Source organism: Pinus tabuliformis, chromosome 7 (genome assembly GCF_031772625.1).
Source record: "Pinus tabuliformis cultivar Carrire ecotype Pingquan chromosome 7, CPIR1, whole genome shotgun sequence".
Classification (NCBI taxonomy): Eukaryota; Viridiplantae; Streptophyta; class Pinopsida; order Pinales; family Pinaceae; genus Pinus; species Pinus tabuliformis.
In genome coordinates, this window is record NC_142293.1 from 1,207,582,113 (window position 1) to 1,207,654,201 (window position 72,089).

Below are 72,089 nucleotides of genomic sequence, written 5' to 3' on the forward strand. Positions count from 1 at the left end.
AGGAGACTGCAGCACTGGACCCTCCTCCCCTTGGCCTTCTTGGGGTAGCGCAGCCTTCTCTGGCTGCTTCCCTCCTTCACTTCCTTCCGGGGCCTTGGTGAAGAGCATCGAGATATGGGCATTGATGCCCGTATTCTCCCTCAAACCGCCCAAGGTGAAGATGACAGAGCCAAAGGCCGGAAGCCCTGACTCTCCCTTGCTCGAACTGCCAACCTCCAAGAACTGTCCAACCTGTATTGGTGTTGCTTTTGCCCTCCGATGGCAATAGCAACAACAACAATGATGATGCTCCTCTTCTTCTGGGCGTCGTGAGGCCGATCCTCTCCCTGGACCTCTCCTGCTCGTCTGTCGCTCTCGAATCTTGGCCATGGAGCCTCTACCACGTTCGCCTTGTTCCCCGACCTCTGCCGAAGAGATGAAGACCCTGCGTAGCCCAGAGAGGGAGAGCTGTATCTGAATTGCGGCAGAAGAGTAATCACCAAGTGAATTATGCCACAGACCTCGCTCAGGATACCACAGGCCCCTGAATTCGCAGGACTCCGCCACAGACCAGGCCCAGAATGAACGTCTTGCTTCGAATTTATCCCTATTCTGATCAGCCTGTCTTTCTCCCTCAAGACAATCCCTTGAGTGGCAGCCACAGAATGCTGTAACTGCTCTGCAGGGTGGTGGATCATCCACCCAATCCAATTCTTCCTGAGACTGCAATATTCCTTGCTCACCATTTTCATGAAATTGCAATACGCTATCCTCCCTTTGAAGATTCGCTGCCGGACCTCTAAGCGACCCCGCCTTAACTGCTCGCTGTACATCCATCTTTTCCCCCTGCTCGGCATTGAATGCCTGGAGCTTGGGCCTCCCAACCTCATTACCTGACGGCGTATAGCCATTAATCCTTAGCGCTGGCACGGGGCGGCACATGCTGGGCATGTGTCTCGTCCATCTGTGACGTGCCCTCACCCGCATCCGGGAAAGGTAATCTTATAATGTTGACTGCATAGTAGATACAAGTTATGATTCTAAAAGCATGAAAATAATATTTTAACACTAACTATAATTAAGCAAAAACCATTGAAGAAACTAAACCATTGAACGACTGTGAAGGAATTTTAGTGCAAACGAAATAACGATATTTAATTGAGCTATAATGAAATGATGCAATAGTGAAGTAAGGAAACTAAGCTAGAATGAAATGACAATGCGATAACAGAAAGTGATGAAATGAAATAAACTAAACCTCGACTGTCTGCAGGGCCCCTCCGCATATAATAGGCGTAAATCATGCTTACATACGCATCGAATAATAGAAAGGTAACTTTAATTCAATAGGAGAACAAAGGTCTGTTTCACACAATTTCTTTAGAGATTAACTATTACTTCCATGTATCCTTTACAGAGGATACATATTTATATATAAAATGCGTGCTCAACAGTTTGAGACTTCTATGCCTACAGGTATTATAATCAATCCTTATTCAAATTTGAAACTTAAACAGTAAAGCATTATCTCGACGATTTTCTTTTAGAAAGAAAAGTGGAGAAACATGATGCATTAAGACATCTACTGCTACGTGTTTGACCCATTTCTTTGACCGTGCCACTATATGATTCCTTCAGTGAATTGGCTCGAGCAAATAGGAGGAGATCCATGAGATAATCGATCCTCAATCGTCCATGTTAGGGTCCCACCCTAACCCCCTTATTTATGTAATAGGATCGAGTCATAGTTATAGTTAAGTAAAGAGTCAATAAAGCCCATATTAATAATTGTAAGTGGTTAACCCGCATTTAATGATGGGACCACAGTTAGTTGCAAATGGGCCATGGTATTAGATAGATGGTATTAATAAGAACCATGGTATTGCCCCATGGTATTGCATGTATGAATCCTATATAAAGGATAGAGACTCCCTTCGAGGAGCATCGTGTCTTATTTTATAATCGAGCTCAACTCTATTGGAGGTTGCCCCCTCGAAGAGGCAAGTGAACTTTGCTTTTTGAATAATAAAATATTTGCTGTTATTGCTCATTATTCTATGTTTTGGGTATATTTCTTCGCATATTTGGTATTCTAGTATCATCTTGCAAGTTAAGAGCATAACAAGTGGTATCAGAGCGCTTTCCAGGGCTAGTGGGATCTCCAATTTTTAGCAATTTTTTTTTTGGCTAGAGACGTGTTCCGGTGTCTTTAAACCACGGGATCTATCGTTGAGCACATAAACCTGTGGATTTGGGGAGGCATGCATGCAGGAAATACAAGAGGTGGTCATGCTTGTTGGACTCCCTTGTAACCCCTGTGGGTACCCCTTCGAGTAGTAGCGCATTAGACAGAACTGCGCACGGACTGTCTTCCAAGTACCCACTGGGTATATCGGAAGCCCCCTAGCTCCCTTGATAACCTCGCCATAGATAAACCGTCAGCTGTCTTGCTGCTATAGTACACCGAGAACAACACTCGGAGAGATTACTCGCGCGTATGATAGGGTAGTCAGGTTGTATGGCTAAGGGTACGGTTGATCCTCCTTGGTTAGTGCCCTAAAAAATTGGGCCAAGTACTACTGTCAGACCCTTATGTATATTGTGATCTATAGCACCTGACACTCCTGGAGACCATAGTTCCTTGATCTATCTCTAGATCACACATAATCTTTGCCAGATTAGATCTCACAAGTGGGGTTTTTGTCGCCACAACAACAATCAGTTCCACAGTTCAGATCTATTAGATCAGCCATTCATATCTCTCAGATCCATCAGATCCGTAGTAGAAATCAATTCCGCCGTTCAGATCCATCAAATCCACCATTCAGATTTGAGTAGTTGTGTGGGTTCCTATACTTGGGCATGATTTTCGCAGGACTTTTGGCAGCATTGACATTTCTTGTGACTTAGCCCATAAGAATCAAGATGACGAGGTGAGCAAGGTGGTACCATTCAATTGTTAGTGCCAAAAAAAATTCGGGCGGTCCCAAATTTCAAGCACATCGCCTCGGTGCATGGTACAAACTAGAGCTCAAACAATGGTGAATGAGAGGATGGAAAGCCTTGAAACAACCTTGACAGCTGTAGTATCGCAGCTGAAGGAATTAAATGCAACACTCTCTAAGGGCAAGGCGGAGGCACACGAGGAGGCATATATTGGCACTAAACACAGTGAGGGTGAGTCTAGCCAGTCTCTTCACCTCTTTGGCACCCACTAATAATCCCATCCGCAACCACCCAAGCTGGACATGTATAAATTTGATGGCTCTCACCCAGTAGCATGGATAGCACAAATGGAGCAATATTTTAATCTGAATTACATCCTAGATAATGGCACTCAACTTAGTGTGGGTATCATGTACTTGGACAATGAAAGATGGCAATGGTGGCAATGGCATCAACGTTGCTATGGAAGGCCCTTGACTTGGGAGACATTCAAAAAATCTCTTATGGATCGCTTTGACCATGAATCTACCTTTTTGGGTCATCTCACTAAGCTCCGACAGACAGGAACAGTGGATGAATATATTACAACCTTTGAAGCCTTAGCTTTCTGCACTGGAGGTCTACAAGATGAGTTCTACACAAAATGTTTTGTGAGTGGTCTTAAAGAAGCCATACAAGCCCACGTCTGACTGCACCACCCTCCCTCATGGTTGTAAGCTTGCTGGATAGCTCGTGAAGTAGAACGTTCGTTAGCGGCCCAGTCCAATTGCCCAAATTTCACCGCCAAGGGTTGTCCCCCACAGGCTCACTGCACTACCCAAACACTCAAGGTTCAAAAGGTGTCACCTGCAGAAATGGCGGAAAGAAGAAAGCAAGGATTATGTTACTACTGTGATGAAAAATACTCCCCCGGGCATAAATACAAGGAGCCCAAATTATTTCAAATTGATGCTATTAATCACAGTTCATCGGAGGAAGCCCCACCACTTGAGGAACCAGAGGAGGAAGAAGAGGACAACCAGCAAGACAATGTACCTAAAGAACCAGTTATTTCGCTGCATGCTTTGGCAGGGATTTCTTCGCCTCAAACTCTCAAAATTAGAGGTTTTATTAAGCATCACCCAGAAGTAGTCTTGATTAATAGTGGAAGTACACGTAATTTTATCCATCAAAGAGTCGCGAAAGTAGTGCATTGTTTTGTACTAGCAGTTTCTAACTTCCAGGTCCAAATTGCTGATGGGGGCACAATGAAATGTGAAGGCCACTGTGAAAATGTCAAACTCCAAATGGGGGATTATCAGTTAAAGACCCACATGTTTTCCATACACATGGGAGGGTGCGACATTGTCCTAGGTGCTGAATGGCTTCGCACACTTGGCCCAATCACAATATATTTCCAGGAGTTATATATGAGCTTTAAGCAGAACAACCACACACATACCCTCCGCGGACTCTAGGTGGGAGCTCCCTCTATCATCAACTCACATCGGATGGAAATATTGTTAAAAAAGGGCCACCATGGAGTTATAGCTCAATTTAATGCCATCTAGGCCTTCGAACCTAATTCTCTTCAGATTCATCCTGAGATGCAACAGATCTTAAATAACCATCTTCCATTATTTGACAAGCCTCATGAGCTTCCACCCTCGAGAGGGGAACATGATCATAACATCACTTTGGTCCTAGGTGTTGTTGGGAAAAGTATCCAATACGGAATGACCCTATCCCACTCTAAGGGTGATAGTACCTCAGCAACAACCGAATGCAAAGCTATTTAAGATTACTTCTTTATGAGATGTAAGAGAGAGGAAGAAGAGATCCACTAACCGTTATCTTCCGCTAATGATTGATCCAATCTTCCCTCTTTGCTGCTTGCTCCCAGCTCCTTGCTCTTTCACTGGCCCAGCTACACAAAGATCCTGCAAAAGCACAAGAAAGGGAAACTACAAGAAGCATACATCCATAATTGATTCAAGGATTAGAATAAATCAAACATACAAGCATCAATACACCATTGAGACACATGCACATAGAAGAACCTCAAATACTTTATTAATGGAAGAAGTAAAGTTCTGAGAGTGTTACAACCATAATAGGTCCAATCCAGCAACACCTCCCAGCAGAAAGAAATCTCCTCTTCACCTCCTTCAAAGCAATCACCCAATAGTTCTATACTCAAACCAACAACACTTCCTTACTTGCACAAAATTCCAGCCTCCATAGACCTCATGAGAGAGCTCTATATATAGGAAATTTGGAGAGAGGATGAGTCAGCTTGAGGTTGGCATGAAGCTGACTAGTGTCCTCTCCCACTTCAGTCATACTTCAGTTCTTGAGTCCACTTGGAGTTTCTTGCTTCCACTTGGAGATCTAGATCCTCTTACTCATCACAAGGCGAATTCCCTGATCCAAGTGTCATTTTGGAAGCTTCCTGGGCATTTGACACCTTGCAGAATGACTGTGCCACTTGGCCAATCTCGCCCAGCGCAGGTAGCCTTCATTGCTTTTGACATTCAGCGCAGGTACAGAGTGGAGCAGTTGACATTCAGCGCAGATGCTCAGTGGAGCAGCTGACATGATCCAGAAATAGCTTGTTTTTGAGTGTTTTCAGGTGGAGAACTGATTTTCAGTGCTGTGGTTTGCTGACCTTGTTCCTCTAGGGGTAGGAACAACATGTTTAGGGACTTTGGATCCCTTAGATTATCGACATTTCATGCTTCATGCTGTTAGGCACAAAAATGTCTATAACAGTTGCCCCCTAAAGTATGAGGTCGTTTATCGGGTGAAATGCTTTATCAGGAGGATCCGAAGTTCATTCAATCGCTGAGAGGTGCCCTGTAATAAAATACAATACAATACATTATTTTTCATTCTGCTTTCATGATCTAGCTGAGGCGGGCATTCCCATGCTCAACTTTATAAATTCATTTTGGTACATAGAACAGACGATCGTCTGATGGTAGACTGATAATTCTCTGCTGAAATTATCATCCTTTGAGTAGGATGATCATCTGCTGCAATGATGTACATAACAAATGTCTTCATATCCTGAATATATATCGCAGCCCGGATGGATGAAACTAGATCCGGGGTCTTCAAACTCGTTCGATCTTCACTCTAAGTACAAGTCGATCCATGTGAGAATTGCGCTGAAGTCGAACATGGAAAGACATCGCTTGATTACCGGTCAATAATGTAAACCGTTAACAAGCGTGAGAGGAATCACCAATAATGACAATTACCCTCAAGGTACTGCAGTACAATTCACGTGGTGTGAATAAAGGACTTGGCGTCGAACACCACGCAAAATCTTCTGGTCGAAGGTCATTGATGTATACCTGTCGCCGGAAGTGAGAAACTTGCCATTGAGGCATGCAAGCTTCAAAGTACTGAGGGGGTTTGTTCCTAGATCAACTTCTTGGATAATGAGCTGAAGTCGACAAGAAGCGATCCGTCAAAGGAGGGCCTTAATGAATCCGACATCAATGACACGGAATGGAGCTAATGATTTTAGTGGAGGTGAAAACAATATGTGAGATATGATTCAGGGTGGCGATCATGGGTGGATGAAGGATAATGTATGGCAGTGGATGGGACACGGTTGACTCTTTCTGAACAACATCTCTTGAACATATAACGACACTGATGTGATGGATCGGTAGCATTACCCCAAATGTGGATGGTTTGGCGAGGACCATGGTGATGAGACCGGTGAATGAAACAACCCAACCCGATGTGATACGGAGGACAAAGTGTCATGTTCAAGAGCGACTTGCTACCATTAAAGCTTTGAGGTTCTCCCAATTTTTCCCCAGTCATTTCTGACCAGTACCTCTTTATTTTTGTCAAGCTTGAGGAGGATAACATATGCTTGTTCTATAACCTGCCCTTCGGGCAAGCCCATCGCTATGTTTTAACGAGCCTAGCGATAGGGAAACTCGTTCTCGTCTAAAGACAAGTTTGTCGCTATTTAATCATTTTAACGAGTCTAACGACAAGGAAAACTTGGTCCTTTTCATTTTTAGAGAGTCTGAAAAGGTACATAAAGTTAACTCCAAAATTCCTTTTTCGTCATCTAATCCCTTAAGTCCGAAAAAGTATAAAACAATACAGAAGGGATGAGTTTTCGATAGTTTTAACGAGCCGAACAAAACAAGCGCTCGATCTTTTTGTGCAATAATCCCTCAGGTCCAAAAAGATTAAAATCTAGAGGAGGGATAGCTCTTCCGGTCATTTAACGAGCTGGAAGGCCAAAACTCGGGAATCTTTTCATATTTTATGAGTCAGTTGAAAAGAGCTTAAAGAAGACTCGTCTTTCGAGGAACGAGTGATGAACAGGGATAGCAGCAGATTCCAGGTACAGGTTGGAATTTTCCAATCACGGCAGTGTCACAAGGATGGCTAGGTGAGATCACTCTTCGCAGCTGTTCCTCAAAATGGGTAAACAATCATATGGAGGTGAACGATTGGCCAAATGAAAGTGGAGGTGGCAGGTGCAAAACACGACCAAGGCTTTTATGGTTGATCAGGTTACATACTTAATGGTTATTTACCGGTACTGGGTTCATTTTTTAAAGAGCTTGAATGCTCCAAAACACTGCTCATTCTTATGTTTATTTTTTAACGAGCATGAACTATGTGCTAAAACTGCTCGGATCTTCGCTTTTCTATTTTTTAACGAGCATAAATTCCGCGGTAAAACTGCTCGATAATACCAGTCATAAGATAAGAAATGTCTCCTGTGAGATAGCTATTTTTTATGGAGCTTTATCTCACGAAGCTATGCTCCTAATTTGGCAAATTTTGACCTTTGCCCCACATCCTTTCTTTATGCAAGTTAGGAAACGACTAATCCAAAAAACAGATAAATAACCGCTCTTGGCTTGCACTCCAAAAGGTTTGCATGCCCCCAGGTATAAAATACAATTTCAAGGCTGCCCCTCCTCTCCCCCACCTCTGTTTTTCTTTGGGTGTTCACAGCTACTTGTCATCTTGCCAGTCTAATGTTAACGATACTTGTCTTCTCGTTATTTTTAACAGGTCTTACGCGGTACTTGTCTTCCCGTCGGCCCAACTTTTGACAGCTCTTTTGCAAGATCGCAAGAGAACAGCTACTTGCGACAAGAGAGCAACTACTTGCGACAAGAGAAGAACACTACTCAAAGACAAAACATTAATGTTATTGAGGGAGGCTTGCCTCTTTCTGGTTACCCAAAGATTGTTTTGTTAACACCATCAAACGAAAACATCTCCTCGGCACTGTCTACCGAAGTGGACAATGGTGAATGACCTTTGTCAAACAAGTAACCTTAACAAAAGAATCCTGTTCCAGAACAACCCCTCTTCCTTCCACGGACGGGGTACGGACTAGTCATATTCTTTCGCAGAAATTCTACCTTATACCCAAGGTTTCCTCTGCCCAAAGCAGACCAGGATGCATGCCCCCTGGGTTCCAGTCCCATCTTTCCGAATCACTCGCACTCATCGGGAAGGAGGACTGGGGGTGGAGACATTTCTTGAGTGAATAGACCATTCAGGGTTGGTATGTGACTATTTGCGATGCGTGATCCCGGAAATGAAAGTTGGTCTACGAGCTTGACCATTCTTCCTTCGTGTGGAAAACACATTACTCTAAAGAGTGAGGAGACTTAGCTCCCATGCAATATATATAGTCTCGTCCAAGGAGTAGGTTATAATCCAAGGGTCCTTGAACAACCATCACGTTCATTTGAACGGTCTTCCCTTTCAATGTAACAGGCACATTGGGGAGGATCCCTAATGGTCGACTGGTTCCTTTATCAAAACCCGAGAGATTTCTTATCTCAGGTAAAAGCTCCGGGGAACCCAATGCTTTCCAAGCAATAGAGGAAAGGATACTCACAGATGCCCCTTCATCAATGATAGTTCCAACCATTACCATTCTATAAATTTGGACAATGATTCTGAATGGTATACTGGCTGGTAACCGGGGTCTGCCTAGTTGGTTCCAATCAAAGGACACAACCAGGTTGCTTGGCGGTGGGACCGAATACACAGCCGGATATGACCCTGACGATGTTCCTTCCTGCGATAAAGGAATGGGCGCATTGCCCTGATGCTCATCAGAGTCGGTGTTGATGAAAAGAATCTGGATGGTGTCATCCTTATTCTCTTCAGTGGGGGTGTCATTTGAAGATGAATCTTCATTGACGGTGTCATTTGAGGATGAAACCTTTGAAGGAAGAACCGGGTCAACTGCCGTATCGACCTTTAGACTTTCGCCTGGTCTGGATTCAGTAGGTTCATTTTCAATGACTGACGCTTCAGTTGACCACTTGAGCGGGCCAGCTGTATTTTCATCCAACGAAGGACTTGGCACGAGTTTTTTGTATCCAGGAGGAAGTCTTAACGGTGAAACCGGTCGATCTTCCAAAACTCTCTTCGCTTCGTCTAAGAAGGGACAACGGTGGATGGCGTGATCGCCTTCACACAGTCTGCAGGGGGATCTTGCTCCCCCTCTTTGTCTTGAACCTTCACTTTCGCTGGTTGACGGTAAGCATTCAACATGGCTATCAGAGGTTGATGCTCCCGAATTGTGCAAACAAGGGGACCAATCCCTTAGTATCCGGGGAATACAGGGACAATCTCTATGGAAGTGGTCTCCTCTACATATGACGCATGGCGATTTAGGCCCGGTCTGTGCTGTGTGTGGATTTTTGTCAGATGTCTTTTGCTTGCCCCCAGTCACCTTAGGCTCCTTCTTCTTCTTCTCTCTTCTTCTTCTTTCTTCTCCATGGGAGCTTGGCTTTTGCCGGCTCTACCTTGCGAAGATGAAGGATTGGAGGAAGAGTTATAGGAAGTAGAAGGCTGGTGGGCAGCTCTAGACTCATCTAACTGTTGACTCGACTGTTCAGGAACCATGGTGTTCTGAACTACATTGGTTGAGAATAGCCAAATCGGCAGGCCAATTGTCAGTCCTGGAAGCGACAATGTGGCCATGTGGGGCGCACCATCTTCTCCCCAAGAGGAGAAAGGACTAGGATTTCCATCATGTGGAATTCCTTGGTTGGGGCGTTCCATGTTCTCAACCTACAGATCAACGCAGGAATAGGAGGTGACTATGTTCCGTTTAAAATAAATTTTATAACGACGCTTTAGACACAACTTGCTTTTTCACTTTTTAAGAGTCGAGAAAAAGCTAAAGATGACTCTAGTCTCCTTCGATGTTTTAACGAGCCCGAAGTGACAAATGCTCGGATGGACTTTTTCAGTTATAGAGTTTGAAAAAGGCCAAAAGAAACTGCTCTGGAGTTCTAGGCAGAGGGTGTGCCAAACTTTTCGCAAAACCACAGAATACGTTTTACGGTACGAGTGGTCGATCTTCGTGAATGCTGTGTTCACTGCATTGCGATCAGTAGGGCGGCTAACACGGTTTCCTATGGATAAAGGCTTTGTTCCTATAGGGGTCTCCTAATATATACGCGACGGTACGTGGGAGCACAAGTCCGTATTGATACTTATCGCTTCACCGTGGAGGAATCACCCAACCACTCAACGCTAAGATATCACGTTTAACGACGCCGGAACACGTCTCTAGCTTAGACCTCTATGTGTTTGCGTTATGTTTCAATGCGTTGTTATGTAAATTCAATTTATTTTAAGGTTGATCTTGTTTAGTAGTTTGCCTTTATGGATCACCACAAGATGTATAGTAACACTCCTAAATGCAGTCTAAGATGATAAGCAAGCTTTTCAATCTTTCAACTTTGAAAATCTTAACTACTGAGGGAAAAGAAAGACAACATCTTTTCACACAGATAATAGAGCACACACTAATGCAATTTTCCCTAAATCAACATGCAAACTGTCATAATGCACATGCACAATGCAGATATTTCTTTTCTCTTTCTTAATGTTTGTGCGACACAAAAAGAAAGCTGTTGTATAACTTTGAATTCAATTTCAAGTGAAAGCAAACAAGCTTGTCCAAAATCAAAAGACACCTTAAGATTTACTTGTTTCGACACTAGAAATGTATGAATTCAAACCATATGATGAAAGCAAAAGCTCAATCAGCTATGAACAGCAAACAAACTAACTCTTAAGATCAAAACGACACTTTATCACAGGTCTAGATCTAAGAGGCCACAGCAAGACTAGTTCACTTTCGTTATGGGAAACTGCAAATGATATAAGAAATACACAAAGAACAAATACAGTTTCTTTATAGAACCGAGGTGGAATAATGGCAAGGAAAGTTGGTTTCAGATAGGTACATTGACTGGTAACAGGCTGCAAAACAAGAGTGAAAACAGGGCAAGAAACAGCAGGAAACCCCAGTAGCACAAGGCAAGACTGGTTCAGCGCAGGTGGTACACTGTCAGTTTGACATTCAGCGCAGGTAGCCCCTTCGGGAACTGCGCTGAAATGCAGACAGCCTTCACACAGCCTGCACTGAAGAACGAAACTTTCGTTTCTCTTGGTTTCCGGGTCACAGATTGCTAAAAAATTCACAGTTTTTGGCCAAATCAGAAGCTATCAGTCAAGTACACATTAAGGGATGAAAAGGAGGATGAAAAGCTATCACTAAGAGCTATTTAGAGTCCTTGTGGATCAGCTCTTCAAATCATAAACTTGCCCAGAAACTAAGCTAGAGTAGCTGCCCTCTACTCTGCATTTGAAAGATCCAAATGCAGTTCGATTTGGTACTCCCTTTGTTTATGAAATGAATAGCAAAAACACAAACAACCAACAAGATACGATCCCCAGCGGAGTCGCCAATTTGTTGTTGGGAAAAGTATCCAATACGGAATGACCCTATCCCACTCTAAGGGTGATAGTACCTCAGCAACAACCGAATGCAAAGCTATTCAAGATTACTTCTTTATGAGATGTAAGAGAGAGGAAGAAGAGATCCACTAACCGTTATCTTCCGCTAATGATTGATCCAATCTTCCCTCTTTGCTGCTTGCTCCCAGCTCCTTGCTCTTTCACTGGCCCAGCTACACAAAGATCCTGCAAAAGCACAAGAAAGGGAAACTACAAGAAGCATACATCCATAATTGATTCAAGGATTAGAATAAATCAAACATACAAGCATCAATACACCATTGAGACACATGCACATAGAAGAACCTCAAATACTTTATTAATGGAAGAAGTAAAGTTCTGAGAGTGTTACAACCATAATAGGTCCAATCCAGCAACACCTCCCAGCAGAAAGAAATCTCCTATTCACCTCCTTCAAAGCAATCACCCAATAGTTCTATACTCAAACCAACAGCACTTCCTTGCACAAAATTCCAGCCTCCATAGACCTCATGAGAGAGCTCTATATATAGGAGATTTGGAGAAAGGATGAGTCAGCTTGAGGTTGGCATGAAGCTGACTAGTGTCCTCTCCCACTTCAATCATACTTCAGTTCTTGAGTCCACTTGGAGTTTCTTGCTTCCACTTGGAGATCTAGATCCTCTTACTCATCACAAGGCGAATTCCCTGATCCAAGTGTCATTTTGGAAGCTTCCTGGGCATTTGACACCTTGCAGAATGACTGTGCCACTTGGCCAATCTCTCCCAGCGCAGGTAGCCTTCATTGCTTTTGACATTCAGCGCAGGTACAGAGTGGAGCAGTTGACATTCAGCGCAGATGCTCAGTGGAGCAGCTGACATGATCCAGAAATAGCTTGTTTTTGAGTGTTTTCAGGTGGAGAACTGATTTTCAGTGCTGTGGTTTGCTGACCTTGTTCCTCTAGGGGTAGGAACAACATGTTTAGGGACTTTGGATCCCTTAGATTATCGACATTTCATGCTTCATGCTGTTAGGCACAAAAATGTCTATAACACTAGGGGTCCAACCACCAAATGTGTGCCCATATAGATATCTGTTCACCCAAAAGAATGAAATAGAAAAAATAATCAAGGAACTTTTGGAAGCAGGCGTCATTCGTCCCAGCATTAGTCCTTATTCATCACTGGTGGTCATGGTGCTCAAGAAATATGGGGAATGGCGTATATGTCCAGACTTCAAGGCCATTAATAAGTTGACAGTCAATAGATTAATTTTCCCATCCTGGTTGTCGATGATTTGCTGGATGAACTAAATGGGGCTCAATTCTTCACTAATCTTGATCTTCGCTCAGGCTACCACCAAATTCGCATGAAAGGAGTCGACATTACAAAGACTGCTTTCCAAACTCATGAAGGCCATTATGAGTTCCTGGTCATGCCATTCGATCTTTGTAATGCCCCATCCACTTTTCAGAGCCTTATGAACCACCTGCTCAAACCATATCTCTAAATTTTTTTCCTTGTTTTCTTTGATGACATCCTCATCTATAGTCGCACTTGGGCGCACATCTTCCGCATGTAGATCTGCTCTTGCAATTGCTCCGCGAGCATAAATTATTTGTCAATATGTCCAAGTTTTCTTTTGGCGTGGAAGAAGTTGAGTATTTGGGCCACATTGTGGGGCGTGAAGGTGTCAGGGTGGACCCCAAAAAGATCCAGGCAATGCAAGATTGGCCTCAACCTAAGACCTTGAAGATCCTGAGAGGATTTTTGGGTCTCACAGGCTACTATCGCAAATTTGTCCGCAATTATGGTCACATTGCGAGGCCCCTCACTCAACTCCTCAAGAAAAATTCATTCCTCTGGAATGATGAAGCACAACATGCCTTTACAGCTCTCAAAAACGCCATGTGTTCCACCCCAGTCTTAGCACTACCCGACTTCACCAAATATTTTGTCATTGAATGTGATGCTTCAGGTACGGGTATTAGGGTGGTCTTAATGCAGGAAGGTCGGCCCTTGGCCTTCACAAGCCATCAACTAAGTGGGAAGAATCTGGGACAATCTACCTATGAGAAGAAGATGATGGCCATCTTACATGCAGTAGATACCTAGCGAGCATACTTATTGGGGCAGCGTTTCCAAATCCGCACAGACCATCAAAACCTTAAATATTTTTTGGAGCAATGCCTATCCTCACCACAAAAAAATAGATGGCTCACCAAAATGCTGGGATATGATTATGAGATAATTTACAAGAAAGGGCGCAAAAATATTGTAGCAGATGCATTATCCCACCAATTTGAGGAGGAAAGTACCCTGCTCGCAATTTCCCTTCCCATTCCAGAATGGATTGAAGAGGATTGCAAGGAATGGTTTTCACATCCCCGGCTCTCCCAACTCATTACTCAATTGCAGGCGGATCCAAATTCCACAGAGGGCTACTCGTGGCAGGATGAGATTCTTCGCTACAAGGATAGAGTCGTAATATCACCAACATCCACCCTCAAAAGATGCATTTTGGCAGAGTTTCCCTCATCTCCCACTGTAGGACATTCAAGCTTTCAGAAGACGTATGTTCACACTCGAAGATCATTTTTTTGGACAGGCATGTAAAAGGACATTCTTACTTTTGTAGCTGAATGCGACATCTGTCAGTGCCACAAAGGAGAAACAGTCAAAGCACTAGGCACATTACAACCATTGCCCATCCCGACATCAATATGGATGGAGGTTTCTATGGATTTCATTACAGGTCTTCCAAAGTCAGGGAACAAGTCAGTCATCATGGTGGTTGTGGACAGACTTTCTAAGTATGCTAATTTTTGTGCCCTACCCCACCCTTTTACACTGACTTTGGTCGCTCAATCTTTCATGGATCAAATCTTCAAATTGCATGGCATGCCCACTTCCATTATGTCTGATCGTGAGACGGTCTTCACCAGTAACTTTTGGCAGGAACTCTTCCTGCTACAAGGTACCCAACTACTACTCAGTACTTCCTATCATCCACAAACTGATGGTCAAACTGAAGTAGTCAACAAATTTTTAGAAACCTACCTTAGGTGTTTCACTTCAGAAAAGCAGCATCTCTGGGTAGAGTGGTTACCTCTAGCTGAATGGTGGTATAACACCAACTATCATGCCACCACCAAAATGACTCCATATGAAGCAGTTTATGGTCAACTCCCTCCTTCCCCTACTTCTTATATCAAGGGGTGCTCAAAGGTACACGCAGTGGATCAACTCCTACAGAACCGCACAACCATGCTGGCCCATCTTAGAGAGAATCTTCATCAAACTCAAAACCACATGAAGCAACAGGTAGATCAACATCACTCAGAACGCCAATTTCAAGAAGGGGATCAGGTATTTTTGAGGCTGCAACCATATAAGCAAACATCACTCAAAGACAAGGGTTGTCAGAAACTGTCTCCAAAATTCTATGGACTGTATCAAGTACTTCAGCGCATTGGAGAAGTTGCCTACAAGCTAGCTTTGCCACCCACTGCAAAAATCCATCCAGTTTTCCATGTCTCATGCCTCAAGAAAGTGATTGGGAACAATTGCAGAATTCAAACCAGTCTAATTGAACTGGATGAAGCAGGGTCAATCTGGCTCCAACTTAAATAGGTCCTGGACACACAAGAATGGCACCTGAGTGGCCGCATGATCAAGGAAGTCCTCGTTAAGTGGAAAGACACCTCTCTAGAAGATGCAACCTGGGAACCAGCCACTATTCTTTAGTAGTTTCTACAGCTTTAGCCTTGAGAACAAGGCTATTCTTATGGGGGAGGGCATGTTAGGGTCCCACCCTAACCCACTTATTTATGTAATAGGATCGAGTCATAGTTATAGTTAAGTAAAGAGTCAATAAAGCCCATATTAATAATTGTAAGTGGTTAACCCGCATTTAATGACGGGACCACAGTTAGTTGCAAATGGGCCATGGTATTAGATAGATGGTATTAATAAGAACCATGGTATTGCCCCATGGTATTGCATGTATGAATCCTATATAAAGGATAGAGACTCCCTTCGAGGAGCATCGTGTCTTATTTTGTAATCGATCTCACTCTATTGGAGGTTGCCCCCTCGAAGAGGCAAGTGAAATTTGCTTTTTGAATAATAAAATATTTGCTGTTATTGCTCATTGTTCTATGTTCTGGGTATATTTCTTCGCATATTTGGTATTCTGGTATCGTCTTGCAGGTTAAGAGCATAATAGTGCCACTATATGATTCCTTCAGTGAATTGGCTCGAGCAAATAGGAGGAGATCCATGAGGGAATCGATCCTCAATCGTCCATGTGCTTCTTTTCTTCATTGGCACACTAGAACCACGCAAACAATGGAGATAGCTGCATATTTGTAAAATAGTTGTAGAATCATGTTAATTCTGTAGCTAATGTAATCTTTAACCTAATAATAAGGCACATTAACGAATATCAAAAATAAGACATATAAGATTTTTTACCTTATCAAAATCTATGATTTTACTGCTTTTATTGAGTTGATAGCGATGATGAAAAGAGGAAAATGGAGGAAAAAGGGTGTCAAAGAAAAACAATAATGGAACACTCAACATAGATTTGTAGTAGTTTGGAATTTTGTATCAACATTCCCATTGTCATTTGTAGTAGCAATCACCTTTCCTCAGTTGTTTGGGGACATACAACTCCTCAGGCATGGGGGAGAAGGGGACCTTTATTCATCCTTCATCACTTCGATTCATCATTCAGCCTTCTTCAACAGATCAGACCAACAATCACATCAGCTTCATCAAGTTCATCCTCCACTTTATCTTGCAGCACCAAGCACATCAACGACAAAGGTAAAAATTGAGGTAAATTTGGCTTAATATTATCTAATTCATTATAAGGTTAAATAAAATTAATGATTCACCACTTCTCATTCCATACATATCATCTTTCATAAACCATTATTCTTTTGTTTTCCTTCCATTCATTACTCATAACAAAAATACTTATACTCAAATTACAAGACCATGTTAAAAGCAAATCCTTATGGTGTATTAATAAAAGCAGTCTCTATAGTGTCTCATCCTCCTATGATAACAAGCATTCTAATTGGAGGTTGACGTCATTACTTCCATGAAATGATAAAGGAAATCACCTATAAACATTGGCCTTGCGATGATAGAGTATGCAAGTACCCGTCCACATACTTACCCTCTCCATCACCACCTCATTTAATCCATCACCTCTTCCTCATCCATCCCTTTCTTGTCCTTAATTTTCATTGCTCAATAAATTAGTATGATATGTTAAATGCAAGTAGTGTTGCCCCACAAGAACCAACCCCTTCAAATACTCAAGTAGTGTTGCTCCACAAGAACCAACACTTATCAATATTCAAGCAATGTTGTCCAAAGAACCAATATCTACAAAACAATTTCAATAATTAAATGAGCAAGGGATTTATTTGCATGAGGACATGTAAATCCACATGCATGGGGGGATGTTAGGCCTTGAATATGCCAATTTTTCCATCACACAGTACCACTATTTCATAACCTAAATTCCGACATTTTTAACTCATTTCATACCGTAATTCCACAACTTGCCATAAATTCACGTCAGTTTGTGGTTAATTATCATCATTTTTATTGATTTTTCAATGATTAGAGATGATTTTGTCATGATTTGCTAATGACGGTTTTTGCTAAGTTCATTTGTCACAAGGTTCCATTGTCAAAATTCTTCATGAGTCAATTAAACTAAGTTGCTACAAGTTAAAATCTCAATTTGTGATCAAATGGGAAAGAATATCGAGATTACGAGACTTGGAGCTTGTTCAAAGTACCCTCATTCATGTAACCCAAAAACCGTTTGTCAAAATTCATCACCAACAATAAGTTATGTTCAAAACAATTTTAAGTACAGAATAAGTGCATGCATAAGTACATAATCGCTGAACGGTTTCGGTTCTGAACGGTTCTAGGTCCACGTGGAGGACCATGATTTGATGAATTTATTTATGCTAAACATGGAAATGGTTCCTCCATCCATGCAATGATCAGGATGAATCTAACCATCACCCATTCGAAGGCTCTCCAAAAGATTTCATGCAACCTCCTTTAGCATGCTTTTGTATTTTCTTTTGATAGTCAAATAGTTATGCTTTGTTTTCATCGACAGATCTATATAAAATATGATGCTCTAAATGTAGCTAGGAGATGTGGGAGTAAAGGTAGCAATCAAAAGGATTGTATGTAATCTTGTTTATGTTATGAATACAATGGAAGCTTTGTTGAAGTTTGTTTAAATGCATGATTGCTGAACCATAACACATAACTCTGATTCTGCATTCAATCGGTTGTAAGTATTAATGGATTTTCTTTGATTTTTAAACGAGTATTGCATTAGTTTAAACTTGCTTCGGGAGTGGCAAGGGCTCACCACTGCATGGAAGCAAGTTTTGTAAAACATCATAGGATATATTTAGGTGTAGGAATTTTTCTTTGAAAGCATTTTTTAATTAGATCTCATAATTATGATTCTGTACCCAAGAAGTTTTAATTTGTTTTCTTGAAATTAAATAAATACTTCATCTTCAACTCATTTCAAACTAACGAATTGTCTTGATAAATTATTGTATTGCATAAATAACCCCTTTGTTACAGGTTTACAGTTGGAATACTCAAAGGTGCTTCTTAATTGGATAAAGAAGAGATCGATAACTCTATTTCTTTTAAATATGAATTGAAATTGATTCCGTACCTTACTTATTCACTATAATTTCTTGTAACATTGTGTTATGGCAATCAAGTATTTGAAAGAAATGAAGTGAGACCATTAAATTATTGTTTGGAGTTGTAGTTTAGTTTTGAAATTCATTATAATTGTAATTAGTTATTGGTAGAAGCATTAGTCAATGTGCTTATGTTTTAATGATTTCTTGAGTTTGATTAAAGTAATCTAAGGATAAATAGTTTCTTATTTTTCCATCGTTTAGATATGAAAGCATTCCAATTAGACTCTTGGTTTACTTAGTTTCCTTTCAAGCAATTGCAGAGTGATGATAGAGCTTAGTTTGAATGCTTATTTGATTTGTTTTATGCATCTCGAGAATTAGATTAGTTGAAGTCTTGTTTGTCCATTGCCTTAGTTTAAGATCGTTTGAATGAGAGTGAATTTTATTGGAATTAAGATTTAGCATAATTTTGGTATCATTTTAAATTAATCTTGATTGATTTAAGATTCATGTTATTATATTAAATAGATCTTATTATTTAGAGTGAGATTTCCATTTAGAATAAAATCGTTTGAATGATAATTTGTGTCGCTTGGGTTATGATTAATATTACTTAAATGTTGATTAGAGTTAATTTCTTTTGAAAAATGATTAGAATTGCTTGAACAATGATTGGTATTGCTTGAGCATGTTTTTATCAATGGATTAGTTTCAAATTAGGAAAAAGAATTCTGTACTTAATTTAGGAATAGATTTCAGATTTCATGATGTTAGTTTAGATTAGACACTTTGATCCTGCATTACATGTGCTTGTACCTCGAAGCTTATGAGTCCCAGATTGATAATTTAATGTTGGAATTATAACACATAAATTTCCCTAACAATGATCACCTATGACGGTGTCATATATATAATAAATGTAAAGCTAATCGCTAGTTGTTATGAAACCAACTGTTATCGGGAAAACTAGTGTCCATTCAGAGTTGCTAGTCCCACTAAGACGGGTAGCTATCTTAGAAACAAACAGATTAAAGTTACTTGTATTTTCCTTTATGAGAGATAGATGAGAGAGAAACAGAGAGTACTAACCTTAGTCTTTCGCTAGTCTCCTTGCTTGTTTCCTATCTCCTTTGATAGAGCTTTCGCCACTCCTTTCTCACTTATCCCGCTTCAAAGAACACCTATAGAGTCAAGGCAGCAAAATACCATCAAAGCATAGAGATTTATAACCATAAATAATTTAGGATCAGATGTACATTAACCATATAAATGCATACATAAACAAGATTCAGAGATATACAAACATATGGAGGAAAACTCAAATAGATTTATTGATAGAAGTAGTAGAAGAGAGGATTACAACCAGGCTGTCTGATCTAGCATCATCCTCCCAGCATGAAATCCCTCTTCACCTCATACAAAGCAAGATCACCCAACAATGTCTTCAAAGAGAAACCAACAACACTTGCAAATTACAAAATTCCAGCCTTCGGATCTCTTGGATGAGGGATCCATATATAGATGTTTACAGGAGAGTGAGTCAGCTTTTGGGATTTTGATTAGTGTCATTTCACTGATAGTTCTTGGTTCCACTTGGAGATTTCAAATCTCTTACTCATCCTTGGGCGAATTCAGAGAGGCAAGTTTCATATGAGCAGTTTCTAGAAGATTCTCTGGGTTTCCACCTAGCAAATTGCTTCTACCATTTGTCTGCTCTCACTCATCGCACCCTACAGAAGGGCTTTCCAGTATGCATCACACCCCCCATGTGTAATAGGTGAGATCCATCGCACCCTATGCATGGAGCAGTCTGTATGGTCCTGTTTTGACCAGTTCTGAGTAGTTTTTCATGGAGAACTTATGGGAGATGATGTAATTAGCTGACCTTGTTCCGTTAGGGTATGAAACAACACTTTTAGGGGCTCAGGATCCCTTGGTTTATGGACATATGTGATTGGGGTTCCAGTGCCCAAATATGTCTATACAGTTGCCCCCAAAAGCATGAGGTCGTAAATCTTTTTGATGTCGGGTGAAATGCTTTATAATGAGGATCCGAGGTTTTTCGAATTGGAAGGTGACCTGTAATAAGATACAATACAATACATTATCTTCATAATATTTTCATGATCTAGCTGAAGCGAGCATTCCCATGCTCAGCTTTATAAATTTATACTCGTGTACATAAGACAAACAATCGTCTGTGTGGTAGTCTGATGATTCTGGTAGAGTCATCATCCTTTAGTTTGGATGATTATCTATGCAGCTGTGATGTACATTTGATGTCTTTATTTTCCTGAATATATCGCAGCCTGGATGTATGAAACTAGATCCGAGGTCTTCAAACTCATTCAATCTTTGCTCGAAGTACAAGTCGATCCATGTGAAAAGATGTCCCGATGTCGAACATGGAAAGACATCGCCTGATTACCAGCCAATGATGTAAGCTATTAACAGGTGTGAGAGGAATCACCAATAATGATGATGACCCTCAAGGTACTGCAGTACAATTCACATGGTGTGAATACATGAGTTGATGTCGAAAACCACGTAAAATCTTTCGGTCGAAGGCCATTGATGTAAACCTGTCGCCGAAAGTGAGAAACTTGCCATTGAGGCATGCAAGCTTCAAAGTGCTGAAAGGGTTGTCCCTAAGTCAACTTCTTGGATAATAAGCTGATGTCGACAAGAAGTGACTCGTCGTAGGAGGGCCTTAATGAATCCCACATCTACGACATGGAACGGATAAAATGATTTTGTGGAGGTGAAAACGGTATGATGATACAAGGTTCAGGGTGGCGGTCATGAAAAATGGAGAGTGAATGTATTGCAGCAGATGAGACGTTGGCTAGGTTGGTGAATTCTTTGAGCGAATTCTCTTGAACATACCGACGACACTGAAATGGATTGGTAGCATTAACCCCAAGGTGGATGGTACGGTGGACCAATGGTGATATGACCGGTGAACGGAATAACCCAACCCGACTCAATCATGGTGACGGAGTGAGAGTGTCATGTTCAAGAGCAACCTGCTACCAATGAAGCTATTCAAGTTTTCTTCCCTTTTTCCCCAGTCACTGCTAACCAGTACCTCTTTATTTTTGTCAAGATTGAGGAGGATAACATATGCTTGTTCTATAATTTTCCCTTCGGGAAAATCTGTCGCTATGTTTTAACGAGCCTAGCGACAATGAAACTCGCTCTTGTCTGCATGGACAAGTTTGTCACTATTGTTTTAACGAGTTTAATGACAAAGATAACTTGGTCATTTTCAATTTTAGAGAGTCTAAAAGGGACAGAAAGGCAACTCCAGTAGTCCTTTTTCGTAATGTAATCCCTTAAGTCCGAAAAAGTGTAAAATAATATGAAAGGGATGACTTTTCGATAGTTTTAACGAGCCGAACAAGACAAGCGCTCGATCTTTTTGTGTAATAATCCCTCAGGTCCAAAAAGATTAAAATCTAGAGGAGGGATGGCACTTCCAGTCACTTTAACGAGCTAGAGAGGCCAATTGCTCGACAATCTTTTCATATTTTACGAGTCAGATGAAAATAGCTTAAAGGAGACTCGTTTTTTTGAGGAACTAGTGATGTTTTTGGATAGCAACTGGTTCCAGGTAAGGTTTGGAACTTTTCAATCACGGCAGTGTAAAGAGGGTGGCTAATAGAATCACTCATCGCAACTGTTCCTCAAAAGGGTAAACAATCAAATGGAGGCATATGATAAGCTAAAAAAGAGTGGAGGTGATGGTAAGAACACAACCAAGGTTCAAAAACTGATAGTCATGCGATCAAAATGGTTATTTACCGGGGGTGGGGTTCAATTTTTAATGAGCTTGAACTCTATGGAAACACTTACTCATTGCTAGGTTTATTTTTTGACGAGCTTGAACTTCGCGTAAAACTGGTCATGGCGAGGTTTATTTTTTAACGAGCTTGAACTTTGCGTAAAATTGCTCATGGCGAGGTTTATTTTTTAACGAGCTTGAACTTTGCGTAAAACTGCTAATGTCGAGGTTTATTTTTAATAAGTTTGAACTTTGCGTAAAACTGCTCGTGCCAGTCATATAATAAGGATGTCTCATCGATAGGTTCATTTTTTAGGGAGCTTGCCCCATTCGAAACTTTGCTCCTGAGCCTTTTGTTATGCAAGCTAGGAACGACCAACCTACGAGTCTAAAGGGTTGAGAGCCTACAAACTAAGAAAATAAATGGTCGCTTTTCACTTGCATGCAAAAAGGTTTTCATGCCCCCATGTATAACGAAATAGAGTTTCCAGGTTACCATACGGAAGTTCTCGCATTAGCAAGATTGTTTCATCCACATTTGTAGACAAAACACTTCCTTGGATTTGTCCATCGAAATGGACGAAGGTGATTCTAGTTCCAATCACCTAACCTTTGACGGAGGAATCCTTTTCCAGACTGATCCATTATCCTAAACGGACAGGATTGTCAGACTAGTCATATTCCTACGTAGAAACCTATCTTATATCTGGGGTTTTTCTGCTGAAGCAGACTAGGGTGCATGCCTCCTGGGTTTCAGTAACAACCACCAAATCACTCGCGATCATCAGGTGGGCGGATTGGAGATTGATGAGACATTCCTTGTGCAAAAAGACCAGTTAGGGATGGCATTTGACTAATAGCTATGTTTGAACCAGGGAACGAAAGCTGGTCTACGAGCTGGACCACTCTGCCTTCATGTGGAAAACACATCACTCGAAAGAGTGAAGAAACGATAGCCCCCATGCTATAAATGTAGTCATACCCAAGGAGTAGATTGTAATCTAGAGGTCCATGGACTACCATCACGTTTAGATGAGCGATTTTCCTTCTCAAAGTTATAGGTAAATTTGGAAGGATCCCTAACGATCGACTAGTTCCTTTGTTGAAGCCTGTCAGATTTCGAATTGGAGTCTGTGTTTACGAAGAGAATTTGAACGGTGTTGTTCTCATTCTCTTTGGTGACAGTATCATTTGAAGGTAGACCCTCTGAAGAAAAGATTAGGTCAACTTCCGTCTCGACCTGTTGACTTTGGTCCGGTGTGGACTCAAAGGGTTTATTTTCAATGATAGGTGCTTTGACCGACAACAATGGTGTGTCAGTTAGATTTTCAACTAGCGATGGACTCGACAAGAGTTTCTTGTATCCAGGAGGAAGTTGCTATGGTAATGCAGGACAGTTATCCAAGACTCTTTTAGCTTCGTCTAAGAAGGGACAACGGTGGAGGGCATGATCGCCTTCACACAGTCTATAAGGAAATTTGGATCTTCCTTTTTGTCCATTGACTTCATTTTCACTAGTTGATGGTGTGCTTTCAACATGATCGTCAGAGGTTGAAGACACCGGATTGTGCAAGTGGGGAGACCAGTCCCTCAAGATCCATGGGATGCAGGGACAATCTCGATGATAGTGGTCTCCCTTGCAAATGAAACATGGAGATTTAGGTTTGGATTGTGCAGTGTGTGGATTTTCGCCAAACGATGCATGGTTGCCCCCTTTCGCCGTTGGCTTCTTCTTATTCTTCTCAGTTACTTGGTTTTTAGTGTTACTAGCTTCACCAAGCAAAGAGGAAGAAGGAGAGTGAGAAACAAATGAAGTAGAAGGTTGGGGAGCAACTTCATATGGCTGCTGATTAGATTGCCAAGGAATCGCGGTGTTTTGAACGACAGAGGTTGAGAAAAGCCATACGAGCAGGCCAATTGTGAGTCCTGGAAGGAACAATGTGGTCATGTGTGGAGCACCAATACCCCCCCAAGAGGAGAAGGGACTAGGATTTCCCCCAAGGGGAAATCCTTGATTGGTAGACTCCATTTCTCAACCTAAAGACCAACGAGGGAACAATGACGTTATTTCGATTAAAATAAATTTTATGACGCTTTGACACAACTTGCTTTTTCAATTTTTAAGAGTCGAGAAAAAGCTAAAGATGACTCTAGTCACCTTCGATTTTTAATGAGCCTGAAGTGACAAGTGCTCAGATGGACCTTTTCTTTTAAGGAGTCTGAAAAGGAATGAAAGTGACTACCCTGGAAATCTAGACAGAGAGATTACCAAACCAATCGCAAAATTGTAGAATACTTTTTACGGTATGACAGTCAATCTTCCTGAATGCTGTGTTCAGTGCATTGCGATCGATAGGGCGGCAGACACAGCTTCCTAAGGATAAAGGATGTAGCCTATTGTGGTCTCCCAATATATACTCGACGGTATGTGGGAGTACAAGTCCGTACTGGTGCTTGTTGTCTCAAAGAGGAGGAATCACCCAACCTACGATGAAAGCAATAGTTACCAGGCTTTACAACGCCGGAATACGTCTCTAGCTTAGACTTCTAAATGTTGTGCGTTAGGTTCCAAAGCGTTTTTATGTTCATTAAGGTTTATTTTACAGTTGATTTTTCTTAAGAAGTTTGCCTTTAAGGTTCACCGCGTGATGTAGATATACAATTCCTAAATATGCAATCTAAGATGATAAACAGTCATTTATTTTCTTTTTGTAATAAAAATCCTAGCTACTAAGGAAAGAGAAATGAAATTCTTTCAACATAGAACAGAGAGCACACACTAGATGCACTTTTCCTAAATCAACTTCAGCATGCAGTGTTAATGCAAATGCACATGCATTTATTGTTTTTCAGTTTCCTTAATGTGAGAATGACAAAAAGAAAACAAAGTATAGATCTGAATTATTTTTTTCCAAAGCGACAGTATTAACAATTTACTTTTTAGAAAACGAAAGTAGTGTCCAGACAACACTTTGCGATTTTGAATTTTAAACTACTTTCGACACTTGAAATACTAATGATTCAAATCAAATACAATGGCAAAAGTGTAATCGAATATCTAAAAGAGGAATGCTTTGTAATACTCGTTTTCTTGACTGAAAATGACACTTGCGACACTTTCAAATCAAAAGACAACAGTTCGATTAAGCTACTATTTGCAAAGGAGAACTGTAAATGATGAAAAATACATAAAAAAACATTCACAATCCCTTCTGATGGAGGCTGAATAGTGTAGAGGAAGATGGTTTCAATAGATATATACTGATCACAGACAACAAAAATACTGAATAAAGCTGAAGACAATGAAGAAAAAACCAAAATCTGAAGGCAGAAATAGTCTTAGTCAATCATCGCACCTGTAACACAGGGAAATAGGGATGCATCTCAATTGCAACACACGGGAGATGCGATGCATCCAGATTTCCTAGAAGAGATAGTGTGATGATCTAGGGACGAGACTGTGCTTGGTTTTCACTCACAGTTTGCAGCTAAGTTCAGGGATTTAGGCTGAGCTAATGATTGTCAGTAAACAGAAAGTATAGGGGCTGATCTAATGAGGTTATTTGAGCTACCACTAGGGCACTTAGGATGTTTGCAAGCTAGATGTTCAGTTCATAAACCAACCCGGAGATTGACTGAAGTAGCGTTGATCTACTTTGCAGTTGCATAGAAAAAGTAGTTCAAAGGCTAGCTGGCTTGACTTCAGGCTCCATCTGTGGTTTATAAAGCAAACAACAGTAACAAAACAAACAAACTATTCACTCCCCAGTGGAGTCGCCATTTCGTTATCGGGAAAAATAGTGTCCATTCAGAGCTACTAGTCCCACTAAGACGGGTAGCTATCTTAGAAACAAACGGATAAAAGTTACTTGTATTTTCCTTTATGAGAAATAGATGAGAGAGAAGCAGAGAGTACCAACCTCAGTCTTTCGCTAGTCTCCTTGCTTGTTTCCTATATCCTTTGATAGAGGTTTCGCCACTCCTTTCTCACTTGTCCCACTCCAAAGAACACCTGTAGAGTCAAGGCAGCAAAATACCATCAAAGCATAGAGATCTATAACCATAAATAATTTAGGATCAGATGTACATTAACCATATAAATGCATACATAAACAAGATTCAGAGATATACAAACATATGGAGGAAAACTCAAATAGCTTTATTGATAGAAGTAGTAGAAGAGAGGATTACAACCAGGCTGTCTGATCCAGCATCATCCTCCCAGCATGAAAGCACTCTTCACCTCATACAAAGCAAGATCACCCAACAATGTCTTCAAAGAGAAACCAACAACACTTCCTTGCAAATTACAAAATTCCAGCCTTTGGATCTCTTGGATGAGGGATCCATATATAGATGCTTACAGGAGAGTGAGTCAGCTTCTGGGATTTTGATTAGTGTCATTTCACTGATAGTTCTTGTTTCCACTTGGAGATTTCAGATCTCTTACTCATCCCTGGGTGAATTCAGAGAGGCAAGTGTCATATGAGCAGTTTCTAGAAGATTCTCTGGGTTTCCACCTAGAAAAATGCTTCTGCCATTTGTCTGCTCTCTCTCATCGCACCCTACAGAAGGGATTTCCAGTATGCATCACACCCCCCGTGTGTAATAGGTGAGGTGCATCGCACCCTATGCATGGAGCAGTCTGTATGGTCCTGTTTTGACCGGTTCTGAGTAGTTTTTCATGGAGAACTTCTGGGAGATGATGTAATCAGCTGACCTTGTTCCTTTAGGGTATGAAACAACACTTTTAGGGGCTTAGGAGCCCTTGGTTTATGGACATATGTGATTGGGGCTACAGTGCCCAAATATGTCTATAACACTAACTCACAAAATAGAAGAAGAGATAGATCAATGACTTCAAAATTAGCCTCTTCGAGGGGTCAACATCCTTTAAATTACAAAAATGAATAATTCTTGGATGATTCAAATGAAAAAACCTCCTTTCTATATATAGGAGTCTAAGGGGTCACAATATAATCAGAGCTGACCTAACAATAATAATGTAAGGGAACAACAATAACAATAGTGGGCTTCTATGGGGCACAATAATAACAATGTGGGGACTACATGGGCACAACAATAGTAATAAGGGGGCTACACTGACAATAACAATGAGGGAATACATTAGTATTATAGGGACCTAACATGCCCCTCTCCTTCAAAAAAGTGTTGTCCTTAATGCTTGAGTAGTTTTGGATGATTTTCTATAAATTTCTCAGCCTCTCATGTGGAATCTTCAGTGGGTATGGTCTTCCACTTGATGAGATCTCTAAAATTGATCGATTTCATAGCTGTCAAATTCTTATTTCCATGACTACTTCAAGTTCCAATATGATTTTTCCTTCCTCGTCAAGTTCTGGAAATATTATTTGAACTGGGAGCTTGTCACCTATAACCTTTTTTAAGCATGAACCATGGAAAAATGGGTGCACTTGGGAAGATGCATGAAGCTCCAATTTGTATGCCATAGTACCAATCTTTTGCAACACCTTATAAGGACCATAATACTTTGGTGATAATTTATTATCCTTCTTAGCTTGCTTGAGGGACATTGCTTGTATGGTTATAGCCATAAAAATACCCAGTTGCCTACATCAAAATTTATTTCGCTGCAATGTTGATATGCCTATTGTTTCATTCTATTATGTGCCAAAGTGAGGTTATCCTTTAAGAGTTGGAGAACTTGTCGTTGATGCTCGATGTGATCTTCCATTCCTTGAACCTTAGAATTTTCTCTTAAATATGATGTGATGGACGGTTGATGATATCCATAAAGTGCCATAAATGGGGTCATTTTTGCTGCAGTATGGAAGGAAGAGTTATACAAACATTCAACCAAAGATAACCACTTGACCCATTGTGTCTATTTATAAGAGACAAAGCAACAAAGATATTCTTCCAAACATTTGTTCGCTATCTCATTTTTCCCATTAGATTGAGGATGATAAGATGAGTTATGAGCTAATTGAGTACCTAGACATGAAAATAATTTTAGCCAAAAATTTCCAGTGAAAATGAGATCTCTGTCACTCACAATAATATTTGGGTTTCTGTGTAGCTTTTGAATTGTTTCCATAAATGTAGTAGAAATCATACTAGCTTTAAATGGATGAGATAATGCACAAAGGTGTGCATACTTGGTAAGTCTATCAACTACCACCATGATGTAACTCTTTCCTTCAGACTTGGGTAAACTTGTGATAAAATCCACTGAAACCTCCTCCCAATGTTGAATTGGAATGGATAAAGGTTGTAATAGACCCAGGGTCTTAATTGTCTCAACTTTATTTTGTTGGAAAACCAAAAAGTCCAACACAATCTTTTGAATATCAGATTTAAAGCCATCCCAAAAAACTTCCTTCTTAACCTTGTGGTAAGTTTTTAAAAATCTCGACTGCCCTCTTAAGGGAGAGGTGTTTAAATCTAGAAGAATATTTTGTTTGAGTTGGGAATTATTACAAAGGTATAAGTGATCTTTGTACCATAATGAATCATTTTTCTAGCTAAATGTATCATATGTACTAGGATCTTGCTGCAACTTGTGAATGAGTGCCCACACTTCTTCATCATTCTTCCATTCATCCCTTGCTTCGGTTATCCAATCTGGTTAGATAATAGAAATGGCACAAATAAATGCTTCCACATCCTCATCCTTTCTTGAGTGTCCATCTGCAGCAACATTTTGCTTCCGTTTTTTGTAGATGATTTCAAAGTCATAACCAAACATCTTTGTGACCCATTTTTGCTGCTCTTCTAAAGATAATATTTGTTCTAAAAAGTATTTAAGACTATAATGATCCGTTTTTACCTTGAAGTGTCTTCCCATTAGGTAATATTTCCATTTCTTAAGTGCATGTATTATTTCCAACATTTCCTTCTGATAAATAGTTTTGTGTAAATACTTTCCTTTGATTGGATGACTTTCAAAAGCAGTGGGTCTTCCTTCTTGCATTAAAACAACACAAATTCCATTTTTTGAGGCATCACATTCCACAATGAAGGTTTTTGTGAATCTATTGTAGCTAAGACCGATATTTGGAACATTGCTTGTTTAAGATGTTCAAAGGCCTTAGTTGTTTCTGGAGTCCAAGAAAATGCATGTTGATTCAGTAATGTTGTTAGAGGTGATGCTATTCTCCCATAATTATTAACAAACTTGCGATAATACCCTGTCAACTTGAGAAATCCTCGCACATGCTTTATGGATGTGGGGATTTTCCATTCTATAATGGATTTAAATTTGTTCGGGTCTACATGAGATACAATATGACCAAGATATTCCACCTCCTATACTCCAAAGAACATTTGGAGGTTTTTGCATATAATTGTTTCTCCTCCAATAGTTTGAGCACCCTGTCAACATGTTGAACATGATCCTTCCACGACTTGCTGTAGATTAGTATATCATCAAAAAATACTAACACAAATTTTCTAAGGAAGGGTTTGAAAATAGAATTCGCCAAACCTTGAAATGTAGAAGGTGCATTGGTAAGGCCAAAAGGCATGACCAAAAATTCATAATGACCCTCATGAGTTATAAATGATGTTTTCAAAATGTCTTCAGCCTTCATTCTTATTTGATGATATCCTGAATGAAGATCCAACTTGGTGATCCGGATTTAAATAGGAACACAACAACTTATAGAAATAACCATAAATAGAGAGATGCAATAGAAATAATACTTCATTTCTTTAATGTGAAATAGTGAAATATGCTTAAAAACAAAAATGGAAATAAACCAGCTAGGGCGATGGTAGCTTATCTCTAAGAAGAGATGGGGTAGCTACATGCTTTTGAATTGTGTTATAATGAGGCTCAAAGGCCTATTTATTGTTTAGAAAAAATGGAAAACTCTAAACATCCAAAAACCTAACCCTAGGAGATGAAACACCAAACTATGGGCCTTTTTTGGGTAAATTGGTACATTAACTTCCTAGGGTTGTAACTTTGGCATACGATCTATGTTTGACGCGCACAATACCTCGTTAGAAAGATATTTCTGAGGAATACAACTTTTGAGTGAACAACAATGGTCCATAACCCATGTTGCTCCCAGTTTTCCCAAAAAACATCGTTTAGGGCCTCAAAATAGCTCGGGAAGTTCGGGACCCGAAAAACTGCCAAAAATAATAAATTGTGCTACAATTAAGGAAATTGAAAAACTGAAAGAGACAATTGTGGTGGTCCAAGTGGGATAGGTGGGTGGCCACCAACATCCACCTGGATCATTCCCCCCCCCCTTAGGAAGAAATGGTCCCCATTGGGTTGAGTGCCTCCATTGAGATGATGAATCTTCTGCTGAACTTGGTCCCTGGTGAGCTGTTCTGCAACCTCTGATGTGTCCCATAATGGTGGGAAGCATGGTCGAGGGTGGTCCACATTGAAAACTTGGTGCAAGCGAAGGAATGGGGGAATGTTGTGCTCCAAAGCATTGTTTCCCACCACCTTGGTAATGGTGCAAGGACCATATAAGAGTGGTTTGAGCTTCTGATGGGCTCTTGTAAGGCGTTCTTTCTATAGATGAAACCAGACTTTGTCGCCCACTTGAAACTTGTGTGGTACCTGATGCTGATCATGTCGCTGCTTACACTTCACATTTTCCAGAATGTAGCTGCAATATATCGACCCGTTGGGTAGAGGTGCTCTAGGAGTTAGATTGAATGAATGCTTGACCTGACAGTGCAACGTGTGTCCCTATTGGTGAGGAGAAGATGTTCCTATCTGCTTTCATGACCATATCCATCTGCTGCTGCTGTTGCGTGGAGGAACCCTTTGCAGGGGTCATGGATGTGGCGACGATCTACTCCTTACTTTGGGAGCAAAACAGACAAAAAATGAATTTCCTAGTCTGAGAGATGAGGTTGCTGCATTTCTTAGCAGTGATCAAAGAGGTGGCATAAGTGGGGCTACCTTCGTTATCTTGTATAATGAATTACCAAAAGAAATAATAATAGCACTTGGCCTTGACTCATACATAACATGTCGTCTCCATAAGTATGGTTGACCTAACAGTACATCAGAAACATCAAGAGGTGCAACATCACACAATACATCATCTGTGAAGGTCTTGATGCTATAGGGAAGGCATCACTACTGGCGGACTCAGAGATATCGTCCTTGGTGAAGCCACCCGATACTATATAGCTACGGGTGTGGTGTAGTCGGTAGGCCCAATTGCTTCACGACCTCTGTTGAAATGAGGTTCTTTTGGCTCCCACTGTCAACAATGAATTGTAGCGGTGAACCCTTCACCCGCATCTGTGAGTGGAAAAGCTACTCCCCCTCCTTTGGATCTTCGGGCTCATTCTTCTAGATCTTGGTAGTGGCAACAATGGTGTTGGGCTCCGCGTCAATGATCTGCTTCCCTTTGTCATTCCCCTTGTCGAGTTCTGGCTCAAGGTCAGAACATGCATTTGATTCTGAAGCCTTCAACTCGGCCACCAACGACTACTTCGTCCGACACTCACTTGTGTTATGAGTGGGGCTCTTATGGAACTCACACCACTTTCCTGTGTCCTTCTTTGAATTCGTGGTGTTGTTATTTTATTGCGGCTTCGACGGGTTGTCTTGGGTCACCCCGTCTTGGCTTTGTACTTTGTTCTTCGGATTTGCAGATCCAAAGTCTCGCTTATTCTGTTTAAACTTCTGCTCAATCTTGACAGTGTATTGGTACGCTGTGCTGAGCGAGGAGAGGTCTAGGAACTCCATCTCGTCCTAGATGTACCTGTGTAGGCAGCCGCGATATTTGAGTACCAAATGCAGCTCAAAATCCTTGATACCCAACTTTGTGTGAAGGGTATGAAAAATATTGGTAAACTCCAGCACGTCTTGGTCCCTTCCCTGCCACAACATGGTCCACTTTATGTATTTATCCTCATAGCTTTTTACAGGGTAGTACTGCTCCTTGATGGCATTCCAGAATGAATTCCAAATGGGTGCAGTTGAAAAAAGTGACGTTGTACTTTCATCCTTTTGCTCGCAGTAGGTTTCCCACCAGTCCTTGACATGGGGGGCGGCTTTGAGAAGAGCGAAAGTAATCTTTTCCCGGCCGGAAAGATCATGAACAAAAAAATACCCTTCTAGTAGATTTAACCATTTATCTACATCGTCTGCATCTATCTTTCCCTCAAATATGTGAATGTCAAAGTTAACTTGTACCTTAAAGGGTGTGGTGCTTCCAGAGTAGCTATTGGAAGTAGATGCGTCACCCTTGGGTAGCCGCTAAAGGATCTGGAAAAAGTTGTGCATCATCGCGTTCCTTTGTCGCTCGAGGGCCTCTTCGAGCAAGATTTTGATAGGATCTCTTGCCCCCTCATCTTTCTTCTCATCCGTCATGGGAGGTCATCAGGATTTGCGAGGCTGGTCTTGCAAAGGTTCGATCAGTTCAAGCCCTAACTCCTTATATCCTAACCTTGTTGGGGACATGCAAAGAAAAACAGAGAAAGAGTAGACCACTCTGATACCACTAATCCATATTTAAATAGGAGCACAAAAAATAACATAAATAACCATAAATATAGAGATGCAGCAGAAATAATACTTCATTTCATTAATGTGAAATACTGCAATATGCTTACAAATAGAAATGGAAATAAACCAGCTAGGGCGATGGTAGCTTATCTCTGAGAAGAGATGTGGTGGCTACATGCCTTTGAACTATCTTACAATGAGGCTCAATGGCCTATTTATTATTGAGAAATAATGGAAAGCCATAAACATCCAAAAACCTAACCCTAGGAGATGAAATGCCAAACTATAGGCCCTGTTTGGGTAAACTTGTACATCAACTTCCTGGGGTTGTAACTTTGGCATACGATCTCCATTTGATGTGCACAATACCTCGTTAGAAAGATCTATCCCAAGACTACAACTTTTGAGTGAGAAATGTCAATCCATGCCCCATGTTGCTCCCAGTTTTCCCAAAAAATGTTGTTTAGGGGCTCAAAATGGCTTCGGAAGTTCAGGACCCAAAAAACTGCCAAAAATAGTAAATTGTGCTACAATTAAGGAAATTGAAAAACTAAAAGAGACAATTGTGGGGGTCCAAGTGGGATAGGTGGGTGGCCACCAACACCCACCTGGATCACTTGGTGAAGTAAATTTCTCCATGTAATTCATCCAATAATTCATCAATGACAAGAATGAGAAATTTATATTTAATAGTGAGCTTGTTGAGCTCCTGATAATCTGGACACATGCGCCATGATCCATACTTCTTGTGCACCAATAATACTAGAGAAGAGAAAGAAATTTTACTAGGTTGAATTATACCAACCTCTAACATTTCTGTAACCATACAGTCAATTTCACTCTTTTGGGCATCGGGATATCTATAAGGCCTGATGTTTGGAGGAAAACTTCTTGGAACCAAATGAATATCGTGATCATGATCATGAATAAGTGGGAGGCCTTTGGGAGTCTCAAATACCTTGGAATGATTGTCCAAGACATTTTCAAGATCTGGAGAAATAGATGATTTCGATGTTTGAGCCTCTAGTGAACATAATTGTGCAATTATGCCCCATTGTTCTTTATTTAGAAGCTTTGTCATGCCATTGGAGTTGATTATATTTCATGGTTTCCCTGTGATACCCCTTAATTCAAATTCCTTTCCTTCCCAAAAAAAATTTCAAGAAAAGTTCTTGAGAATTAAAAGTATTGTACCAAAAGATTGTAACTATTGGACTCCTAGTACAACAGCAACATCACCCATTGGAATGGAAAGCATTAGAATATTCAACACATATTATCCCATGGATACTTGATATTATGGAACTTTCTAGAACAATTTATGGTTCCTCCATTTGCAACCATCACTTGACACTCTGATGTTGGATATAGGAAAAAATTCAATTCCTTGGCTATCTTACAATTAATAAAATTATGGGTACTACCTGAATCATTCAACAGTATTACCTTTTTCTTCTCGATATGTCCTTCTATCTTGAGAGTTTGAGGAGTGGTAATTCCTACCAATGCATTACAATATATGGTCAGATTCATTTCCTCTTTCTCTGGGGTTGGTTTCTAGTGTATATCCTCTTCTTTTGACATTTCTTGTTCCATTCCTTCTTCCTCTTCACAACCTATGTAAAATAATTTCTTCTCAGCATAGTTATGACCTTTAGTGTATTTTCTATCACAACTGTAACAAAGCCCTTTTCCTCTTTTTTCTTCCAATTATTGTGGTGTCAACCTTGTAGGTTGTGTAAGGCTATGAGAAAAAACACTTCCATCTTTATAGCTGTGAGTGGTAGGCTTCCTTGTTGCCATAATTTTACTTTCATTTTTTCTTGCCAACTTGAATTCCTTCTCCAATGAATCAGGTTCCCAAAGGTGAACCTCATGTTGGATGTTATCCTTTAAATTCCCTATGAAGACATCAATCCTACGTTCCTCTGGAATATCATTTACCCTTATATTCAACTTTTGGAAGTCCTCAATGTGCTCCACCATTGAACCCTTTTGTTTGAGATTTATCAATTGGCTAAAGAAGGTGTTGCTCTTTGTATCCTCAAAATGTGTTATCATTTCTTCCGTAAAAATTGACCAAGTGACAATTTGTTTACGAGATAAAATCCATTGATGCCATACAAACTTATTGGGTTCTAAATATAAAGTTGCAATGCATACCTTTTGTATGTTTTGCACATTATGGAGATCAAAATATTTCTCCATCTGTAGTGTCCATGTTACAAGATCCTTGCCATAAAAATTCCTCATATCGATCTTTAGAATATGTTGGGTCTTCAATCCAATGTTAGAGTCTATGGAATCATGATTAACATTTCTTTTGTTCTCATCATGGGTTCCTCTACTACCTTTTCGCCATTAGGAAGCATTTCTTGTAGCAACTTTGTCAAATATTTTTTAAAATATTCCATGTTTCATTTCAATTTTTCTTGTATACTATCGATCTTATCTTCCATGCCATTATTCAAATGATATATCTTAGCTTCTATTACTTTTTGTGAGAGCGAAATTTGTTGCACTTGGTCTCATAATTTTGATATATCATGTTGCATTTCTTCCAATTCTTCATGTGTCATAGTAGAGATTTCGGGTTTCTTACTAGGTGTTTCCATTTTCTTTCTTCGGGGCATCAATTAATGATAATTATGCTTCACTATGCACTTTGAATCACTTCAAACTATTTTTTCAAGCAAAACTTATGCAAATTTTAAAAACTACACACCTTTGTTTTTTGCTTTGTAGGAGCTCGATATTGAATTTGTTGTATATCTATAGTTTTGGATCTCCAAGGTCTAAAATTTCATCATGTAGTATCCCTCTGGGTCTTCTTTCCAACCCCACAAGTTAGACCAATATTGGAGTCTTCAGGAAATATTTATGCCCGATCTCCTATGATGATCTGATTATAGACTAGTTCAGTAGAGCAAACTTGTATGGAGTGTCACATGTCACTGTTTCGACCTTAGATCCTGAAATTTATACACAACAAACTAAATTTCGTGCAATTTGAACCAATTTTTACAAAATTTAAATTCGATGCTTGAAATGAAATTTACGACTATTTTCCCTAGGTCACTTGTTTGCGACGAAATTTTGGAGCTTCCAAACATCCTAACTTCCCCAGATCATATCTCCAAAAATATAGAAAACCAATATCTGAAATTTTTACATGAATTTCATCACGATTTTATCTCCATATGGTAAAAATTTAAGCTTTTTAAGTCTCTTAGAAAAAAACTTTATAGCGAAAATTTGAAGATGGTTTGTTTGAAGAAGCGAAACCCTAGATTCCCAAGCTTTGATACCAAATGTTATGCAACCAACTCACAAAATATAAGAAGAGATAGATAAATGACTTCAAAATTAGCCTCTTTTAGGGGGAAAACTCCTTTACATTACACAAATGAACAATTATTGGATGATTCAAATGACAAAACCTCCTTTCCATATATAGGAGTCTAATGGATCACAATATAATTAGAGTTGACCTAACAATAATAATGTAAGGGCACAAAAATAACAATAGTGGGCTTCTATGAGACATAATAAGAACAATATTGGGACTACATGGTCACAAAAATAACAATAAGGGGCCTACACGGACAATAACAATGAGGGAATACACTAGTATTATAGGGACCTAACACTAGTCCTCTGCATCCTCATGAAAATTCTATCATGAAATGTAAGAGGCATACGTATCAAGAATCCAAGCTTGATGAAAGTACGATGGAAGACACCAAAAGGATAATATAAAAGAATCTTGAAGAAATCTCTATAAGGGACAACGGGAAGAAGTGGAGGGATAACTACATGGATGATGACCTTGGAAATATTGGATGTTAATAAAGCTACATTCCGGATAACCTTAAGGTTGCCTCCAAAATATGGGACAAACATTTCTACCTCACCAATGTTTATCAGTTTATGGTCAGGTTTTAACAATCTTCAAGCCTAATTGCTAGAATATGTTATCTAGAGAGAGAAAGTCTTAAATAACTTACAATGGATTGTTGGTGGGGAGTTGAACATAATTATAGGGGTGCATGGGAAGAAAGGTTGGTTGTAGCCTATATGGAAATACAACTTCAATTTTGTATGATTTTATAGAAAATGATTCCCACATTGAAATTACCCATAGAAATGGATATTTTACTTGGAATAAAAAGATAAACGTGAAAGGTTTTGTTATGGAAACATTACAATTTCTTCTTAACAAAGACTGGATAGAGGGTGATTTTTACTTAGATTCTCTCATCCATAGAGGAACCCTCTCAAATTAGTAGCATGTCAAGCCCTCTTAGATCTTTGGGTGATCTCTCTAATCATAGAAAATGATGACAAACCACACAACGACCCCTTGAAATTAGAGCTTATGTGGCCCTCTCACTTTGATTTCCTTATTAAGATTTATAATTTGTGACAAGATTATCAAGTGGTCAGATCCAAAATGTTTATCATCCAAAAGAAACTCCAAAATCTCAAAAATCCAAACTAATAGTTTGGAACAAGGATATCTCTCATAATACTCTTAAAATAGAAGAAATTGTTGAAGATGTTATCACCTAGATTGACCTTAGGCTGAATGGAAGCAATTCTAGGGTAACCACAAACCAAGCTTAACCTGGTAGCTAGCCCTACCAAGTCGGGAGAGGGCTATCTCCTTTAGGATGTCTCAGTCAAGAATGACTAGACCAGGAACAATATTTTATGCTAGGTATAGTAGCTCAAGGGTTTTGATTGAATTTGTTGGTGTTTTTGCTAGATTAGGAGGAGCTGGGCAATTTGGGTCTGGGAAACTAAGCCAAAATTGCAGGGGATTCTATGGGGCAAGGTAGGTATGATCTTCAACACCTTAAAGCTTGATGGGGTGAAAGGATATACTGGTGAGGAGCTAAGAAGGGCCTGAGCAAATCAAGAATCCTTCCTAAACAGAAGAGAAAACATGAAATACTGGTGTTTTCCCAAGGCAGAGCATTAAAACCTAATGTATTCCACCTATATGACTTGAAAACAACCAATAAAAAGAAATTATATGAAATAGGCATACATAAATAACATGAGAATATATTTATAGAAGAAGAAACACATGCTAAAGGCCATACCATAGGTATCCCATAAAAATAGCTGCAACTTTATTAGTTCCCTGCCACAACTGCTACAAAATGATAAGTGTTTAGTACATGAGCGTCCAGCTGAATCCAACCCTTGCAAATGAGAAAGAAAATACATCATATAGACATTTCAATCCCTCATCCTAACCATTAGGGGTTGAAACCATGAGAAGAGGAGCTATTTCAACCATTTCCAAGCAAGGACCAGGAATATAGGCAGTGAAACAACTTGCCTCTAAAAGAAGGGAAACTGATTCATTTGCCTCAAAACCACCTCTAACTAATGAATATACCATATAAAAATATTTTACCATTACATTTACATGCCATGTCATCAATTACATCAGTAAAATCATCCATGAGGAGAGAGAAATCAAATTCATAGTCAAAATAGGCGAATTTTAGTTTCCCGAGTAAAATGGCCCTAAGCGCAGTGCCCCTTTCCACCCGATTTTGGATGCCTTCCCCTTAGCCAACTTGAGCCCATGATAGCGCATTGGAAAGGTATTCAAGTCTAGTTTCTGGAACACCTAGAATTTTTTAATTTGGAGGTAATTTCCCCCCTAAAAACTTGAATCTCTCAAGACTGCTTTTGTATGTCCAAAAAGAGGCAGAAAGGTCATTTTTTGATAGTTTTTGGACCTTTTGGTGAACCAGATCTGCTCCAAAACTTCTGAAAATTTCCAGGGTGCATGCCCTCATCATTTTGAATCCAAAAATGTCAAATTTTTCTCCAATGGATGCCCCAGGAAAAAGTGCAGCGCCAACTGGGCAAAATTTCGGTGTTATGAATTTCAAAATTTCAAAAATGCAAAAACTTCTCAAAATTTGCCTAAATTTGGCATGGAACACCAACATCAATTGCTTTGATGGACTAGGGAGGCTTTAGCCAACATATTCAATCTATCCTGCTTCTTTTTTCCTTCCAAATCTCTCCTTAGCCTAGCCTTTAATTTTCTAATCCTCATGTTACAAATTTTGTTGCGGGTCATGTAATGGTATGCCATGTGTTGGAGCATTTTCTTATCCCTGTTGGCCTTCTCAATAAGTCCTTCAAGATGTATGCTAACCCTCTCAAGCCAAGTTTCCATATCATTTTCAATCTCCTGCTCAATAGGAGTTAATGTGACATGAGCCTCTTTGGCCATTTGCCTGTTTGCTTTGATCATTTCCAGCTCCATGAGGACTTGTTTGTCACTCAACTGTTTGTTTTCCTGTTCCAAGTATTTGATGATGAACTTGGCTCTCTCTAAGTTGTCTGCCAAAGCTTGTATTTGAGCTTCCCTTTCCTTTATGATGATGTCCTTGATAGTTTCTTGATCCTGAGCCTCCAAGTCAATGATATTAACTCCATGATGAGTATAACACTGCTACGGCTCCTCATGCTCAATCAAGTCAAAATCTCTTTCCTCCTCATCACCAAGATATTCTTCCTACACTTTTTCCTTGCCTTTGCTCAATTTCTCAACCTATACCTATTTTGTCGATGTAGAAGGCAAAGCCCCTTCCACACCTTGTGGAGATAACATTTGCCTGTGGACTGATGAAGAAGGCAAGGTCCCTTCCACATCCCGTGGAGCAAACACTTGCCTAGTAGCTGCAAAAAGTTTTTTTGTACCTCTTTGATATGTCAAGTACACTGGCATCTCAGCAGTTTTGGTTTCCTTGACCTCTTTCCTTATTTCCCCATGGCTAGAAGGCCCACCTTCTTCTTGATGCACTGGTGATGGGATCTGTGGACCTTTGAACATCTCATGAGCGATGAAAGTCTCCCAAGGAATGTTAAGAAGACTGAGATGGTGAAGAAGAATGATTTTGATTAAGGAGTAATGATAGATGCTGTTCAACTACCGAGGGTATGGCTTCTTCTGCACAAGGTAAGCTATTTTGTCAATATTTCTAAACAAGAAGAATGGGAGATTCATCATCTTTACCCTGGCAAAGTGCATGAGGAGTATGATATGGTAAGCATACAACCGGGAGAATCTGCCTTCACAAGTGAAATATTTGGTAATAATCCTCATCAAAGGAACATACCTGCTCTCCAAAAATTTAAAGGGGAAAATCCTCTTCACCTGTTTCCTATATTGAGCCTTGATATAAGGCTCATAGTAATGCTCATCAAGGTCCTGACCCTTGTACCATTTCTCACCCACATTGGGAATTCTAGTGGCCTCTGAAATGACAGCTGGTGATATTTTGAAGGTTACTCCGGCAAGTGTCACCTCATGGTTATGCAAATGAGCCACAAAAAGTCTGGCCAACTCATGATGAAACTGAGCTCTTTCCACTAGTTCATATAATTCAAAACATCCTTGGTGTCTGAAACAAGAGATTGCAAGTGGGCAAGCTTGTAATTCTCTTAAACTGGTGGGCTCTTCTCTTATGATTTTTCCTCCCTTGTGAGGCTTTCTCTACCTATGTGTCTCTACAAAACTGTCACTGGCTATCTCCTCCTCATACTCAAAATCACTACCTCTGTCCATGATTTAGCTGACTCTCTTAGTTTGCATAGTTTTAACAATGTATGGGATGGGTGGTATGTGCAATGGCTTGGAGGAATGGATGTAAATGAAGCTATGGGAAAAACATGAGAGGGAGAGGGTTTAGGGAGTAATAAATGGGTGGTAGAAGGTGATAATAGTGGTGGGGATAAGGGTTTAGTTTATGAGGTGAGTGGTAGGGAGAATCAAAGAGCTAGGGTTTTATAGTGGAGATTAGGGTTTTATATTTGAGAAAGAAAACCATGAAATTCTTCACATATGTAGACTAAATAGCAAGAGGAACAATAATACTTACTTGCCAAGTGTTGAATAGGAGGAAATTTGGCATAAATCGGAAGCTGGGAGCGTTTTTTGGCTTGGCTGGCCTAAGCGGAGCGCCATAACGTAGGAGCGCAACACCACCTTAGAAGCGCAACGCCCGTTGTAATTTGAACTGTGCAAAAAGTTTGTAAGCACAGTGCCACTTCCTAGGAGCGCAACGGCTGGTCAAAACTTCCAGAAGCGTAGCACTTGGCTTCTTTGCTCATAAACACTTGCTCCTTTGAGTTTTTCTCTCTGTCGGATTTGGCAAACATAGCATAATGATTTTGAAATTAGGATGGGAGGGTTTTATATGAAATCCATTTGATTTTTTCTTTTGAAAAACCTACTTTTCTAATGTCTATTTATTCTTTTAAATGCTCTGTTTTTTAGGTTTATTCTCTTTTGCTCTTGCAGGTGAATTTATGCTCTAGATAACTTGATTTTTGCAGTGGCAGGTGCTTGGAAACATCACAAGATGCTTAGGAGCAGCTGGGAACAAATATTACATATGAAAAAGATAAAACTACATCATAAATGAGGATAAAAACAAAATACCCTGTTTTCACCTCAAAACAAGTTTTGAGATGAGAACTACATTAAGCTTTCAAAATAATAAATTATGGCGTTACCAATCATTATTGGCCTCCTCATGTCCTTGCTGATCATTATTGGCATGTAATTATTGGATTTGACCATGGTGGGACCCTAAAACCTAATGAGACAAAAACCTAAGACCTAATGAAATAAACTGCAAAGTGAACATGAGCCATGATTGAAATATATGAAAGAGGATTAGCAAGTATAGATCATGAGGGGTAAACCCTACCATCAGTGAATCCATGACCTAATGGAATGAAAACTCATCAATATGGGACTTCTACTACGAAATGCAAAAGAGTAGATTTTGATCACTGATGGCAGTGTGAAGACACTGACACTAACAGAAGCTATGAATGCAAACCCTTCAATCATCTCTTGAAATAGTGATCTTATCAGTATATTTTTGAAAGAGAAGGAATCCTTGGATCTAGGAATGCAAACCCTTAATTCGTCTCTTGAAATAATGATCTATATCTAAATTTTAAAAATAAGGAAATTCAACCAATAGCCAGATTGGAGGAGAACTTTCAAAAAAGAGGAATTTTTCTTTGTCATAATTATAAAGTTCGCTGGCTTCAATTAGTGAACCCTAAATTTATATTCTTTCATTATCCTATGCTCGTCGAAGATAAATTAAACACATCTCTAAAAAGATAGCAAGCACTGTAGACATAATGAAATGGAAAGGCACAATAATCACTATATCAAAGCAATACGTTACTTCAAAAAACTCCTTTCAGAGCATGGAAAGAGTTTTGAAGAAGAAAAGATGTAAATCTCAAATTTTCCCAAGAATGGTCTCCAAGAAGACCATTGACAAGTTGCTTAATCACATTCAAGAGAAAAAACATAATTTCAAATCTTTCTTGTGATAGACTTTTGATATTGTATCCAATATTTCATTGGTACACAAATCTTTCCAGCTCCAGAGAGATAGAGTTGACATGGACAACATGTTTCCACTGTTTTATGGTGTTATTGTACACAATGTACTCCCCAACCATGCCATGAGTAATGGAACATATGTAAATCCATTTGAAGTTTGGATGGACTCTGTTTGCAGAAATGCAGGTCTGTAGGAGCATCGAGTGGCAACTTTGTTGTTCAGAGTAGCAAATGTGGAATTGTACATCTCTTTTGTAGTGGTAAAATATTTGAAGGACCAACATACTTATGGAAGTAATTGACTGCCATGATTTGGTTTATAACATTATAGTCAAACATAAGGGAAGAGTTCATGTTTTTGATGTGATCCATGGGCGACTACATTGGAAATATAATATGTGTTTTTATTGTTTAGCTTAGGGTAGGATAACACTATCTATCTAAATAAGTTCACTATTTGAACATTGGTTGGTTATTCCAGAATGTTTCATTATGAGTTTCTCTTTGGCATTTTGACTAATGCCTGGATTTTTTAGACTTTCTTGTCTTTCTCTTTAATTAAGTGCTAGCAGATGGCAACAGTACAGTCTAAGTCTTTATATAAATTGTAGAAGGGGTTTCTTGTGTCAAAGAATGTAAAAGGACAGGATTTGTCATACTGAAATTGTGTCATGGTATTACCTAAGTTACATATTAATGTCAATGGGATTAGTAATCCCACATGTTCCCTTGGCCAAATTCTTCATAGGTACAAAGACATCAAGATAGAGCATACACATATTGTACCCACCAAATCAAGTAGCATCCAGCCAAGAGCAACAATTGTCATAAACATCTTTGATGCAAGTGCAACTTTTCAAGTTCAAGGGGTAGATCCTGATTGGGAGATCTACGATTCTCAACACCCCACAACGGGGTTTTCACTCCCCATATGGAACCACTTTTAGCCCCAAACATTACATATCCAATTTTCAGAGTTTTTTATTTATGTTAAATAGCAGCAGATCTAGAAGCCTACCAAAAAATATGAAGAATTGAGGAGTAGAGTGTGTGTTCCTGGAGCATATATAAAACCCCTTACAATGAGGTCCTTTTGTGCCAAATTCATTGATATCTACCCACTAGATAAGAACCCACTCCATGCTTTGTCCACTGCCCTATTACCTTGACCCTTACCACCCACCCCACCTCATTTCTCTACATCCCTTAGATTCTTTGTCCTTTCCTTCTCAACAAGCCATCCAAAGTGGGTGCAGAGGGGAGGAAGGAGGGGAGGATGATCCCTTCATGGAAAAGTCATTGATATCTTCCCTATGATAAGATCAGTAGGGTCTTTATGTAAACAATAAACCTCTTTGCACTCTTGACTTCATACTCCATCTTCCACCCACTCCATACTTCACCATTTTTCACCTTCACTTGGGGTGAAGGGTGAAGGCATTCATCATTCCCCACCCTCCACTTACCTCCAAGCCACTTCATTCTCTATCCTCCACCCTATTACCTTGACCCTTACCACCCACCCCCTTCATTTCTCTACATTTGTTCCATCCTAATTCTTTTCCTTCTCAACAATCAATCTGAAGGGGGTGGAGAGGGGAGGAAGGCAAATAGGATGATCCCACTTCATTCCACTCCCTTACATTGTGCCTATCTCCATCCTAGATTAGAATAATCTAGAGCAGTGACCATGGAGTGGAAAACAAGTGACAACTAGTAGTCAAATGGCACATAGCATAGAGAATGACTTGGCATAGGGGAATCATGATGAATTGGACTCTAAAAATAACATGAAACATGCATGAGTGACAAGGTATATGGAGACTCTACTTTACCACATAATATGATGCCATTTTGTTTGTGAGAATTTTCTTTGCACAACTCATGTGGAATAAAGATCTAAGTGCCAACTTCAATATATAAGGTTGGCTGAATTGAAATTTATGGTGATTGTAGCATGCATTCCAAAAGACAGTAATTGTGGCTACAAATAGGCAAATAATGGGAATTATTTTTATTTGAAAAACCCAAAATCATGTAGAATCTAATGAGAGAGTCCATGTAATTCAGGAAAGTATATTTGACATCTAACTTCGAATCAAATAATGTGCATTCCCACACCTAAAATTTTGTTGGTGGAAAAAAATCAAGGAGGAGGACACATAAGTTTCACTAGCAAAGCATTTAGAGATTTTATCATACAAACAACGATAAGGAAAAATCCTGAAAACGTATTGGCATGGCCAAGTAATTGACTCAAGAAAAACAAGTCCAATATCTGTGCACATATCTAAAAAGAGAGATGACAACAAAATCTTTTAATATTTGTTTAAGGAATAAAAAGGGATTCAATGACACTAGAACTAAAGGAGGTTCACTTCTCCTAGGTTAGAGAGCTCCGTTTAGAGAGACCACCGAATATGGTTCCAAAAGTTGGTTTAAAGAAAAAAAATTGTTATTGTTAAATGATCATCTATGACTGTTTCATATATAATAAATTCAAATCCAATGGCTAGTCCTTTGCATCCTCATGAAAATGCTATCGTGAAATGTAAGAGGCATGGGTCCAAAGGTTAAACAAAGATAACTTAATAGAAAGATAATCCTAGAAAAAATATACATCATATTCATTCAAGAATCCAAGCTTCATGAAAGCAATATGGAAGACCCCAAAATGAGAATATAAAAGAATGTTGAAGAAATCTCTATAAGGGCCAACGGGCAGAAGTGGAGGGATAACTACAAGGATGACCTTGGAAATATTGGATGTTCTGGATGTTAATAAAGCCAGATTCGAGATAACCTTAAAGTTCCCTCCAAAATATGGGACAAACATTTCTACCTCACTAATGTTTATCAATTTATGGTCATGTTTTAACAATCCTCAAGCCTAATTGCTATAATCTGTTATCTAGAGAGAGAAAGTCTTGAATAACTTACGATGGATTTTTGGTGGGGAGTTGAACATAATTCTAGGGGTGCATGAGAAGAAAGGTTGGCCGCAGACTGTGTGGAAATACAACTTCAATTTTGTATGATTTTATCCAAAATAATTCCCACATTAACATTACCCATAGAAATGGATATTTCACTTGGAATAAAAAGATAAATGGGAAAGGTTTTGCTATGGAAAGATTACACATATTTCTTCTTAGAAAATAATGTATATAGGGTGATTTTGACTTAGATTCTCACATCCATATAGGAACACTCTCAAATCATTAGTAGGTCAAGCCCTCTTAGATATTTGGGTGATCTCTCTAATCATAGAAAATTATGACAACCACACAACAACCCCTTGTAATTAGAGCTTATGTGGTCCTCTCACTTTGATTTCCTTATTAAAATTTGGAAGTTGTGGAAAGATTATCAGTTGGTGGGATCCAAAATCTTTATCATGCAAAAGAAACTCCAACATCTCAAAAATCCAAACTAATAGTTTGGAACAAGGAGATCTGTCATAATCCTCTTAAAATAGAAGAAAACGTTGAAGCTATGAATGCGAGCCCTTCAATCATCTCTTGAAATAGTGATCTTATTAGTATATTTTTGAAAGAGAAGGAATCCTTGGATCTAGGAATTAAACCCCTTCAATCATCTCTTGAAATAATGATCTATATCTAGATTTTAAAAATAAGGAAGTCCGACCAATAGCTAAGTTGGAGGAGAACTTTAAAAAAAGAGGAAATTTTCTCATGTCATAAATATAGAGTTCATTGGCTTCAAGTAGCGGACCCTAACTATACATTCTTTCATAATCCAATGTTGGTCGAAGATCAATCAAGCAGTGTAGACATAGTGAAATGGAAAGACACAATAATCTCTATATGGAAGCAGTAAATTACTTCAAAAAACTCCTTTCAGAGCATGGAAAGAGTTTTGAAGTAGAAAAGACATAAATCTAAAACTTTCCCAGGCATGGTCTCCAAGAAGGCCATTGAGAACTTGATTAATCACATTCAAGAGCATGGTGTCGATGGGTTCCCTACTGATTTTTTCCAGATGGCATGGGAGATCATTAAAATAGACTTCCTAGAAGCGGTTGAAGAATTGAATAAATTAAGGGCTATGCTGAATCCTTAAACACACATTTTCTAATAAAAAACATCGCCATATGAATGATTTTTGAGTTTTAATAGCTTCAGACCAATATCCTTATGAAAGTTTGCATATAAGGTTATAAACAAGATTATCTCTTTGAGATTTATGACTCAATTACTAGTATTGATTTCAGATAGACAAGGAGATTTGCCAAGACACCAAATCTCCAATTTCCTTGTGATAGTGCAAGAAGTCACCTACTCTCTAAATACGAGGAGGATGCAATGTTCTCAAGCTTGATCTAGATAAAGCCTACAATAATATTAGATGGGATATTATTCAAGAAATTCTATTTAAACTGGTTTTTTAGCCTAATAAGTCAAATGGGAGTAACATTTCTTCTCTTTTCCCTCCTTGTTCTTCTCATCAATGAGGGTCCCTCTAATTTATTCAAGGCCTCTAGAGGACCTCGGCAAGGTTTCTCTCTCTCCCTATCCCTTTTCACTATTCTCATGGAACCACTTGGTAGAACTTTGGTTAAGGACACTTGGTAGACCCTGTGAAATATTCCACACTAGTTAGTAAAACTACTCTTATCTGTTGTTCTGTAAAAAGAAGGGAATCTATCTATCTAGAGACATCAAAGTTGGTGGAAAATCAAGTACCAAAAATCAAATCTATTGGATTGTTCAGGACTATTTTTTGGGTAGAAATTTTTTTGAGGGTATCCTGACATTTCTAGGGAGCAATACGGAGACACTTCGGTCTCCCTGAATCAGAGTTCAACATCCTAAGGCCACCCACATACATTTGCAGACCGCATGAGCCACAGGGCCAAAATTTGCTGTAGTAGAATCAACTTGCCCCCCTTGAAGCAGACTTGCGTTCTCCCCTAAGGCACTTCGACTGAGAATTAAAACCCTATTCTGATGGTTTTTTGTTCCCATTCTGAGGTTATTTGGTCATCTTTTGAGGTATGGTTGGATAGATCTTTAAGATAAGGTTGTTCATACCCTGAAGGCACATTCAAGGTAGTTTATCAGTTTATGTGGAACTCACCCACATTCCCTAAGGAAAATTATTTATTTCTGAGATTTGGTGAAAGCTTTCCTGAGGTTTGAGTGAAGCAGGAATACATCTACAAAGTGATCTTGAAATACAGTTTCTCTTTCCACAGAGAATTACACAGACCAATACATGTTCTGCAGGTGGTAGAAGAGTACAATTCGACTAGTAATTTAAAAAAAAATTAAATTATTTGACAAACAATGTTGTGAAATATTGGTGGAACAATTGTTGGTTGTCGAACAAGTCAATTATGTGTATTGTTGCATCGAGAGATCATATTACCATTGAATAGAATATTTTGTGTTTGTAAATTGATATCTATTATTGTGTAAAGATTTATTGAATTTTTGTTAAAAACCCTAGGAAGGAGAAAAATTACCCTAGGTCACTACAAAATTTACCATTAAAATAAAGAAATATTAATTTAAAGAATACATTGCATTTTATGTTTGATGGGAACAAATAATGAACAAGATGATGAAATACTCTTTGAGTGGCTTGTCAATTTTAAGTTGGGTGTAATAGATTTAATTGGTAATCCAACTATAACTACCATAGACTATCAAATATGCCATAGGACAACAACTTTGAATCCATTAACTAATGCATTAATATTTGTCATTATTTTACATGCTCTCCAAAAATTAATATTCAAATTTATTTTATGCCTTGTTCATATATTTATTTTTTATAAATTAAGATTTGATGGCTTCCTTAAATTTTTCCTTCACATCAGTTATATCCCCAGAGATACCATCATAGAAAACCTGAATGCCACAAAAAAGAAGATGATTCTCACAATTTGAACTCCAAAAACATACATTCTGACATTACAGGTGGATTTTAATTGACAGAAAACAAGGATCTTACCCAAAGTGCTCCCTCTCATGAGTTGGGTATTGTAATCGCTACTGATTTCAAGAAAAACTACAAATCAAATATCTCTCAAGAAGTTATGTAATATTCCACAAACATAAAGCTCCCATTAGTGAAAGAAAGAGAGGGCTCTAATCAATTAAACAAGCCCTGAAAGACATCGCATTCATCTCCTAAAGGAGACTTAAAAGTCTCATGTGTACCTTAGTGTTTATGGGCTTTGCTTGGCCCACAACTCCTTATTCACAATCTCCTAGCTTTTACAGTGCCTCAAATCCACTATAAGGGACACATTTGAGAATAATTTACTGAATTTTACTACCAAATGGTAATTTACCTATAATGGTTTTAACTTTTACTTACCAATGAATGAAGGGTGACATTTACTGAGTAACGTCAAGCTAAATTTATAAATGACTTTTATTTGTATTCTTTTATGAGAAGTGTTTCTTCTGTCTTTACCATAGTCAACTCTTTTTCTATAATCAAAGGGCCATTATATAATGCTACACAGTTTACCTTTATACACAACTGCATTGAGTTTGAAGTTACCTAAACACATAATTTCACCCCTTCTATTCCATAAGTGGGTTTTGTTAATATGGTGATATGCTAGATCAGTCTAAGTGGGGTACTGCATATGACCTCCACCATGGTTCAAGTCTCAACAATGGCACACACTTATTCTTATGCTCATGCTTATGGGTGTTCCGCCACACATATTAGCAGTTAGGGCCAAGTGCATGTACTAGGTGTCTTTTGCGGAAAAGATACCATCCACACATAGCCTATTAGCCAAACAAATCCAACTTGAATGTAATTGGTTGTATTCTCTCCCAAGTAGGGCAAGGTGCAGTAAACATATCATGATAATAGGAAGCTAATCAATAAAAAATGTGGGTTCACTAAAATAAGTGTAAGTTTTATCTAGTTACTAAACATATTTTCCTAACAAAGTGGCATGTTAGAATGCTTGCAACGATTATGAACATGGCACAAAGTGCACGCTATGTCACAAGGTTTACTGAAATTCAACCATAAAGTTCAAATTTAGTGAATTCAACCAAATTCAAAGGTATTTCCTGAATTCATAGAGATTCGTCCCTATATATGTGCATAGTTTTAAAAACCAGAACCATGTTTTGAACTAGCCCACCTATCTAATTGAGTTTTGAACTAGAATAAAGTCTAATTAGATTCAATGAACTAGATTTGAAAAAATACATATAAATAATTAATCTATAATGAAAGAAATTATTTTTAATATTTCAAACCATGATTCCAATCCATTAGAGACAGATATGCAAAATTTTCTCATCTATATTACATGTAAGGGTGAATATATCAAAATGGCACTGAGCACAATACATATCAACAACAAAATACATAATCAATGAGGCTCTAAATGGTCTCTAGAGTCCAAAAACAATGCAGCCACTAGCCTACACAAATCACTGATCAACATGATCACTCATCAAACTCATCACCTATTCACCACTACTAGAACTTATAATATGGTAGAAGTTGAAAAATATTAACATGCCTAACCAATGATTTTAGTTTGAGAAGGGTTCATCTCCTCAACCATATAATATGGTAGAAAAAGATTAACATGCCTAGCTAATTATTTTGATTTGAGTGATGGGTGCATTTTTGTTAAGGCCATAGAAAAGGAGTTCGACAATCAATACCACCAACATTAGAGGAGTTCAACAATAAATACCACCAACATTAGAGGAGTTCAACAATAACACCAACATCAAAGGTATATAAAGAATTTTTCACTCTTGATTAAATGCCAATCCCATACCCTCATACATGATAGAATTCAATGAGAATGTTGCAATCCTACCAATCCTAAAATCATGATAACTGTTAAGTCTATTGAATTTTAAGTGGATATGAAATTCTACTTTCTCCATATGAAATCCAATAAGGTTGGAACCAATCTTAGACATCCTATGAAAATTAATGGTACTGTTAAAAATTTAAGTAAAAATACTTTAATAATTTAACATTACCATTGATTGTCGGAATTGCTAGGGTTGAGTTAGGTTTTTTTGTTTAGATTTAAGGTTTAGGAGGGGGAGGGTTGGTTTTATAGCCATGGAGGGTTACTTGGGAAGGAAATAGCCTCTGGTTCAATCCATAACCTCCTAAAAAACTGCCTAAGCATATCCCAAACTCTCCCCACACATGTGAGATATGACTTAATCGCCTAAAAAAAGTCCATCCAACCATGGTATAGCAGAAAATTTGAACACTAGCTACAATGATGGCCTAGGTTCAAATACTAGTAGAAAATCAAGCTAGGTTCAAGACATGGGTTAATTTGACACAGTGGATATTCCTCTATGGAAAAAATTAGTCAAACCTAACTTGTTTCTAGTGTGGATCATCCAGGAAGTTGCGTGCCCTAAAAATTAAAAGTATGCCTTGTCTGTTTCATGGATTGGGCTAATTAAAATATATAAAACAATTATTTTAGTTATTTAACAAAATTAGCTATCAAACTACCACCCAAATATTGTCTGGTCGCAAATTAGGACACAAGCAACAATAATAAGCAGGGTTCAAAAGCTGGCAGAAGATAAGGCCAGTTTCAAAACATGGTTTCCTGTGACATAATAGATACTCCTAAATGGAACTTGCTCAGGGGTAACCTATTTTGTTAATATGGATCATATATGAAGTTTTAAATCATAGACATATGTTTGGGCCTCCTCTATTCTATAGAATGGGGTATATAAAATGCATAAAAAAATTTATTTTCTTTTTAAAGAGAATTCCATAACAAAAGTCCATCCAAGCATGTTATAGTGGCAAGTGTGAACATGTAAACAATGATGAACATGTTCAAAAAATAGTGGACGTAGTACATGTGCTAGTGTAGTCTTCTATTCAGATTATTTCAGGTTCAAGTACTGGGACTACTAGGTATTCAAGTTCCAGGCGACTTTAATAGAATAGATACACTCAATAGCAGCCACACATCAAAACAAGCATGCTTGATCAAAGAGGGCTTGTTGTAGCGGGAAAAAGAAGGCATTGCTATTGCCCCCCACCAGGTTTCCCATTTGAATGTGGATGATTGTACTCTCTTCCAAATGGATAAGGCTCACTAACCACATCGTAGAAAGTGACAACCACCCTCCAACATAAAGTGGGTTTAACAAATGTTTTATCCAGTTACTTAATAATGGCACAATGGTTGCAATGATGATGAACAAGTTAAAAAGCCTGGGGGGATCACTACCCATATTAACCATCTTCTATGCATAGATAAGGCCAGGATCAGGTCTTGGGTTACTTTGACAGAATATATAATACTTGATAGCAGCCCTTAGCCAAAGGTGACCTCTTTGTAGTGTGGTTCATCTATGAAGTTTATCATCATCTAGTAGCAAGTTTGAACGCTTGAAAAATCTAGTTGGCTCACTACTTGTGCTAGTGTAGTCTTCTATTCAGACAATTTTAGGTCCAAGTCCTAGGGTATTTGATTCCTAAGTGACTTTAAAAGAAAAAATACCCTCAGAAGGAACTGCTAGTCATAATTGGTCTGTTTCATCAATGGGGGCTTTCCTGGATGGTATAGTGGGGCATTATTACTACCCTCATGATTTTCCTAACACGATACAAATACTATAGGTTCAATACACATACCAACATGGCCTTCTATGCAGATAAAGCATTTTTCAAGTCCTATATTACTTTAACAAAATAGATACTCCTTAGCAGCAACCCTTAATCAAATGTATCTTTTTTGTAGTGTAAATAATCTATGTAATTTTGTGTGCTAAATGGGTAAGAATGCCTTATCTATTTCGTCAACTAAGCCATAGTTATTTAATAGAATTACCTAACAAAGGGTCCATCTAGTGGAAAGCTTGAACACCAGCAATGATGATTGGTTGGGATTAAAAACTATTAGTCTCATTAACTATGCTAGCACAATATTTCATTCAAATGTTTTTAGGTTCAAAGCCCACTGTGAATTTGATATAAGAGGTATCCTCAAGAGCAGCGGCTAGTTGAAGTAGCTTGTTGAGTCAGTGAAAATAGGGTATTTTTATTACCACCACCGAGGCTCAAGTCATCCCGTGAAATTTATTCTCACTAATAGTCATGCTTCTGGTTCAATACCTGGGATCACTTCTACTTCTCTATCTAGGTTTTTGTTGGGGGTCAGGTACAAGTTTTTGGTAAAAATGTAGGAATAGATAGCCTCTCAGTTGAAGGATTGGAATATTGTAATTTGACAACATGAATTTGTACTCTCCTAGACTAGGGTAGGTCTAATTGTAAGATAAAATACTACCCAAAGAAATACCCCATTTGTAATACAAATCTCGTATGGAATTTTATAGTCTGAACAATAATTTAGGCTCTTTTATGCCAAAGTGACTTAATTAAAAAGGAAATAATATTTAATGGTTATTTAAAAATAGAATGGAATTGGGTAGAATACCTAACGTGGCATTGTCGGCTGAGAACACAAGCATGATGGATGGAATTGGCCATGCTTGATTTGAAGACGATTTTGAAGGCAACACTCGAGGAAGTTCTCAACAGTGAGAGCTAGGACATAATGGAGGTTGCTTTGAGTCTCGTCCAGGAGACCATACCTATTTATACACTGTGGCATGGATTCTCCTTTGAATATCCAGCGGTGGTTTTTCTCGTCCAGCGTCAGAAGCACAAGCACAACATTTCATATGTGGCTTAGCATGTATTGAACCCTATAGAGTTTTCTCTTGTTTCACCGCCCATATTCTCCCACCAATTTCAGCTCTGCATCCAACCGCTCCTTGTATGGCCTCAGGGCTTCTTAAATGTCTTCCCATCTGATAACATTTGAATGGTTATACAAAATTAAAACATAAAAAAAAATCTTATGAAAGGAAAGATAAACGAGGAATGAGGAACAAATATTGTTGAGTATTGATTAATTCTTTATTTCATGAGTATGTGTGGTTGTTAAGTTTATTCACCTTTTATTTCATGAGTATGTGTGATTGTTAAGTTTATTCACCTTCTTTCCATCACTTATATTCCTATTGTGTTATTCCTTTCCAAATAAAAACAAGCTCTCCTTGAAGGTTAATGATATAATGTGTTTTCTCATTCCATTGTAAGAACACTCTAACCATGAAAATATTTTCATGTTGTGCACTATGTATTGTTAAATCCAATGATTGAATTATTACTTTGTGAAGTGTTGAATAATACAATATATTGATTGTCTTTTCGATATTTTCTTATATGTTTTCATTTGAAATATGATATAACAAACCTATGAAAGTATAGGTATCATTGAAGAAAATGAAACAAAGATTTGGTTTATAGACAAATACATGAACATTTAGAAATATCACATGAGTGAAAGATTGCATTGTATTCCCAATAAAATATTTTTCAAATTCACTAACCAATGAGCGAGATTTTTGTAGCATCTTTAATTCTTTTGAGTTATCCTCTGTTGCAATAGTGTGTCATAGTTTTTGATTCTTTTCTCATAGATAAGATAGTTCATTCATGTCCTAGACCTTGCACATATAGTGTTAGTATCTCACAAGTTTACACCCCTAGATTGATAATTTAATGTCTAGGGTTTCAGTTAATTAAATTGACTGACAATGTCTGACTCAAATGATGCACACCACAAAACCAAACTATTGTGTCATGTGATCCTCCTATTTTTCACAGTTTGTGTGCCTATTGTGCACCTCACTCACTCATCCAAGTCATGCTAGTCACACTCCTCTTGCAATCCACGATAGACTTAAACTCACACTTCTTCATTTTCTTGCAACTTCTGCATTCATCTTTCCTCCTCTCCACTTGAATCATGCACTCAACTATAGTAATTTTGGTTCATAGTTGAACCTATATCCCTCTATATGGAGACCAAATTTTGAAATCTAGAAAGTGATAAATAACCCTCACTTATTAATCATGAAAAAACCAACAAGTTTTCATCAATGAAGAGTCAATTTGAATGTTGTGGTACTTCCTTACACAAGACCAACATGAATGGTTTCTCCTTTAAAAAATATTTAAAATAAGAAGAAGGAAATTGGTTGTGTTCATCTTCTCATTGGATACTCCTATATCTCATCTTCATATAGCATCTTAGGAAATAAAAAATGAAGGTCATATGCCAAAGATATCACTATTTTCTCCACATCCATTTTTTTTTATTGTTACTCCAATACTTCCATTTTATCATTATATCCATTATCAAGTTTATTTATCTATTTTACATTTCCCCAACTAAGTGTTATTTTCATGTGGAATTACCTTACCTTCTTACTTAGTTATTTGTGTGACCATTTACCACATTTAGTCATTTTCCAAGTTGTGCATAATACCATACTTCATATTTTTCCATACATTCATGTACCCATATTTCATATTCTTTGAACCCATAGTAGTTGTTTAGAGTTCCATACTCTATATTTATTTGCACATTCATGTACTCATACTTCATATTTCTTCACACATTCACTCATGTACCCATTATTCATATTTCTCCATACCCATACTAGTTATGCAGAATGCAATACTTTATATTTATATGCACATTCATGTACACATACTTCATTATTCTTCATACCCTAATTTCATATTTTTCCACACATTCATGTTTATCTATACAAATAATATGGGTGAGGAGAAACACATATTCATATTTCTTTACACTCATTTTTATCTTTAACATTTAGTAATTTGTTTTTCATATCCCTTATTTTTTCGCATTTCTCTTAACATAAATTTTCTTCTCCCTTTCATTGGTGCACCTATTGGCATGTGGCAACAAGGTGTACCTATCTCTAACTAGCATTCAAAAGGTATTGGTTGAATACAAGTGACTAAGTATTGACACGGTACAATGGTACACTTTAAGATGGCAACCAAAAACTATATTATCCACAAGCTATGCAAGGTTCCATGGCTCTTTCTACTTCATACACAGATAATATGAGGAGCCCATTTCTTTATAATTTGTTATAAATTCCCTCCCATGATGCATGTGGGGTAAATAAGGTTGATTTATAAATCAAAAGCCAAGATTTAAGTGGAGTAGATCAACAATTGTTGAGTCATTGTCTTCCAGATGCCATATTTTGAGCTCTCGAGGTCCAAATTGAGAAAATGAGAGCTCATTAGAAAAATAAAGACATGAAGAAGAAACTTTAAATGGTTTTCATGGTTGGAATAACAATTATCAAGACTGATATTCACAAGGAAAATAAGAGTCCTTACACAGTTTGATGATTTACAAGAGTGCTACTTACAAAAAAGGTGACGTTGGGCCACTCAATTACAAAAACAATGTGATGGTGGTTTATGAAAATAAAAGAACGGGAATAACATTAGTAGAGAAGGCTATCATGGAGACCTTGAGAAATCCCATTCTATTCTCATGACATTTACTCGATATAGGCATTTGCAAGTCATTTCAGAACTTCGACATGGGGATCTTTTCCACTTTGTGAATATTGTATCAAGCGTTGAGTTTGCTCGAGATGATGAACTATTTGCAACTGTTGTAGTTTCCAGGTGAATAAAAGTGTTTGAATTTCAAAAAATAGTGGCTTAACCTATAATTGCGTATTATCTAGTTGTGGAGATGTCCACTCAATCTAAGTTTCTTGAGCTGGAACAAGTATATTAAGTCTCAGATTGCCAGTAGTGATTATGAAGGCATTGTTACTGTTTGGGCTATAAATACTTGTCAGAGTGTCATAATGTATGAAGGATAGGAAAAAATGAGCATGGAGTGTAGTTTTTCCATGCAAAAATCCAACTAGGCTCATCTCAGGGTGTGATGATGGAAAGGTCAGGGTGTGGTGTACAAGGCAAGAAACAAGTGTTCTCAATATTAACATGAAAGAAAATATTTGTTGTGTCGAGTACAATCCTGGATCAAGCTATTATGTTGTGGTTGTTTCAAAAGATAATCACATTCATTATTATGACTTGAGGAATCATATTGTTTTAGTATACAAATTTAATGGTCACAGGAAAATAGTTTCCTATGTTAAATTCATTTCAACAAATGAACTAGTTTTTGCATCTGCATACAATACACTATGCCTATGGGATGTGAGGGATAATTTCCTTGTACGAACATTTAAGGGGTACATTAATGAGAAGAACTTGATGGGGATTATAGTCAACTATGAATACATAGCTTATGTTAGTGAAACAAATGGGGTGTTTATGTATCACACACCTATTTCAAAGCCTATTGCATGGCATCAATTCAATAGTCCAAAATTGGATGACAACGATGATGACACATCACATTTCATAAACATTGTTTATTGGAAGAGTGAGAGCCCTACAATGTTAGCTGCTAATATCCAAGGAACAATTAAAGTTCTTGTACTTGCACCATGAATTTCAAGTTTCTCATATAATTCTTCATGGCCTTTCCTAAATAACAGAGTTGGAGAGAATTTTGAAATTTGTTAAATTAAGATTCTTTTTGCAAATTAGCTCTTTGGATTTCTTGTTTCCTGAGAATGTTGAGAAATGAGGTTTATGTGGATTATATGCAACAATTTTTAGTTTACCCATATTTCTATAGTGCCATATGCTTCTGCAAATTTATCGATTTTCATTAACCTCTAATAGAATAACCATAGTATCTTCCAGTAATGCAATATGTTATTACATGTTCTATATACACCTCTTAACACTAATTTGAAGGAATATCAACCTCAATTTTGGCAAATTCTCTAGTATGGGGAGAGCCATTTGGTGAAGTCACAAGCTATGAAGAATAAAACAATTTATAGGTGTTAGAACTCAAGGAAAGGTTCCAGGTAGAAAAGTGCGTTAATATCTTCAAACACTTGAAGTGAATTACTCTATAGTATTCTTGGACAAACTTGAATGGTGTCTATCTCTATTTCGACAGATCAACTTCTTCACTTCTAGCATCTTTGGTGTTTGTTGCATTTCTATAACAATCACCTCTCTAATTTCTACCAAAGGATAAGTTCAAACATTGTCAACAAACTCAATATTTCGTTGAAGCGAGTCTTAATGATATTCATGGAAATAGTTTTCTCATTCCATGTGACAAATGCCTTAAGTAGTATAAAGATTGTTTGTCCTCAAAGCCTTAAACTTGTTTAAGAGATTAGAATATTTCATAAAGCCAAAAGAACATCATATTCATTCACGTTCATTATTAATATCAATTACAACAATCTAATTGGATGTCATAACATAGCCACGTGACAAATTATGGTTGTTATTTGATCACACTAATGTGTTGAATGAATATATATGGAATGCTACTTGAAAGCATTGCATCACAACATGATAAATTCACTATGTAGAGCTCACCACCTAACCAATTCCTTAGTAACACTCCTTAAGTGAGACCTTCCTTGCTTTAGGAATTGATAATGCCAATGCTAGACTAGTACAATGTTTATTGGACACTTAAGTGGACCCTAGTTTACCAATTAAAGCCAAGAAATTTTTATGTTGTTGGGACCAAAATATGATTCCAAGGCCTTAGAAAAACGAAGAAATGGTTAGCTAAACCACAAGTGGAAGATTGTTTTGATGATATAATGAAATAGTTACTAGCAAGGAAGCCCCGCTTCTTTATTAGAGAATGTAAAAATTCAAGGATACGTTCATGTAAGAAGACATCTTTGAAATTTTATGGATAGAGTTTTCTAGTGAGTTTGTGTGAATGGTTGCATATGATTGATGAAGCCCCACATAACCATTGAGGAAATAAGAAGACAAGTAAGTCGAATCTTAAATCCAATAAATTTGGAGCGTTGCAGTCACTTGGTTAATCCAGCAATAGACTTTTGGGGGGAGAAAAAAATAGAAGGATACCTTGTATAGAGTTTGTAGTAGAATTTTAATAGTTGTACTCAAAAGAAAAGGACTAGTTTCAGAAGGGGTTCTGAGATATATTAGTGAACATAAATTCTATAAGGACAGAAATGTTGTTGGTGAAGGAAAGTTTATTTCCTACTAACCCACTGAGCATGGTGGTGTGAAACCTTGCATTAAGGAATGGGTTGCAGTGGGGTTGGCAAAGATGAAAGCTAAAATGACCAAATGATAATTGAGGGCACAAAATCTAAAAATCAAGTTGAACAAGCTTTGAGGAAGTAGAGATAACTATAAAATGGTGGTTGAACTAGATATGAGAAAATGAAGGACGCAATGAGGGGTTGCACAAGTAGATTAGAGAGGAAGGGAGTAGTGAAGTGAGGATGATAGAGTTGGAGAGTTTTAATGGGAAAGATGAGTTGGCAAGTGAATGGTTGTGAAACAAAGGGTTGATGATAAAATACAACTCAATACAGAGTAGTAGTCAAGGCACCTCAATGAGGTTTGATGAGCACACTAGAGTGGGGTTATGAGAGATATGTGATTACAAAGTGACAAGTTTCAATGTAGAATGATACTATGGATGAGAAAGAATCAAATGAACGAATGGGAAACCATATCATAAGGCCAACAAATGTTTCCCAACTATTTATGGAGGATGAGAACCTAGTAGTGGGCATGGCACTAAAAAATAACAAAGTTGGCCTCATACCAATCACACCCCTTGTGCTTCTTAAATACAATTAGGTAACACTCCACTAGCTTGTTAATAATGGTTGAATTCCACCTAGTAGTTAGCTTACTTATGGAGGAACAATAAGATTTAGAGGAAGTAGTCTCAATAATAGTGCAAGTTTGAATATTAGGAGTAGCGCAATTGGGAGTTTTAGTTATTTAGAGAAAAAAACAATAGTTTCATGAGTTTCAGTACCTATGATGCCTTGAATTAGAACTTAGGAGCATGTAAGAGAAATAATATTAGAGTGATGTACCATTTAAAAATTTTAGTCATACGTAAATGCTTTGGAAAAAAACATAATGATCCACATACCTTGATATAAAACAACCCTAAAAATGTCATTCTTAAAATATTGTGTGGAGTTACCTAATGTCATTCAAGTAGAATATCACAATTACTTATGTTAGTAATGGTGTGATCATATTTTTCATTCTCTTAAAGGAAATTTTTCTAGACATGTACCCCATCAAGCATAAATCATCCTAACATATACCTTTGAAGTAATATAAATCATCCTATGACTATCCTCAAAAGAATTCTCACCCATAGCCTTGGTGATGGTGTAAGGCTTGTATCAAAGTGGTGTGAGATTCTTATGGGAGTTTGTAAATAATAAAGTATTCTTATCAACTTCAATCTAAGCATCCATTTTTTATTGAGTTGCGGCAAAAGTAAATAAGGAAAATAGGGAATTAGAACAAGAGATCAACACTTTCTGCTTTAGAGGTTACTTTAGGGTTGAACATGACCTTGTAAGTTGTAACCAAATCTATTTTTTGTTCACAATTACCAACTTCAAATATACTTATCTAGACTACTGTATGTTTTGTGACTAGAATCAAAGTTGCAATCAAAATGGTACACCTGTAACTAGGGTTGGTGTGTGGATGAAATACCATACAAAGAAGGATGGCACACTAATGTCATCATTTAGTGAAATCCTGAAGGGCTCCACCTCTCTTACCACATGTTGGGAGATCCAAACTCTAAAGCAAGCATGTAAGCAGCTCCATGGCATTATGTAGGGACTTCCAGGGCCTAACCAACTATGCTAGGAAGCTTGTCAAAGATCTCTAGGCTACTAATAATGCAAGAATGACTAAGTCTTCATGCAATTTTTTCAGGCCTTTATTACCCTTAAAAGAGGGAGTGGTTCCTTCAATGCTAACCCAACACCACCTTTGTGGATTTATAGGCTTATAGCTAAGTGAAATTTATTTATATGTATACACAGACCCTGCTAAGCAGGTAGTCCCTTATGTAATCACTTCATATTTATAGAAAGGGTTGTCATGCACAATGTTTCTAGGTTTTAATCCCGATCCTTACAGATCCTTCCACGGCCTATAACATTTCATAATGTCTTTGTGTTATTTATAGATGTGTTGTTAACAACACAGATAATCATTTCATATATATTATTGTTTTAGTTCAGGGTTATAGCATAATCCTTACTATCATGTAAAACATTACACATTTTGTTTCTTATTATCTATTAGGAACAACATCAACAATCACTTCACACAGTACTCCATTCCCAATCCAGAAGCACACACTTGTTTGACTTACTTAGCAACATCATTTATTTTTAGAGATGTGACAAATAATCAAAACCCCCCCTTTTTCCATAGGATCCATCCCCTCTTTTCCTTTTCTCTAGAGAGATTTTCCATCCTCATCCTTGCTACCTTTCCCAGTCTCGTCCTCCATAAATTTTCCTGTCCTCTTTCCTTGTTAAGGTTCTCAAGCACATGGGTATATGTACTTTGTTTTGCAACCCAATTAATTTTGATAAAAACAATTCATTAAACACACCAACTAGCCTTTAATGGTTGTCCAAACCATTCATATTTTCTGTACAAGAAAAGCTCAACATCCCAAGCAAGCAATCCTCATCCTTAACTTTGGAATATGTGTCCCTTTGACTTAGTCCCCTTTTTAAATTTTTTTATTTCTGTAAAAAAATATTTACAATGCATTTCTATGAGAGAACCATGGGTGGGGTGGTCAAAACCATGCTTGGACCTCCCCTTACCACATTCAATACACAACAAGATACCCCTCCTACCTTTTTGGTCATGACATTCAACTTCTCCTAATCTTATGAACCCCCAAATTTGGTCTCAATGCACCTACAACTACATCCTTAGGCCCCCTTGGCCAAGGGATTAAATGCATTAAGGATTATGGGTTGTGATAAGGGAACCATTAATCCCCTTATCAAAACTATCCAGGGTTCCCCAATCAACTTCAATTGCATGATACAAAAGAGAAATTGAGAGTAAAAGATAAGGAACTTGGAAATTTCAAATCAGATGTTGAGGAATTAATGGAATGAAAAACTACCATAGAGATGGGGAAATAAAATGGTGGAATTAATCCAAAACCTTCAACTAATTTAAGAATTAAATGTGTAGACTATTTAATTATATATATATGTTTGATCTATGTTTGAAAATAAGGTTGAGTTTAACCTATGTTTTCTCCTCTTAATGTATATTATAGTCCTACATATGTTGAGAGTATTAATGTAATTATGTTGAGAAGCAAGCCATTCCTAAAGAATGAGGAAACATTCTCACTAGAGGAAAAAGGGATATCCAATTGTAGGATGACTTTGGTCAGCTTTGTATTGAAGGCACAAAAAGGGGGTCAAAAGGGGATGAACCAGGATATGGATAGCTTTAATATTTCACTATTCATGTAGTTGAGGATTTCTTGTGTTAGTTTCGAATAGACTTGGAGCAAACTAAGGGAATTTGAATGTTGTTTTGAGCATGTTGTGGACAAAACCTTTGAGAAAGATTGTATACTTGTATGGGACTATCACCCATAAATTTGGTAAGAGAATGCACTAATGTTAAAGGACAATGGAAACTAAAGGGACATCGTTATATCCTCTTTTTTCTTTTGAGTGGGCATGAATTATGTTTGGTCCATGCATGGAGATGAACCTTACTTTATTCCTAAGAATTTTATTGCATTTGTGGACATTATAATACCATATTTCTTCCCTTTGAAAGAAAATACATGGAGGATATTTGGGTGAAATGTGACTGTCCATAAAATGTAGATCAAATTTGGGGACCTTGTGGCTCTTTTCCTTGTACCCTAGTAGTGCTCAAATATTGTATTTAGAGGAGTTATAAAAAAAAAACATAAAATGACAAAAAATATTAAGGTTGGGGAACCTATTGGGAGAAAGGCTTAGGATCTCTAGGAGTTAAGAGGTTTAGGAGTTTAGGAGTCATGGGTTAAGGGTAAAGGGTTAGGGATTAGGGTGTTTATGGGTTGGGGGTTGAGGTCTAGGGGATTTAGGGATTAGAGGTTAATTCTTTAGTGGTTAAGGGATCTAGGGGTTAAGGGTTAAGCACCAAGGGCTTAGGGGTGATGAGGCTCATCATTGGGTAAATTATATGGACCTTAATACACCTCTAATCTTACTAAAATCAACTCTTCTCATAATTATTTACATGTCTTAATCATATTTTGCTTAATGAGATGAGTAAAAGTAAGATGTCATGTCCAGTGGTCTAATGTGCATTGATTGCAGGTTTTTGGGAGAAAATTATGACTAATTAGGGTGCAGGAACCCAAATGAGACAAGAAGGAGAGATTATAGGAGATGGATCTCCCTCATTAGATCCTCACTCACTCAAAGATCCCTTAGTCAAATCACACCATCTCGGAGTTGCAGGCAACCAAGTCATGAGGATCATTGGCAGCTAAGCAAGTGATAGTTAAGAACTAGTTAATCTCAAGATTGGGAGCCAAGCCTCTCTAGATTTAAAAAAGTTGTTGGTGAATTAATTTGTATAAATAAAGAGGCCTAGAGCCTCATTAGGATTTGGATTTTTTATGCAAGATAGCTAAGAAATTCTTGAGTTGAAGGATTGTGACGAAACACTATTATGTATTTTTTGATATGTTAATGAAAATAAGCAACATTCCCTTGATCCAACATTGAGTTGACACAGAGGGCTGAAGCTATTGGGTTAGGGCCCAACCCTAGTAGCAAAGGTTCCTCTTATTATACTTGTATGCTTAGATTATCTCATATATTAGTTGATAAATTTATTTTGGTGTTGTTAAATTGCAAGTATTGGTAGATTTGATTAATTTTCTTCCATTTGTGCATAACTTTAACATTAGCATTATAGAGATAAGAAAATATTCAAAAAAGGTTGATAATAGGTGGCTCTAACCTCATTCCTCCGTTCATGGACCATGGCTTGAGGAACAACTCCCATTTAGCCCAAAAAAACAGAATTCTGTTTTCTTATGAAATTTAGGGTTCTTCTTCTAATTAGGTCATCCTCTTTCAGTTTTAGAAGATAGGTTGCAGTTGTCATTTATGATATATTAAGTTTTGTATTAGATTTCATCTTGCTTTCATAATAGGTTTCGAGCATTTCCATGCATGAACTTGGCAAATAAATGATGCAAATTCTGTTCTCTTATATTTTTGTAAACCCTTATTGTTTTGAGATAATTTATGGATAAATGCCATCAATGATGTATATGTTGCATGAGTCTCTACATTTCAAGAAGACCTTATGTCATCAACCTCAGCCAAACCATATCCACCCATGATCACCAGGGGCCACTAAGTTCTCAATTCAAAGTATCATTTTACAAAGATAACTTACCATGCTTATTGAGAAATCCAACCATCATAAAGCTTTGGTTTGAGAGTGAGTTCTAACCACTCCCTTGCCTTATTTCTTCCATTACTCACCTTCCCTAAGCTCCATACCACTTTCCAAATCACTCCTTATGCTTTCAGCCTGTTCCTGTAGGAAAACAGGGGATCCTGTAGGTGAACTAGGACATCCTGTAGCAAAACCTGTAGTGGCCTGTTTTGAGCCCGATTTGTGAAAAAATAATCATGAAAGCTAGGAGAAGACCCTTGCTTGCCTCCCAAGCCATCTGACCCATTGCACTAATCTCCCTCCACACCTATCTCACCTTCCATGTAACCAAGAAGGATTAGCATTCATGTTTTTACAAAAAGATAAAAAGAAAAAGGTTGTTATGTTTATTCATGCACACAACAGTTAAGTGCTTGTTTAAATTGGATTCCATGCTTAGGGTAGTTAAGATTTCACATGTGATAAATTAGAATTCTTTTGAAATCAAGATATATTAAGACATAGCTAGATGAGTTATGTGTTGTAGGCATCTATTTCAGTCTTTCATTACTGCAGTAGGTAGAATTTCAATTCTCTCAATTAGGGTAAAATTTTCCTTTCTCAATTGGTAATCTGACTTCTTCTAAATCAATAGAAGGCTGGTTTGAGAAACCCTAGTGGTCTATCACCCCAACTCAGTAGTGAAAAAGAGTGGAACCATTACATCTATTTGTGTATACGTCATTGTCACCTCCAAGTTTGTACGAAACCTAAGTTGATGAAGTAAAGTTGGTAGCCCCAAGAGTTGTAGCATCCTTGCTGCAATACTGGTGCTCATCCCTTTTTGGCACCGTTGTCGGGGAGGTGTCTGAGTAGATGTAATTTCTACTTTCTTTCTTCCATTTCTTATCTCTTTCATCTTGCTATTAGTTTCATTTTTTCAAAGTAGTTGTAAGTTGGTTTGATTTCCTTTCCATTCTGCAATTAATTTCATTCAACAATTAGTTTCAATTCAATTTGTCTTTTCAATTCTGCAATTAGTCTTAAATCTTGAAAAAAAAAAAAAACACTCCTTTCATGCCTCATAGGAACAAGAATAAATTAGGAAAATTTCTACCAAATACCCCCACCACTTCAAACAACCAACTTTCCCTCTTCTTCGGTGGCTGTGAATTAAAGGACCCCTGAGGCAAACAACCAGAGATTTTTGAAGAGCCTATAGGGGAAGAAGAAGAACCCATTCCAACTGACATAATGGACGAAAATAGAAATGAAAGGGAAGATGGAGAAAGAATTAAGGGTGATTTTCCCATCAGAGAAACCAATGGGGATGCCAAGATGAAAAACATAATCCCCTCTGCTCTTCCTCACTTCCATGGCCTGACCTCAGAAGATCCAGATACTTTCTTGTTTGAATTCGCTGTCATATGCAAAACTTATGATTACAACTTTGATGATGAGAAGTTGAAATTATTCCCATCCACTCTCAAGGTTGCAACTCTACGCTAGTTCATGGGTTTACTTGGGGATATTATCACCACCCGGGCTCAGATGTAGCAAGATTTCAACAAAAAATATAGAGACTACTGTAGGTCCAAAGATACCAAAGAGGAAATTTTTAGAATGACCTTGGGACAAGATGAGTCCTTAGAGGATTATGAGGAAATATTCCAGCTTAGCTATAAAAGGGCTAGTTGCACACTTGATCCTGATTCACTTAAGTTAGTCCTTCTCAGGGGGATCAGGGAAGATCTCCTAGAAACCCTAAACCTACTATCAAGAGGGGAAATCTACTAGCTACCCTATGAGGATATCAAGACCATTTTTAAGAATCATTCTAGGGCAACTAGAAAAAGGGGTAGGGTCAGTCAAACAGTGGCCAGCTCATCCTCTTCCAACACATCTATAAAAAGTGAAATTGGAAACATGTTGGAAGATTTTAAGAGTGAAATGCTGCAAACCCTTGCCCTGCAGATGGACACTATGAAAATCAAGAGGAAGCAGGAGGAAGAAGAGAGAGCATTAGCCATCTTCTGCCCTAGATGCACAAGGAGGCACCCTAGGAATGAATGTCCATTAAACCTTATAGAAATCTGCTTGGTATGTGAAGAAAACCACTCCATAGACAAGTGCCCTTCTCTGCCTAGACTAAAAGATGTGTATCAGGGAACTGAAGGGGTGACTGAACATCTCTGCTACATAAATCAAAGGAGGCCTCATGGGCCTCGACCATACTAGTAGGGCATGCAAGGGTCATCCTATGAATATTACAACCCTAATAAAAACACGTCCATTCCCTCTTGGAGCCCCCCTACTCATCCCTCCTAGTATACACCTTCTCCCTGGTCTTTTTCACCTCAATACCATTCCCAGCCAACCAACCAGCCATTTCAGCCATATACTCCTCCACAACTTCAGTGGAATGCACCACCCCGGGGGTGAGGCCCCCATACAACAATGCTCCAACTTTATTGCCTTCACCTCCATCTCAACCACAACTTTTACACCCTGCTCCACCTAAACAACCTCAGATGCTTGCCCAACCAAACCCGAAGAATAGACAGGCACAACAGGTCTACATTGCAGAGACACCCTACCTTGCTTATGTTGTGGAAATTCAAGAAATTAACCTTAGGTCTAGGAGAGTGCTCTTGGATAACTAACCTCCATCTCCACCTAGGGAGAGTGAGGAGGAAAGAGATCAAAGTATGCCTAGAGTGAATCCACCACCCTTTCCTGAAAGATTAACCCAACCAATCCAACATACCCCATAAGAGAATGAACTTCTAGGTGAATTGAAAAATCTATGTGTCCAAATCCCACTTCTCCAAGCTATTAAATATGTACCTATTTACAACAAGATGATTAAAGATAAGTGTTTCAAACATCCAAGAAGGCGAAAAAGAGACACCCCTACCATTAATGTCATTGGACAACTGTCCAACTTAATGCCAGGGTAGGTAATTTGCCCAAAGTATTTAGACCCTAGAAGCCCTGTAGTAGATGTACACATCAATGGCACCATTCTCCCCCATACCTTGATTGATCCCAAGGCTACCATTAATATAATGACTAAAGACACCATGCTCAAGCTGAATCTCCAGGGATCATTAAGAAAGACCATGACAGTCTTGCAGCTTGCAGACCGATCCACAATATCCCCTGAGGGGATTGTTGAGGATGTGATGGTCTCCATTGAATCCTAGGAGTACCCTGTAGACTTCTTAGTTCTCCAGCCTAAGACCAAATTTAATCGTTATCCTCTCATACTTGGGAGGCCTTGGTTAGCCACTGCCGATGCCTACATAAGCTGTAGGGTTGGAAACATGACTAACAAAAATGGGCATCTATCCAAGTAATTGGTCCTGTACCCTCCTTCTCAGCCATATCTAGAACATGACTTACCTTTATGGCTAGAAGAGGAGGAAGAAGATGAAGTCTACTCCTCCCAACTCTATACCTTAGAAACTGCCATAGGAGGAGGACAACCTAATGAAGATGATTTGATTGAACACATACTCCAAAATCCAACTCCCAAAACCATGTCTCTAGAGGAAGTAGTGAAGGAAACCAAGAAAAATCATCAGGTTGATCTATGCTTAGTTGACCCAAACCTTACTTGTGTCAAGACAATAGAATTCGGCCCTGAAAGAGCATTGAAAATCAACCACTCTCTCTCTGTACACCAAGAAGGAGAGTTATGTAATATGCTAAGAGAACATTTGGATACCTTTTCTTGGAATTACAAAGAAATGAAGGGAGTGCACCCCTCGGTGTGTACTCACCACATTTACATCAAAGAAGGTTGCAAAGCAATCCAACAACCCCAAAGGAGAATGAATCCAGCTCTCAAGGATATAGTCAAAGAAGAGTTACAGAAGCTGCTGGATGCAAGATTCATTTACCCTATCTCAGACAATGAGTGGGTGTCTCCTTTGGTGCTAGTTCCAAACAAAAATGGAAAGTGGAGGATTTTTGTTCATTACAGAGAGTTAAAAAAAGCAACAAATAAGGACCACTTTCCTCTACCTTTCATTGACCAAGTGTTAGATGATCTAGCAGGGAAAAAGTTCTTCTCTTTCTTAGATGGGTTCAACGGGTACAATAAAATCTAGATTAGCCTAGAGGACTAGGATAAAACCACCTTCACCTGTCCTTGGGGTAATTTTTCTTATTGGTCCTTCCTTTTGGTTTATGCATTGCCCCTGCCACTTTCTAGAGGGCAGTAATGAGTATCTTTGCAGAGCTAATCTGAGATATAGCAAGTTCTCGCAATTATCGCATTGAGCCCATAACTTCTTAATTTTAGCGTAATCAATACTTTTATTCTTGTTTTTCTCCGTCTCATTGGCATCCTTACTATCCCTTTCGACTGAATTTTTTAGTAATGTAGTTATTTTTTAGTCCATGATGTAGTAGAAATTTATATGGATGACTTCACACTCTATGGGTGTGATTTCCAGGAGGCTCTCTTTAACCTGAGTAAGGCGATGAATAAATGCATTGAAATGAACTTATCCCTGAGTCTCGAAAAATGTGAGTTCTTGATGACTGTAGGGACTTTCTAGGTCACTCAATATCCCAAGAAGGACTACAGGTAGACCCAAATAAGATAGCCATCATTAAAAGGGTTGAGACTCCTCAGAAACATAGGGATGTCAGAATATTTTTAGGTTTAGCCAGATACTATAGGATATTTATAAAATATTTCGGCAAGTTAGCTTCTCCCTTATTTGGGTTATTGGTCAAAGATTCCAAATTTTTATGGTCAGAAAGATGCCAAGAAGCCCTGAACATCCTAAAGGACAATTTTACTACTTCACCTATTCTCCGAGGCCCAAATTGGGCTCTTCCTTTTCATATTCATGCCAATGCCTCTCACAAAGTTATGGGAGCATCTCTAGGCCAGATAGATGACAAGCTACCTTATTCCATTTACTTCATAAGTAAGAATCTGTCGAAAGCCGAGCTGAACTACATAGTGACTAAAAAAGAGCTCCTAGATGTTCTGCATTCATTGAATAAATTTAAGCATTACATTACTCGTTACCAGACATTTGTACATACTGACCATGCTATGATTAAATACATGATGAATAAACCTAATGAAAATGCCTAGATTATTATATGGTTACTTTTATTGCAACAATTTGAACTATTATTGATAAGCCTGGCAAGGAGAATGCTGTTGCAGATTTTTTTATCCAGATTGACTTTGCTTGTAGGGGAGGAAGGAATGGTTGATGATTAGTTACCAGATGAATATTTATTCGCCATTTCAGTTCTCTCTCCATGGTTTGCTGACATAGCAAACTAATTGGTGTCTGCACAGTTCCCTCCAAATTTGTCCTCCAAGGAAAAGAGTAGAATCATAAGAAAGAGCGCCCATTCACTTGGATTGGGGGCAATATCTTCAAGCTAGGTCCAGACCAAATTCAAATAAGACATGTCAGGGAAGAGGAAGTATTCCACATCCTTCTAGCCTATCATGATGGGCATTGTAGAGGTAACTTTGTAGCCAAAAGAACAACATTCAAGGTACTACAAGCTGGTTATTACTGGCCCGCTCTTCACCAAGATGTGAGGAGGTATACCAGCCAGTGTGATCGGTGCCAAAGGATGGGGAAATCTACCCCAAGGGATGAGATGCCTCTACAACCTCAAGTGAATTTCGAGCCATTTAACAAGCGGGGCATGGATTTCATCGGGCCCATTGACCCTCCATCCAAACAGAAGCAATACATCATTATGTGCATTGACTACTTAACAAAATGGGCTGAAGCCAAAGCCATCAAAGTAGCAACAGAAGAAGAAGTGGCCAAATTCTTAAGGGAGAATGTGTTTTATAAGTTTGGGTACCCTAGAGAATTTGTCACTGATCAAGGCAGTCAATTTACATCTCACATGATTGAAAATCTGTTAAGCCAACACAAGATCAAGCATAGAACATCCACCCCTTACCACCCACAGGCTAATGGGCAAGTGGAAGTAACCAACAGAGAATTGGAACGTATTCTGACCAAGGTGATTAGCAGTAGCATAAAGGATTGGGCAGATAGATTAGTTGAGGCCACCTGGGCCTACAATACCACCAAGAAGACCATCACTAGTGTTACACAACAATTTGTCACCGTCCCTGCTACCCCTCTCCCGCATCTTGGAGGCTTCATTCTGGGACCCATGAGAAGTGACATGGCCTACAAACACTTGCATTTCATTCCCATAAACATGAGCTTTGTTTGCCTTGAAGACATCTCCTGCTTAAAAACCCTAAAAATAGCCCTTTTTCCATTGGCGCGGTTCCATATTGTAGCCCTCGTGCCAATGGGGGAAATCATCCAAAGAGGGTGCGCCAGTTGGCGCTCTGTCACAGAGTCACACCCGCGCCAACCATAATCAGTGGTGTTTTTAACAAACAAACGATGGAAGTTTCATCCTAACAAATTCCTGGGTTGAATCTATCTTGAGTTGGGTGGGTTGGCTACGGATTTCCACAGAGAGGAAGTGGTTTTCCACCTCTCATGGAAGCTTCCTTGATGATATGGCCAATCCCATGATTATTGTGGATGATCCCAACTCCCCTTCCTCCATCTATAAAAGCTTTCCCATTTCCTTTGCAAGCTAGTTTTGGAGTTTTTGAGTTTTGGGGAGAACTCCATAGTTCCATAGTTCCAGAGATTGAGAATTGTCAAGTTTCCAAGAGCTTCATGCTGCAAGAGCCTTCTTAATTCCCACAAGGCCAAATCCAAGCAAGGAGATTCTTGTCCAATAACCAAAGAGAGAGAGGCTTGTCCCTATTCCCAACAAGCTTTGCAAGACATGTGCAGCTGACTACCCAGCCAAAGGAGAATCTAGCGTCAGAACTTTGGTTGTATTGTTCTTTGATGAATTGTTAATGAACGATTATTGGTTATGGTTCCACTCTTATTGTTATTTGTGATGATGATGAGTTATATCCTTTCTAACTGATATATAGTTGCATATGCTAGATTTTATGTTTATGTTTGCGTCGTTTCTTGTATGTGCAGGTGTCCATTCGCGGAGATCATGGGGATTGTGATCTGCTAGAGCAAAGGAACGGGAGCGCCACCTCTTCTACAAGCACTAGCGTTGGAATCCAGGTAGGCCTTCATCATTGGTCTATTAATTTGCAATTAGGAACTTGCGCTGTAGCGTTGTATGATTGTTGCTAGACCAGGTCTGGACTAGTAGGGATCGCCTCTGTCCGCAGAGGGGATTTACCTCCACAACAACTAGCTTCACTCCTTATGAACTGGTCTATGGGAAGAAAGCCTTGCTGTCCATTGAATTTGAATACAACACCTTAAGGATGGAAGCACAACTAGATCTAGATATCATAAGGTGTTACACAACATTTTGTCATTGTCCTTGTACTCCCCATTCCTTAATCCTGGAGGACCTCTACAGTGAACCCCACATGCTTTGCCTTCATGAAGAAACTCCCATTATGTCCCTCTTCATGAGCAGATCATTTCCCTTTTGCACCATTTCCCCTGAAACTTATGTTTTGTCTAGTTTACAAGATCGACGCTAATGGCCTTTGTCTCCCCCACGCCGATGTGCAGAGATTATCACTACTCCATGCACCGAATGGAGTGACTGAGCTATGTTTCAGTCGTGCCGGTCTTCTTATGGAAATTTTTTTAAATTAGAGCCGAAGCTTCCAGCTCTAGAAGCTTTGTAACAGAAGTTTGGTAAACAATTTAGTCGGATGGGGTCGAGGATGACAATTTGGGCTCCTTTCCCCTATAATGATGGAACTACCTCAAGGGATAAGTCCTTCTCCCATGAGAGGAGGATCCATATCCCATCCATATTTCCTATATAAACCTCCCTTATTCCCAAGCAGAAGCTAGTCACAGTTGATAGTTTTGGTTGAGTGTGAGTGTTATAGTTGCAAAGTGTTGATACTATTTTGGAGTAGACAAACAAGATATTACTAGTTGTAGCTATCTATTTGTGTTGAGGGAGAAGTGTGTTTTGGTTTGGAGTGAAGCCTAAAGGGAAGAGCCTTTAAACTATTGTTGTTTGAAGCCATCATGGAATGCTAGCATAAGTGTGTGGGAACTTGGTCTTGTCAGAGGAAGACTACAACGTCAAGATGAATGGTTGTAATCTCTCTTTGATATTAATATATGCAACTATCAATTTCTTTCCTACATGTTTTGTAATATTACATATCCATGTCTTAATGCTTCTTGACTCATTAAGTAGGTTGAATTGCAATTTGTCTATTATTATGTTTGTGTGTTGTTATTGTTCACTTGTTTCAGGAGCTTGAAGAAGGAAGCGAGAGATTGCTGGAGCGAGTAGGCGAGGACATCATCAAGTAGGATAAGCAACCAAGAGGTAGGACCTCTTGATTGATTCTAACCTAAGGAAATCTTCCATAGAATGTATCTATTGTGGCTAGACCCATTATTGAGCTAGAGGAATTCATTCGTGTCCACACTTATAATTTTACTTCACCACAAACTATGGTCAAGGTAATCCGCAATGGGGGTAGCCTCAGATGCCATATGGCCAAAATCCCCCACTATGGGGCCAAAATCGTTACCAGTAGGGATGGGCTCCTCCTTATGGGCCCACCTATCGACCTCCCATGCCTTTTAACACTTAATTACCTTTCTTGGCTACAGTCAAGTTGCCAGACGTATCACGCCTTACAAATGATCCGATCCTTCATTTGCCATACTGGCTTTTGTGCCATCGAAGATACCAAGTGATTGCCCAAAGTTCGATGGAAAAGCTAAAGAAGATCCT

General features: G+C 38.6%; 1 pseudogene; it reads left to right on the top strand.

The window, feature by feature from the left end:
* Window positions 1–2,904: 2,904 nt before the first annotated feature.
* Window positions 2,905–56,465, top strand: LOC149251739 (E3 ubiquitin-protein ligase COP1 pseudogene; annotated as a pseudogene).
* The last annotated feature ends 15,624 nt before the right edge of the window (window positions 56,466–72,089 follow it).